Source organism: Lucilia cuprina, chromosome 4 (assembly GCF_022045245.1).
Source record: "Lucilia cuprina isolate Lc7/37 chromosome 4, ASM2204524v1, whole genome shotgun sequence".
NCBI lineage: Eukaryota > Metazoa > Arthropoda > Insecta > Diptera > Calliphoridae > Lucilia > Lucilia cuprina.
In genome coordinates this window covers 8,429,424-8,488,380 of record NC_060952.1, presented here as the reverse complement: position 1 = coordinate 8,488,380, position 58,957 = coordinate 8,429,424, and the positions used below count along the sequence as shown (strand labels likewise).

At 29.2% G+C, this 58,957-nt stretch overlaps 5 protein-coding genes across 20 annotated transcripts; 2 read left to right on the top strand and 3 right to left on the bottom strand.

The window, feature by feature from the left end:
- Nucleotides 1-821: 821 nt before the first annotated feature.
- LOC111676436 (aminopeptidase N) lies at nt 822-30,505 on the bottom strand. 5 transcript variants are annotated; one of them, XM_023437345.2, is made up of 10 exons: nt 30,225-30,505; nt 29,636-29,760; nt 5,613-6,512; nt 3,531-3,686; nt 3,163-3,456; nt 2,679-3,101; nt 1,938-2,616; nt 1,678-1,880; nt 1,312-1,623; nt 822-1,249 (listed from the first exon to the last, which is right to left on the bottom strand). In XM_023437345.2, the coding sequence occupies exons 3-10, from the start codon at nt 6,368-6,370 to the stop codon at nt 1,018-1,020; spliced, it is 3,057 nt and encodes a 1,018-aa protein (XP_023293113.2). In that variant the 5' UTR covers nt 6,371-6,512; nt 29,636-29,760; nt 30,225-30,505; the 3' UTR covers nt 822-1,017. The 5 variants fall into 5 exon arrangements, with proteins under 5 accessions (XP_023293113.2, XP_046805240.1, XP_046805243.1 ...); XM_046949284.1 differs by having other exon boundaries at nt 30,245-30,505; XM_046949287.1 differs by having other exon boundaries at nt 30,452-30,486.
- Nucleotides 30,506-32,081: 1,576 nt separating this feature from the next.
- LOC111676462 (UDP-N-acetylglucosamine transferase subunit ALG13 homolog) lies at nt 32,082-32,723 on the top strand. Its single transcript, XM_023437389.2, has one exon. The coding sequence runs from the start codon at nt 32,186-32,188 to the stop codon at nt 32,696-32,698; it is 513 nt and encodes a 170-aa protein (XP_023293157.2). The 5' UTR covers nt 32,082-32,185; the 3' UTR covers nt 32,699-32,723.
- Nucleotides 32,724-34,107: 1,384 nt separating this feature from the next.
- LOC111676466 (V-type proton ATPase 116 kDa subunit a1) lies at nt 34,108-48,884 on the bottom strand. Of its 11 annotated transcripts, XM_023437397.2 has the most exons (13): nt 48,764-48,884; nt 46,901-47,105; nt 46,665-46,841; nt 46,471-46,599; nt 40,485-40,582; nt 40,257-40,298; nt 37,835-37,961; nt 36,608-37,766; nt 36,325-36,542; nt 36,104-36,109; nt 35,796-36,003; nt 35,052-35,223; nt 34,108-34,980 (listed from the first exon to the last, which is right to left on the bottom strand). In XM_023437397.2, exons 2-13 carry the CDS (start codon nt 47,015-47,017, stop codon nt 34,869-34,871), a joined length of 2,565 nt encoding a protein of 854 aa, XP_023293165.2. In that variant the 5' UTR covers nt 47,018-47,105; nt 48,764-48,884; the 3' UTR covers nt 34,108-34,868. The 11 variants fall into 11 exon arrangements, with proteins under 11 accessions (XP_023293165.2, XP_023293161.2, XP_023293170.2 ...); XM_023437393.2 differs by lacking the exons at nt 40,257-40,298; nt 40,485-40,582 and adding an exon at nt 43,086-43,234 and having other exon boundaries at nt 48,764-48,883; XM_023437402.2 differs by lacking the exons at nt 40,257-40,298; nt 40,485-40,582 and adding an exon at nt 43,086-43,177 and having other exon boundaries at nt 48,764-48,883.
- A 1,353-nt stretch (nt 48,885-50,237) lies between these two features.
- Nucleotides 50,238-51,279, top strand: LOC111676452. Its single transcript, XM_023437365.2, has one exon. It carries the CDS (start codon nt 50,329-50,331, stop codon nt 51,223-51,225), a length of 897 nt encoding a protein of 298 aa, XP_023293133.2. The 5' UTR covers nt 50,238-50,328; the 3' UTR covers nt 51,226-51,279.
- LOC111676451 (augmin complex subunit dgt6) lies at nt 51,223-55,464 on the bottom strand. Of its 2 annotated transcripts, XM_046949670.1 has the most exons (5): nt 55,259-55,464; nt 53,208-54,194; nt 52,630-53,064; nt 51,771-52,576; nt 51,223-51,476 (listed from the first exon to the last, which is right to left on the bottom strand). In XM_046949670.1, exons 2-5 carry the CDS (start codon nt 54,079-54,081, stop codon nt 51,285-51,287), a joined length of 2,307 nt encoding a protein of 768 aa, XP_046805626.1. In that variant the 5' UTR covers nt 54,082-54,194; nt 55,259-55,464; the 3' UTR covers nt 51,223-51,284. The 2 variants fall into 2 exon arrangements, with proteins under 2 accessions (XP_046805626.1, XP_023293132.2); XM_023437364.2 differs by lacking the exon at nt 55,259-55,464 and having other exon boundaries at nt 53,208-54,275.
- Between the last annotated feature and the right edge of the window lie 3,493 nt (nt 55,465-58,957).

Here is a 58,957-nt window from a genome sequence, read left to right as displayed (position 1 = left end):
ACTCGACAACACCTCCTCTTTGTGCATACCAAATTTCATTAAAATCGGATTAACCGTTTAGAAGTTACCGAATTATTTCCCTCTATTTTTTTTCCTATACCACTGTGCGACCGTATAATACCCTATGATTTTTAAATTTTATTTTCTATGTATTTAGGGATTGTGAAATTTTATCAAAATTTGATAAAGCTTGAATAAAATTTACTTTATTAAGAAGTAGGTTCTACATAATTATGATCTCAAAAACTTTTTTCGGAAGGGACTAGGTGAAATAATGAAACAACTTTAACTATTTTCGACTTGGAATATTGTACACTTGCATTGCATTTTCAGCTCTCACTCTCCAGGACACTGGTAAGTTTTGTTTTTGATTTCTTTACAATGTAAATAAAACAAATTATATTAAATTTTTTCAAGTTTCAAATTTTAAGTACTTTACTAACAAAATACATGGTACATACATACACATATTTAAATAATTCTTTGGATAAAAGCTTAAAACATAAAATTTTATATTATACAAATTATTTATGTATAGAAAAGTATTATTATTTTGAATTTATAATTAACATTTTACACAAAACTAATACACAAAACAAATACATAAATGAAGAAAATGAAATGCAATAATGTTATTGAGATTCTATTTCATATCAAAATAATATAGAGTTCAGAATAAATTCAAACATTTTTGAAGTAATCTGGTTTTGTATGGATTTCTATTTTCAATCTTTAAGGCAAACATTAGGCGATCTATAAAGGATTGGACGTTTGAATTACTTGTTAATACTAACAAATTCTAAACAACGTCGTAGTATCTATAAAATTCCTTTGGACTGTATTTTTTTTTTTTTTTTTTTTTGATACAAGGCTTAATCATCTTGGGTCACATAATGAAGCCTTAATAAAAATTTTCTTAAAATATTAAAATTACGAAAATTAAATATTAATACTTAAAATTATTTGTATTATAAAAGAAAATAAAAACTTTGGACTGTTGAGCTAATATAAATTAACTTATAAATAACGTTTTGATTCCTTTCGCAACCACTCTAATATTGTTTGATAATTTTTGTTCATCCAATTGACATTAACTTGGACGTGTTCGACAATTTGTTGAGATAAACGGCTGTTATCCTTTAACTCTTTCGTAACAAATGCTTCCAGTTCATTTAAATGATATTTCGAATTAATACGTTTTGTGGCGAATTTCAAAATTGTATTAAAATTAGACATAGAGGAACCCAAACTGTAAGAAAGTACAAAACATTATTTATATCATTTATTTGTATAGGAATAACTTATACTTACTAAGTTTTTATGTCCTCCCAATTGTTGCGTATAAAATCGAAAGCCATTTTCTGTCCTACAACATTTGATGATACGGCTGCAAACACCCGATAAACATCTTGTTTTCTTATGCCCATATCACCACTTATCGAATAACGTAGATATCTGGATAATATCCAGGGTTCTTTAGAACAGCCCAGGGCGGTTAATATAATTTCCTTTTCAGTCGAAACACTTGTTTTCAAATATCTTTCAAATGCAAACTCCCATTCAGCTTCAGTGCCATACTGAACAGCTGCACAGTAAACAATACCGCGTAGATTTGGGGAAATGCTAAAAAAATAGACAAATAAATATAAAACCATTTGTCTACAGCAATTTACTTACGGATTATTGGCATCTGGATTAGGAACTTGTACCCAATTCTGAAAATGTCTCACACTATCCGATATGCAACCCTGATGTCCCAAATGACAGGCCATATTTAAAATTTCCACACGTTTAAAATGCTCCAACATATTATTTTCATCTTTTGAATCTCGGAAACCCAATTCGTTATAAACTCTGTCTACCAGTTTTAATAAATAGTTCTAAATTTGTAAAAAAATGTCTTTAAAATGTTTAGAAACGAAATTATTTAGTATTACCTTAAACAAATCATAGTCACCCTGACTAACAAACATGGAATCAATAAATTGAAAAGCATTTACGGCTGCCTTCCAAGGCGCATGATCATCTTCGTTTATTAAGTAACGTGTAAGATTTAAAGCTATTTCATAGCTTAAGTAACCACCTCGGGCCAAATTCATGGCATCATCTATCAATTGAGCCCTATTAGAGGGAGCAATTTGTTTAAATGTTTGCGAATTCATCAAATGACTTGTAATCGTTTGCCAATTGGATAATTCATAATTAATACGATAATAACCACTCTGCTGTATATTGAAAATAAACCAATCAGCTGTTGTCAAGTTGCGACTTTCAATTTCATAAATTTTCGATCTGGGTATCCAGGTTAAGGGTCTAGTGTTTTCAAAATCTAATTCTTCTGAGGTGGTATAAGTGATTGGTATCCACCACAAAGGATCCTCTTCTTCTGTTTCATTATTGAGATTTTTAGAACTTTCATAAACAAAACGTTGTTGCTCCAAACGTATAACATTCGTATTGGGATGTTTAGAAATGTGTACTACAGGAAAACCAACCTGCAAAGTCCAGGTGTCCATAATATCCTTGACGGTTGTATCACGATCTAAAAGACCCTCAAGTTTAGCTTCTAAAGTTAAAGAATGCCATAAATCATCTTGTTCCGCAGAACTATAGGCCCTGTAATTATTTATTACATCAAATCATCTTAAAATGTTTTTCAAAATGTTTATACTACTTACATATCCTTTAAATAACGATTTAAACCTCTTCTAAATACGTTGGAGGTTAAAAAGTGACTCATCATTCTTATAATAGTAGATCCTTTGCCATAGGATATACGATCAAATATTTCTGTTATCTCCTCTGGATTACCAACCTCTACAGATATTTTGTGTGAAGTTGATAAGGCATCTAGTTGGAAAACATTTTGCAATTCATTAACTACAAATTGATCCATAGTTCTCCATTCAGGTTCTATAGCATCAACAGTTAAATATTCCATATAACTGGCAAAACCCTCATTCAACCATATATCAGACCACCAACTAGGTGTTACCAAATTACCAAACCATTGATGAGCCAATTCATGACCCACCACCGAAGCTACACGCTGTTTATAAGTTGAAGCCGAAACGCCTTCTTCAAACAGCATGGTAGTTTCTCTAGATGTTGTTAATAAATTTGCTTACAAAAATTATAGTTTTTATTTAAAGATTTAAATACCTGTAAGTTATTAAACCCCAATTTTCCATGGCTCCTGCTTGAAAATCTGGCAATGCAATCATATCCATTTTTGGCAAAGGAAATTTCAAATCAAAAAATTCCTCTAAGAATTTCAATATTTTTGGACCAACACTTAAGGCATAAGAGGCAGATTGTATGGCATCATGTCTAGCCCATACTGAGAAATTACCATTCGATAATTTACTAAAATCTGATATACTATAGGCAACCAAATAGGTTGACATGGGCAGAGATTCATCAAAATAATCCCACTCATAATCTGGTAATGTTTCACTGTTGAATGAAATTTTAAATTAAAAGTAATTTTTGCAAAATTTCCAATTATAAAAGATCTTTATAGTACTTACTGTTTTCTAGTTCTAAGTATGGGCATATTTGAAACAGTTGACATATTCTTTGGTCTTGCTATATTCAAGGTGAAATTTGCCTTTAAAGCTGGCTCATCAAAACAGGGAAATGCTCGACGTGCATCTGTAGCTTGAAATTGTGTAGATGCCAACCATCTTTTCGGTTATGTGTCCACATTTTTTAAGAAAAATAAAAGATACAAATAAATTAATATTTGTAAATTATAGAATTTATGCATAAAGAAACATAAAATATGTTTAATTACACAGGTCAACAAAATTTGAAATAATGTTGAAACCAACATAGCAAAGGATAAAAGATTTAGCACAGGGTTGGCAAAATTTGTACAATTGTACTTTTTTGGTACAACTCGATCTTCAAAAGTACAATTTTGTACAATTTTAAAGTATGAAATTGCTATTAAAATATAGTATTATTAACACAATGTTTAAAGAACTATCAATTTCGATCAAATCTATAATACTCTTCGGAAGAGGATATTGTAAAGAATCCTGGAATAGATTATAACCAGACTACAGAGAGTACTTTTTAGTTTCACTTTTTTTCGATCGCTTTTCTATTCTTTGGTGTAGTATATGGACTATTATATAGACTAGACATTCATCTACATATATAGGGTAGAAGGGGGACCATACGCCACTTTTTTTTGAGGCGGCCTCAAATGAAAACCACAATACATATTCTTAATTTTTTTTCTTGGTTTGGATACTTAGATATGTTGACTTTAGTTTTATTCCTTTCAATATTTCCAAAGTCATCCTCATGTACATATTTTTTAATCTTTCCGCACTGACCAAAAACGGCGATACCGCCCCATCCATGGGGTAAATCCGCTAAGGGGTTGGGGCAGATTTGTCATTAGTAAAATAAAATAAAAAATTACAAAAACAAAAACTTATTTTGCTGTTTTATACTTTAATTCATTAAACAAAGTATAATAAATATTTTTTGTTTATTTCACAAAACTTAACAAAAAAAATTAAAACCAATTATTACTGATTTTTTCTATATTTTAACCAAATTTTGTTCTACATCACAAGCATTACATATATTTGGCGCATGTGCCCCACGGGCAGTTCTGGGGTTTTGTTTCAATCTTTTTCGGGCTTCAAATTATATTATCGAAAATATTATAATATTATAATATTATAATATTAAATTATATTATCGAAAATATTATATTATGACTTATTGTTCACTATTATTGACGTTCTAATACTGAACGATATATTTTTTCGATCACAAAAACTAACAAAGTTAGCGCAAAAAGTTCACACAGTTAAATATTTTCACAGCCCTTTGAAAAACAATTAATCAAGTCTGCCTCCCATCATATGTAATGTTAATGTTTCAAATTTTCAGGGATGATAGATAATTGATAAACGAAAACAAAATTTGATAATGCGATAAAATCGATTACTCGGTTTTCAAGTTATTCACATTGACAGATGTGCCCCTATGGCGAATGATCCCCCTTCTACCCTACTAGTCTTTTGTCTAGTTTATAGACTACTTTATCCTCAAGTCCATAGAGAGACAATAGGCTGTCTTTTGACCAGTCTAAGAACCAGCCTTTTGGCTAAATGGTTTTAAATATTGACTTGTCTAATGGTTAATCTATAGTTTTTAAGTACTGGACGTTTAAAGTATTTCTGAATTAGTCTATGGACTAGTATAAAAACTCTAAATACTAGTTTATTGTCTTGTTATAGACTAGTCCCTCGTCTATTCTATTAGTTTACTGAGAGAAAAAGTCGACTTGAAATGCTCTTTTGTTCTACATTGATATAAATTTTGCTAAAATATAGATTTGATGCAATCTCACCCAAAAAAGTACGCTTTGAGGTTTTGTACAATTTGAAAATTCCATTTGCCATCCCTGATCCGAATATTGTCAATATATGAGACGGTATAACAGCCCGCAGACATTTTTTATTTATAAAACAACAATTATTAAACTAAGAGTTGAAGTAAACTTTCTGTTGGCCTGTGTTACTAAAAAAATATAATATATTCCTCCCAATTAAAAACCAACCATTCAACCACTTGCTGCTGCTTACCTTGTTTCATTTTGCACCTTGTACGAACTACGATAGAATCCTTGTAAATAGTCTTGTATTAAGCCACTAAATTTGATTTTAATCACGTATTCGGTATTTTTTAAAAGTTTGTCATACAATTCAATAATAAAAAATTGTTTAGCCTCTAGTAGATATTGTTTGCGTATACGTAATTCTGCAACTCCCTCATTAGCAACAGCAGCAGCAGCTCCACTGCTGGCCACTTTAGTATTATTAGAATGTTTCTTATCGGATTTTCTTACAAGAGGCACTATGGCGACATCATTCTTTGAAATATCCAAATCAATGGCATGCATTGTTACATTGTAACAATCCTCCAGGACTAGAATGTTAATGTGAATTTCACCATTAAAGGTGAAATTACCCTCGTACAAATAGGGCTCTAATGAAATGTTATACTTAAGGGGTTTAATTGACGTTGGCAAACGTACATCCTGTTCGTATGTACGTAACGTTGCATCGGTGGCATTTTGCTCGTTGACTTTGTGTCTCGTGGGTACAGCAGTACATACGATATCTTCATCTTCGTTGGGTAGCAAATCATCACATGTTGCAAAATTATAGACCACAAAGGAAACCGTAAGTAAAGTACAGATAAAGAAGGCTCCCAATAGCAGTAAAGTACTGCAAGACAATGTATATCCCCTTCTATGGGTGATGAATTGCGTGGTAGCGGTGTTATTGCCACCCGATCTTTGAGTTTCCATATTTAAATTTTCATGCGGATGGGTAACCATACCAATTAGCGTTATGGCCTGTCCCACTTGGCAAGTGTGCGTTTATATTGAATTTGGTGTTGAAAACCACTTGTTGTGTGAATTTTATTACTTTTTCTGTGTTGAATTGTTTCCAGGTGATTCACATTAAAGTTAATAAATTCTAAAAAAAAAAAATAAAACAAATAAATACATTTTAAATTTATATACATACTTAGCCAATAAACAGTTTTATTAATTTATTATTTGCAAAAGGTTATCTTTTATTATTTTAGTAAACAATTAAAATAATTAATTTTCCTTAAACCGGAAAAAACAATAAAATCTAGTTGTTGTGTTTACTAAGATTTATGGTATTTATTTTAGATCAGATTAGACACGTGCTTAATCGCATCCCCTAAACGATGTGATCAAAGAAAATTTTCTCTATTATAATTATAACTACAAGGTGTTCCAAAAAAACCGATTTATACTGCTATTTTATTATAACTTTAAAAATACATTCAGAGGTTACTTGGTCTATAGAGTCAAAAACTTTAAAGTCTCAAATCTGAACTCAAAAAAGTCTTTTAACAACCTCAATTACTTAGATCCTTATGTCAGACAGTTCCATTAGTAAATGGGCTCTTCAATTTTTGTCCATTTTTTGATCTTCTAGACTATATATTTCAAAATTTGTGACGTAATATAGGTATATCACAGTGGAACTTTAAATGCCACATGGTGAGCTTATGTACGAGCTTCTGTCGGTCCATCCATCTGTATACGTAGGTTAAGTGTTTTGGATGAATGAGAAGTGTGTTCTCTGTAAGCTTATGTACAAGCTTCTGCCGGTCCATGTACAAGCATCCATCCGTATAAGTTGGGTAAATGTGTCAGATGTTTTTCTCAATGAGTGTGTCGTTTAAATTAGATGTGTGTTCTCTCTGAATAAGAGCAACATCTTGGCTTACGTCTCTAGGTGTATTGCCACAGGCCATCCAATCTGTGTAAACAGAAGTGATGCTTTTGAATCGCGATAGTTCAGCAACTGAACAATAATGGATTAAATATCATGAGTACTCCCCTATGTACGTATACCCTTATATCCATTCGGAATTATATACACTTGACACCAACTTATCCCTAATATTAGACCTTACTTTGTATCAGTTTGGGTTGAAACCACACGCACCACATGCATCTTGAACGGACTTCTCCAATAACCAAGACAAAACAAAATCTGGAACTCCCTAAGACTCTCGGGTTCGACCACATCAATATATTCCAAATAAAGGTCTAGCATACATTTGATACCACCAGTCAAGATGACATATCCGGGTTGGGATCATCATCCCCAGTATATGAAACCTTTCGCACGCAACATTAAACTGCTGGACTTTTAATGGATATGACTTCACCACACACTTTATTTTGACGTATAACGATCATTTTTGATGAAAAAAGGAAAAAGTGTTACTAAGAACATCGCAGGATGTTATTCCTTTTAGCATGAAATAACGTCAAATTCTAAAAAAATAACTTATTTTTTTTTTGGAAATGACCATTTATTAAAGCTGTGAACTCCAAAAAACGCTCTAAATTGTGAAAATGTAAAAGATCTCGCGAATTAGCGAGTTGGCAACTTATAGTTAATACATATTTTGAAATTCCTCTCTACGGATTCCTTAAGAACTTTTGCTATGTTCAATATAGAGGACTAGAATGATGTTCTAATTGGTATTTCAGAACGAATTTTGTTGTGCGTTAAATAAACATTATCAGCTATAGTCTTGAGATCCCTAATATAACAAATTTGAATTTCTTGTGTTATCGATTAGCATGACAATAAAATGCTAGAGTATCAGTGTAGAAAGTAAGAATGTTGCTACAGAAGTTACTGGTTGCTTGCTCAGCAATGCGTTCTAATGACCCAGAAAAAAGTTCTGTGTTTCCTAATTTTTTCGTGAGAGAGATAATTGTCCTGCCAAATGCTTCCTAATAAGGAATCCCCAGCCTTAAACCTCCCTTTTCGGAAGTTGTAAAATTTTGACACTAATTAATGATATTTTTTTCAATACATTTTTGATCACCTTTTGTAAAGCTCTCTAATAAATTTTTCCATGTGCAATTATTTGCAATAAATAAAAAAATGTATCTTTTGTAAATATGTTTATAAATGTTGACTATACAAAAATCACCCAATATTATCAATTTGTATATATAAAAGATTAGCGTTACTGACTGACTGATTTATCATCGCACAACCTAAACTGCTAATCCTAGAATCATAACATTTTGTCAGTAGATCCACTAAGGAGAGATTTTTGGATATTTGTATATTTGGTGGTAAAATAAGGGGGAAACGGGTAAAACATTATCGGAAAGCCGTGATACACAGTTGTCAGATCTTACAACGTTGTCAGTAAAATGTTCAGAAAATATCTAACAATCGTCTCAACTTACATTTTTTCTTTTGCAACGTTTTTAAGAAAAATATTGACAATATTGCAAAACAAAATATGTAAGTTGGCAGTGTTATTAGATATTTTCTGCACATTATACTGCCAACGTTGTAAGATCTAACAACCGTGTATACATAGCATTACACAATATTAGTGATACAAGAAACATTTAAATTGCATTTTGTTCTGCTCTTAAGAAGAGCAGATAAGTGTTTGGTACTTTTTCGAAATTCGTACTTCAAAGGGTTGAAAATGTGTACCAAATCACGGCTTTAACTGTTTAACTAATAAACATATTAACATTTTTATAAAAATTTTTGACACATCTTTCAAAATTATGAGACACCTGTTTCGTACTTTTTTCAATTTAGTCCTTTTTGAGTATAAACGAGAGAAAATTGTATTTTTGGTACTTTTTTAGCACATTAAGAAAACTTTTTCTACTAATTGACGCATTTTTATTAGGTGTACCTATTATAAGGACTAACTCTGTAATATTTTATTAAACAAAATATTTGTTATGTCTTTGGAAAAAAAGTACTAAAAGGGGAAAAACGGGAAATTTTTTTACTCATACAAAATAAATTATTGGTATATTATTTTGGAATTCGGGTACTAAGGGTAATCAAATTCGGGTAAATTGTTTGAAATAAATGCAGATTTGAATTATTTAAGTTATATCTGTGATCGATAGATTTAAACGGGATTTGTGCGCTCCTTAACCAGAGCCACAGGTGGGAATCGAACCCACCACCTCCGGTCTACCAGACTAGAACACAAACCACTAACCTACCGGAGGACACTTTTATGAATTTAGCTTTTGGAAAAGTATTTTCCTAGGCGAAATGGGGGAAAATGGTACCCTTTTTTAAAACTTTGTGGAAAGGTAGAATTTTGTTCACTATTTCATCATTCCAATTGTATTTTTCAAATGAACTGTTTGAATATAGAAACTTTAAACTAAACATAAAATATAAAAATTTGTTACATTTTTATATTTGTATTTTAATTGGGTAGCGAAGCACTCAGGGTACTCTAGTTATTGATATTTTGATGCCCAAAATATGTATGTCACATTATTTATTCTTGGCAATAAATTATGGTTCCCTGACTTGTGAGGTTATCATTTTAATAATAACAATCAGCATATTTTGCATACAATATAATGTTTACTTTAGAAAAATTTTAATTGAAAAAAAAAACATTTGCAAATATTTAGAATATTTTATTTATTTATTTTTTCCAATTTGATATATATCTTTTGATTATACGTTTTTGGTAATTAATAGTAAATTAAATATTAATTTAAAAAAATTTAATTATACAAAAACAAAATTAATAAATAAATATTAATTAATTTGTTTATACTCATCAGCTTCGTTTGTCATTCGGTTTGTAATTTCCATTCTGAGTCCAAATAAATGGCGTAGTCGAATTAACTATTTTCATTTGTCTGTATGTATGTTTAAATTTTAGGAGATACCAGATGTCTGCGAGAGCCGCATCTTTAATAAGTCTATAACATATGCTTTTGATAAGTTGCATATTTTATAAATAATGGAGATATTGAAAAAAATGTTACTCCCTCAAAATTGCGTTATTTATACCCAGTAAAACCTGGGGGTTAATCCGTATTTCGATTCAAATGATAAAACTTTCGATATATAACTTACAAATTCGAAATTTTTTATTTCGAATCGAGACGCGCAGTAACCATACTGCAACGGGTTATAATTGAATACACATAGCTCTTATATGAACTCCGCATTCGAAAATCAATTAAACTCATTAACACATAACCATATCGAGAACTGTTTTAACACGATTTAGCAAATATTTTCCACAACGATCCATATTTGATCATAGCATCTAAAAATTATTTAATCGTAAATACAACTTTTAATTTAATAATGATTCAACGTGATCCAAGTTATGCTCGTTTATATTTTCTATATATTCACAAATTATTCAGCAAAATTGTTTTCAGATCGGTTCATAATTAACCATTGGTCCAATTATAGTCAGCTACCGACTACCCAGCTCGACTCGAATAGGTTTTCAATTACAAGCAAATCATTCTGTGAAATGTTTCTCCGATCAGTCCATAATTGTTCATAACTCCCATATAAAGTAATCATCAGAATATGTTCTATTTTGATCTAGGTGAAGAGTATTTAATATTCGTTATATCCGAATATAGGAATCTGACTTGGTAATTGTAAACAATAGGGTTCTATAGTTGAATTTAAAAGTCGACTTTTTCGACTTTTTGCATTTAGTTAAAAGTTGACTTTTTGACTTTTCTACTTTTTGCATTTTATGCAAAGTCGATTTTTCGACTTTTTTCATTTATTTACATAAAAGTCGATTTTTAGACTTTTTGCGATTTTTCGAGTTTTTGACTATTTCTTTTTACCTTTTTCGAGTTTTTCCGACTATTTTAGAGTTTTTGACTTTTTTCCAATTTTTTAAAATTTTGGATTTTTTCTACTAGTTTTGAGTTTCCGACTTTTTTCGACTTATCGACTTTTATTTACAAAGTTGACTTTTCAACGAATTTCATAGACGATAGTCGAGTTATCGACTTTTTTGGAACAAAATAGTCGACTTCGACTTTTCGACTTTTTTCGACAAAAAGTCGATTATTCAAAAGTCGATTAATATCACTCTAGTAAACAATCAAAAAACATTTTTAATTCTGGTTTAAGTCTATAATATGGTCTAAGTTTTATATTAAAATACTTTGTGACAAGTTTATGTTATCAAATCTAAAGGAATGACGCGGTAAAAACTATTTTGCAGCAAAACTGTGGTCATGTTTAGGCTACTTATCAGTTTTAAAGAGATTGAAAATTTTGATTGTTTTTAAAAATTGAAAAAGTTTAAAAAACCATTTAACAAAGTCTTGAGTTAATTTTTCTTTAATTGTTTTTTGTTTTTTTTCAAATGTTAGAAGTTTGTAATCTTTACCAGTCGATCAATATAAAATAAACATTTGTACGGGTATTTGAATTATCTTAATGTTGACAGCTTTATTTTTAAGTTATTTTTTCATTAAACATTCGTAAAAATAAAATAATTTGCTAAAAAAAATGTTCTATTAGCGCATGTGTTTAAAAGCACAAAAAAAAGAAAATAATTAATACCCCTTTAATTGCAAAATAAAATTTTCAATTTAAATAAAATAAATACAAGCTGGTATTTAAATACAGATATTAAACAAATAAATGGGGCAGCATGTCGTGTCCGTATTGTATGACTAATAAAGTTCTTTACAAACTTTAGACATATTGTATTCTTACGATTCCCAACCCTTTACTTTCCACTACAATGAATGAGAATTTTTTAAAACTTTAAAAATTAATTGTTTCAAATATATCTTGTCATGCTGTAAATATTCACGAAATTAAAAAAAGAAAAACAATTAGTTTATATGAGTATTATTTAGATGTACAATTTAAATGCGAGTGTTAAATAATAAACAATAATGAAATTTGTTTACAAATAATTTGCATATGTTTTATAAACTTTTCTAACAAATTTATTTGTTTGTTTAATTTTCTATTCTTTTTTTTTTGTTTTGTTTTGTTTTTACAAACAAAAATAAATTATATTGAATATTTTTTGTTATTACCAGTAGTTGTATTTATGATTTAACAGATTAGAGGAAAAAAAGTAATACAATTTTTTAGTGAAAAATTTAAAAGTTAAAGTCGGCTTGTATAGTACTCTCTATGGAAAGGTTTGATAATTATATGAAATTGTGGGTGTTGCCGAAGGGTTTCTCCAAATCGCTAAACTTAATTAGTTAATAATTGGAAAATAATTTAGAAAATCAACAAGTATATTCGTTGTTACCCAACAAAAATACAACGAAGTACTTCCGAAAGAATAACATTTATCACCACTTCAAAAGTATCACTAAGTGAGTTTTTTTAACCTTCTTGAATGTAATGTTTAATGACTTCCGAATAAGCGAAAAATTACTATTTTTTGCAATCATTTATTCATAAATTTTTGTGAGCTATATTTTTGGACGTTTGTATTAATAGGGCTTTAATGATTTCTTAAGTCTATATCAATTTTGACCAATTTTTAAAACCTTAAACTGTTTTTTTGTAAAAGGGGTGGAGACAATTATTTAGCTATTCATATCGGTTTTTAGCGGTTGTGGGGTTAATTATGGACTGATCCTCATAAAATTTGGTAGGTTGTTTATGTTAAATATTATCATTTTAATGCTTGTGGTGAGCGCTAAAGACATTTTCAAATTAAGACTATATGCAAAAGTTGGAAAAGAGATTTTGGTTCTACAACACTTGTTGTGTTGTTGTAACAGATTGGCTGTAACTGAATGTTCTTCCCTGAAGAAAAAACTTCCGATTGATACAGCTATTGCTGAGTTGACAATCTTTGGCAAATTGAGAATCGGATCGTTTCGGAGCGGAGATCCAATTGTCGTGGGAAGGACTACACTTGTTGTGTAGTAATGTACGGTAAAGTAATTTTTCTGAAGGAGACTTTAGAAAGGGGCGATCCACACAAGAGATTTTGGGTTATACAAAACTTATTTATATTGAATTTCATTACTGTACTCGTATTTTGAAGAGTCAGATCATTTTCTGAAGAACTTTATAGGGGGGATAGGGTCAAATATAGAACGATCGATGTACTCGCTTATCTCAGCCGGTAATAAGCATTAAAGTTATATTTTGAAAAGGGATCTATTATGAGAGATAGGGTCAACCGATCCTTATAAAAAATTATGTAAGATATTTAAGTTTACATACGACTTGTTTATGTGAAATTTCAGCCTGTTATGAATGTTAAAAAGTTTTTTTCCGAGGGCATTTATATAGAGTCTATGAGAAAGCGGAGACCGATATAGCTAATGTTTGTGTAAAATTTCACCTCTATCTCTTTTCGTTCATGCTTTCAAGAGATATGCGAATATCGTTTTAGAATTGAATAAGGACCCAGGACATATATACTATTGTGCATCTATGATCATCGGAATCATCATTTCAATGTGTTACAAACGGAATTACAAAATCAATATATACTAGGGTATTCAATTATTCGGGTTTTTGTCTTATTCGGTTTATTCGACAAATAATTATTTGAGGTTTTACGTTAGCCGGTTAATAATCGAATAATTAAAAATTATTCGGTTATTCGAATAAAAGGAAACTAGATTTTATTATTGCTTTTAACAATAATTTTCTTCATATACACCCTGTAACAACTTTGAAAAAAGCATTCACACATGGAAAAGTTGATAAGCATGTGAAAATAAATTCCACTTATAGAATTGCGTACTCCGATTTGTATGTCCTTTTAAAAGGATTTCAAAGTTTAAAGGACTACAAACGAATATTTAAAATATTTATATGTATTTTATAATGCTAATATAAAAGCGGGGAATCTGTACATTCTATCTATATTATTTACCTGTCTCACTTAGAAAAAAAAAACGAAAAAGAAATTAAATATAAATAGGTTTCATTTTCGACTCAAAAACTTTTAACTACTTTTTTGTGACAAATTTTATTTAAGATTTCCAATTCTTTCTTGATGATCTTGATGATTTGAAATAAATTATATTATTTCGAAGCAGAGGAACTCAGCTTCATTTAAAATTAATATTAATACCAACTTTTTAATATAAATTTGGATTTCCATCTTTTGAAATTGGATGTCTTTTAAACTTTAAAGTCCTTTTACAGGAGCATAAAAGCTGATTATGAAAAACTGAGTACACAGAGCTAATACTAATGGTCCACAGTTTCCTGTACGCATAGATTTTTTCATGTTTGAAAATAAGTTTTTCACGGTTTATAAACAAAAATATTATTTTCACTTCTTTCACTTCAATTCTTTGTTTAGTTTTTTATCAATACTAGAAATTATTCCTGTTTATGTCAAATGATTTTCTATATAAAGACATTACTGTTTTTAAGATTTTCAACGAGTTCTAGAATTCATAAGTTTTCAGCAACTATAACTGTTGCTGAAAACTTATTAGAAATACTTAAAACACAACAATGTTCCCAAAAATATTGGTTGTAAAAATAAAAGCGATATAATTATTTCCATGATTTCTTTTTAAAAATCATCAAATAAATTTTCTTTATTATAGAAAATTGATTAAGAAATTAAGAAAAGAAGAAAATTTATTATAAAAATATTAAATTTGTAGAAAATACATAGTAATTTTACTGATAAATAGTGAGTTTTTCTTAATCGGTTAATTGATAGAAATTATTCGGATTATTCGTTATTTGAAATTTTAAAATTTTCATTTATTCGAACGATTAATCGTCAAAAATTAATCGATTAACCGAACTACGATTAATCGTTTGAATACTCTAATATATACCCATTTTTTTTTTTTTTTTTTTTTTTGATGGCGGTTATGAAAGTTGAAATCGAATAGAAAATTGTATATTCGAAAGGTATTTTTATATAGAATTTTTAACAAATCAATTCTATTAAGAAGTATAATCTGGAGCTTCCCAGGAAAAATTTTACTTACCCGGTAAGCAGGCAGGTAATATTGAAGCAATGTGGAACTACTTTCTTTTGGGGTGAATAATTAATTATTTTTTGTTCGACGAAGTTCAAAAAATAACTGGTTACAAATGTGCTTGCCCGACCTTTCCAGGCTTAAACATAACTCTACAGTTATTTTTGGTATTTATTAGTCTTTTCGCTTTATATAATTAGACTGATTCTCTAGATAGCTGCCTACAAATCCAACCTTGTATTAAATAACTACATTATCTAGATTACTCGTTACCAAAATTTGAAGATTTTTTTGCCATGTTCTTTTAAAATCTACTCGAACAAATTAGTAAGTCTCTAGCAGGCTGCGAGAAGTGAGTCCCTCAATCTCTCTCATACATTCTAACTTTGATGAATTAAACATGTGATATTTTGTGATCAGTTTTTTATTCTCTCAGTTGAAACCAAATAATTTGTTAAAATGTTATTTGAATAAAGAATAATCGATTAATCGAATCGCGGTTAATCGATTGAATAAACTCCTACGTATATTTTTATTACTTCAGAACAAGTGTTATTTTAAAAATTAAGTTATAATGAGATCTAATGAACGATAATTTGAAGTAAATATATTTTTTACAAATAATTGACTTATTAAATAATTATAAAAAATCTATGAGTAATGCAAAGTAACTGTATTGCATATTTTATCGCAGCAGACAAAATAGCATTTATTTAATTAAATAGAAACTACATCCATTTTAGTAGCAATTAAAACGATTTTAAACTTAATTAAAATTGCATCTAAGGGTTAAATGTTACTAAATGACATTGCCATCCATTTATCTAATAGCTCATTCATTTATGTACTTTTGGATTTTCGTTTATTTTTAGATTTGAAAGCCAATTTAGTTAGTTATTCAGTTAGTTCTTTTTTAGAGGATGACCCCTACTAATGCAGTGCATTGTGCTGGAACTAAAAAAATAAGTTGTGGGAGGGAGCATAAATAGAGTAGTGTTTGTGGACATTTGATTTAAACACATTGCATTATATTATCCCAGAAAAAAAGAACTTCCAAGAAGCCAAAAAGAAGTAGAATTTACTCCATGGCATTACTGAAAAAGACATAATGAAGTTATGATTTTAACACAGGCTTGTCTTAGGAGGGATGTCATTTTTATTAGATTCCTAATTCACTACATCTGAAGTCATTCTCAGAAAGTAATAAAGAAAGAAAGTAAAAAGAAGTAGAATTTACTCCATAGCAGTACTGGAAAAGACATAATGAAGTTATAATTTTAACACAGGCTTGTCATAGGAGGGAAGTCATTTTTATTAGATTCCAAATTCACTACATCTGAAGTCATTCTCAGAAAGTAATTTTTATGTTATTTTTTTGGATGTTATTAAGAAGTGAAGTTGTAGTATTATAGAATACTACTAATTTGACTTAAATAATATTAACATAAATAACTAAATTTCACGCATTTATCAAATGACTCCAAAATAAAATTGGGTTAATTCAGAAGATTTCGGTAAAAACAAATATACCCTAAATTAAAAAAATGGATTCTTTTTGCTTCTTTGGACGTTAATAAACATCACTTCCATAGATGTTAAAAAATTCACTTAGTGCTACATTTGAATAACAATACAATAGAGTTGGATGCCCTACTGTCACTGATAAGTACCTTCGGTGGAGTGGAATGCTTCTTTTGACACTGGAAAAATGTGCTTAGTCCGTCAGACTTAATAATAATAAATACCAATAATATAAATACCAATATTATTAACAACAAGTCTGGCAAACGTTAAAATCGATTCTATTAACACGACCCCATCATTCATAATGTGCCACATTGCCCCAATCTCTATAGGTCTTAGCCTATAATTGTCATTGGCAAGTGTAGATAGAGTTGGAAGTTTGACATATATGGTCATTTGTGAAGATAAGAAATATGGTAAGTTAAAGAACGTAGCCTTGCGTTAACCTTAAATTAATCTTGAACTCGTTCGATGAGATCCCATCTATAATAACTCGTATAGTGCGAGATAAATCGAGTACATTGTTGGTCTCTAGATATTTGACAAGACAAAAAATAAACCATATATTCCATAACTTTGGAATGTGCAGAACGACTAACAATTGGGCGATCTTTTACAGGAGTATTAGCCTCTCCCTTTTTAGAAATTGGCGTGACATTAGCAATCTAGAAATTTTATCGGCATAGTATAGGAAGCTGAAAAGATAAGCTAATAAACGAGGTAGCGTCGACGAGAACTGCTTTAAGACCAGTGCCGGTATGTTATTAACTGCCTTAACCATAACAATTTATCAAAGGTTTATAGAACAAATTTTGTATAAAATTTGTCTAATAAATCTTTTATAAATTGTTATGAATAAGGCCCTTAGTCTATATGTACAATGTACATATTTTACATTACTCATATGTTAATACTCTGTTACACAAACATACAACAACAAGTACAATATTTAATTAACATATTACTTTGTTAATTTAATATTTAAATTATTGTTTAGCGAAAAATGTTCTTTTTAATTGTACGTCAATAATCATCGTCATTATTATCATCATCATCAGCATCATTGGGGCGTTCTCTTGAGTTAATCAATTAAATTCATACAAAACACGACGTTTGATGACTAAATTTAAAGAATAAAGAATGAATTTTTTCAATATTTTCGATATTTTAATTTAAATATGGAATATAAAAGTATTTTAAAGGCGTAGATGCAAAAACAGTTAACTGCAATATTGTTTTTTTTTTTTAATTTTAATAAGAAAATCTAAATTTCTAATGATTTATGTTTGTTGTGAGTTTTCCGTTTAGGAATAATTATTTAGGACTTACAGCTCGTTCTAGAAATTCATGTGGAGTTTGACAGGCTAATTATTTTGGAAAATATGAAATCGATATGACATTTAAATTAAAATTTTTTAAAATAAAAGTATTAATCTACTAAATATAAGTTAATTTATAAAAAATGGCTTTTACTGACTTTGCTTCTATATAACACTTATATTTACTAAGTTAAACTGACATGAATAAGTAGAATCGTATAAATATTTGTTTATTTCTCTTTTTTTTGGGTGGAGAATTTGACTTGTCTCCAGTTACATTTCGTTTTTAAATTTTTGTTAATACGTACTCTGCCTTAAACTTGATTTTAAATTTTATACGTTTTTTTTTTTTTTTTTTTTTTTTAACAGTTTCTTATTTATTTTGCCTAAAGAAGACTCACATATTGCTTTGCTGTTTTATTTTTAGGGAAATGTTTAACACTTGTATACTAATTGAATATTGGTATGGAAAGTTAAACATGATTTTGACTGAAATTTTCGACTGAATGAATGTATATTTTAAAAATATTCAATGTACTGTTGTTTAACAAAATGTCATGCAGAATGTTATTCAAGTCCCAAAGAAAAGTATATTACTATGTTCTTAATTAACAACTGTTGACAAATAAGTTATTTTTGTTATTATAAGTATTTTAACAATATATATAGTTGGTGCAAAAGTTAAATAGTTCTTTTGTACCAAACAAAAAACATAATTTTTATAATAAATTTTGAGAAATACACACTACATTTAGGGACAAGTAAGTGTTTAATATATCCGAGTTTATAGTCAAATCTATAGTGTGTTCTTGATGAGAATCATGTGCTGCTTAAAAATATACGGTTATCGGGAACGAGCTCCCTAAGGAACTTATTGTATCGATAGAACAGTGAACTCCAGTGAAGCAATATAGTTACATACCCTACTGTAACGGATAAGTACTTTCGCCATCTCTTGTAGCTCTAATATTCCATTTAGCCGAGTTTATAGTCAAATGTATAGTTCAGAATATAGTCGAATCAATTCTTCAGACTATACTTGAGCCTATAGTCGAGTTTATAGTTCAGACTGTAAATAAACCTATGTCCCATAGTCTACAGTTAAGACTAGTCTAGACTATAGTCGAGTCTATAGTCAAATTTATAGTCCAGTTTATAGTCAGGTTTACAGTCTAAACTATCCATAGTGCCTACCACAGTCAAGTCTACATATATTTCAGACTATAGCCTAACTATAGTCTGCAGTCCAGATATAGTCCATTTCATGTTAAATACATACTATGATCATCTGTATAATCTAGTCTAGACTATAGTCGAGTCTATAGTCAAATTTATAGTCAAGTTTACAGTCTAAACTATAGTCAAGTTTACAATCTAAACTATCCATAGTCAAGTCTACATATATTCCAGACTAAAGCCTAACTATAGTCTGCAGTCCAGAATATAGTCAATGCTGTAGCCAAGACAATTGTCCTGTCTATTGTCCAGACTATAATCATGTCTTAAGTCATATCTATAGTTCAGACCGTAGTCAATATCTGCAGTCCACGCTACAGTCATAACTGTAGTCCAGACTATAGTCAAGGTTATATCCAAGCTATAGTCAAGGCTGCTGTCCAAACTATAATCATTTCTACAGTTCAGACTATAATCATGTCTATAGTTCAGACTATAATCATTTCTAAAGTCAAATCTACAGTCCACACTACAGTTATTTCTATAGTCCAGATTATAGTCATGTCTATATTCCAGGCTATAGTCAAGTCAAATATTTAGAATATAGTCAAATTTATAGTCCAGACTATAGTCTATTCTATAGTTCAGACCATAGTCAAATCTATAGTCCAGTCCATGTCAAATACTATAGTTAAGCCCAGACAATAGTCTTGTAAGAAATGTCAATAATTTTTTCCAAACGCATACACTATAATGACAACAAATTAAAAAAATATGTAACAACCAACTCCTTAGAAACTCTGTTATCCTGAAATTATATTCACATCCTGTTAGAGATTTGCAAAAATTAATTCCCACATTTTTTTATTGATTTAGTTTCCTTTTTATTTGCGTTTTATATAATTTTCTATACTTAAATAAATGTCATAAATGTGCACTTAAATTTAAAAATAGTTTACCCTAAAAATAGCAAAAAAATCAAAATTAATCAAAACAGGAAATTACACTATAATGTTACATTTCATTATCCTTGACAAATAATACTTAGGTAATATTTTTGTATTGTTGTTATTTTTATTTTGTTTATATTATTTTTTTCTGTTTCGGAAGGAGTATAAATGAACTACAAGTGTAGAATTTTTATGCGGTTGTTGTGGGTTATTTGTAATTTAGTATGAAATTTCCCTAAGGTAATTGAAACTTTATTAACCCCCACTAACTAATTAAGAAACATAAAGTACCCGTAACTTAAGAAATAGTAAAGAACATATTTGCAAACATATAATTATGATACTAGCATACAAAATACATATATACATACATATAAAGCTGAATATTTAACATAATTTTGTGGTAGAATTTCTTACCCGCAGCTTGCAAAAAGGTATAAGATTTCAAATTTTCAAACAGAAATAGTTACAGTAACAGCAGCAGTTGAACGGTAAAAGGAAACCAGAAATGGTTGTTGGATGAAATATCTGCTTACTTTGTTCATACATACTACTTTGTATTTCCCTAGTTAAGATGTAATTAAGTTTGGTTTTGCATAATCATAATAATGGCAACGTGATTAATATTAATTGTCAAACAAAAATTATGCGAATATAATAAACAAGCATACCGAAAAAGAAGATATTTCATATGACAAATATGTTTAGGTGGATACTTAAAGTTTTTTGACAATTATATAAATTCTTAACTTAAAGCAACTAAAAACAAGTAGTAAAGTATAGTCGGGCATGGCCGAATATATAATACCCTACACCATGAGTATATTTTTAAAATTTTTACTTTTTATGAAGAAACTTTTATGTTGAATATTATTCCAAAATATTTAAGCAATTTATTGATAAAGAAAACTAAAATTTCTAAATGAGGCTTTATATAGATCAAATATGGGTCGATCCTCGGGAAATTTGGGAAAAGGATATATTTTTAAATAACAGTTTTGTTGAGTTTCATTGCGATACAAATGGTTACAAGTCAATTTTAGACGTTTAAGACATTTTTTGAAGGGGGGTTTGTATGGGGGCTAGAGTCAAATAAGGGACGATCCTTCCGAAAACCTGCAGTGTCATTTATACTTATGTAAAACTTATTTGTGCCAATTTTTAAAGAGATAATAGAATATTTGACGTAATTATGGCATAAAAAGTTCAAATCGGGAGGTACGGTTGTATGGGGGCTAGGTGAAATAATGGACCGATTTCAACCATTTTCAACAGGCTTCGTCCCTGTGCCAAAAAACATGCTTGGTCCAAATTTCATCAAATTATCTGGAAAATTTCGGCCTGTACCTTGCGCAAAAGGTTTATATGGACAGCCAGCCGGACAGACGGACGGACGGACATGTCTTAATCGACTCAAAAAATGATTCTGAATCGATCGGTATACTTTAAGGTGGGACTAATATTTTTGTATGTTACAAACATCAGCACAAACGTATAATACCCTCCCCACTATAGTGGTGTAGGGTATAAATACAGTTTGTACCATAATGTAATAAGTGCATCCTGTTTTGTACTATAAACTCTAATATATTTTGTTCAATACATAGATCGATTATAGTTTGGAATAAAGACTCGACTATTGTCTGGACTGTAGACTCGACTAGGATCTGAACTGCAGATTCGACTGAATTGACTAAACTATGTTCTAGACTATATATTGGACTTTAGTATGCACTATATTCTGGCATATATACTCGACTATAGAACGGACTATAGTCTAAACAATAGAACACACAGTTTGGACCATACCTTTGGCTATTGTCTTTTAGTGTTGGCAAATACCAGTGGGATGGCTTTAACATGGGGGATAAAGTGGGTCTGGGGTTCTATAATTAAGACCGGAAACAGAAATATACCACCGTTTACCTAATCATAAGACATGCTTACAGGCAGAAGTCCGAGCAATAACAGAATGTGTAAAGTCAATTTATTATAATCCAATTTAGTAAATTTACGAAATTCACTAAGTTTACTAAATTGAATTAGAATAAATATGGCGCACACAGCCCTTAATATATTTACCGACAGCCAAAAGGCAATAAAGACTATATCAGGTGATAGAATTAAATCTAAGACCGTCTTTGGATTCCAGGCCACTCGGGTGTAATCGGCAACGAAAAAGCGAATGTAATAGTATTAATATATGGATGAGAAATTCCCAAAAGGCCTCTTGGAATAATTTAACGGTGGGTTGAACCACCAAGATCCTATGGTGTGACTCAGTTGAGAACAAGACGAAAAAACTCCTCAAAATGAACATTTCTGAGGTTAGTATAATAGTACTCTGAGTGAACACACCGGATTAGGGGCACATCTATACATAATTGGCCGTGAGGATTCAAACGAAGGATAGTGCAACTCTGGCACACTTTTTTGTCACTGTCAGTCTTGAAAGTGATATTATTCCGGAAATAACTTTCTTGACTAACACTGATTGCAAAATTTTTAGGAATTACGTCCAGGAAACAATTTTTTTCGTGAAAAGGATTGGAACAGGCCCTGATTTGATATACTATACATCCTCCTATCAGCCTATCTACCTACCATACTTCAATCATAGTCAGAAGTTTAGGCTTGACTTTAGCCGGAGGACCATATAGACTTGACATTACCCTAAAATTTAGAGTCGACTATGGTCTGCAGTATAGGCACTTCTATAGTCTGAACTACATTGTGGTCCGTAGGCTCGACTATAGACTGAATTATAGTCTGTATTTTTAGACATGTTTTAGCTTAACTGCTTAACTTTAGCTTTAACTCACTATATTCTAGATAATATACTCTATTACTATTGTAGTCAGAAATGTCCACTATACTTTAGTCTGGACTTTATTCAATAAAAGAGTCAAAATCCAAATTTATTTAATTACAATGAAATGCATTCTGAAATTCAAAACGTGTTAAAAAAAAACAAACATTCTTATGAATAATATCCAAAATACTCAGCTGTTGTTTAGAACAGTCTTTGTATTTTATTAGTTTAGTTTTATTTAGCATTTTAATGACTTTTTCAACTTAAGATATTTTAAATATTCAAAAACCACATGCTCATTAACTAATTTGCAAATGAACATATTTTCTTTAAAAAGTAATACGCAAAAAATACTATCTAGTAAATATTATATACTATGTATATAGTTTTAGGCCACCACTTTCTTCTGATAAGATATAAGCAAGTCAATCTCAAAGGACCAAAAATCTGAGTTGCAACACTCATATGTTTATAACTAAACTCCTTGAATGTAAACATTTTGATTGTGTTATCAACAAATACATGGCCTACTAACAAGTTTTTTTTTATAAAGTTTTTTTCCAAAAAGACAATAATTCAATTTTAGAGGTTAAAAAACTGTTGTGACAGCTGTGGTCAATTAATATACAATTCATACAAACTCATATACAGATGCAATGAATAACATGTTATGAATGAATGACTGCGGGATCTTTACAGAAGCAAACAAATTTATATACTGTGAAGAGCAAAAGTTAAAATGTTAAAGACCTTAAGCATTTATTTAAATTAAAACTTAAAAATACTAATGAACCTATGTAGATATTTCTAGAAAAGACTTTTGTTTAAGGATTCATATAAAAAAAATCAGTGTAAATACACTAAAAAAAATCCATGCCTAATATATACGAAAAATGTCGTACATTGTACGAATCGTTCGTTGTTTCGCACCACGAAATTCTTTCGTAATATATACGAAATTGTACGAAATATTTTAGTATAATGCAAAATATTCTTGAAAAATTTAATTTACATAAATTGAAAAAAGTGAATTTTGAATAAATATGGTAAAATTTACGAAATATTAATATATTCAAACATTTTTGTTCATTTTAAAATAAATTTTCTAATTTTAGTTTAAAATTATTCTCCATACGAATTTTCAATTTTTTTATGAAAATATTTCAAGAATAATATTATACTTTTTCTTAAATTTTATAAAAATGTTGTAGTTTTATTTAATCATAATATAATTAACATCATTATGTTTAATTTCGCTAAAATTTAAGAAAAAAATAATACGAAAGGTTTTCGTACTTTCGTAAAAATAGAAAAGGGTTTTATTAAATAATATTTCGTATTATACACGAAATTTTTGTAAATATTACGAAAATAGAAGTTACGAAATTTTTTTCGTAAAGTTGAGCATGGATTATTTTCAGTGTAGTAAATAATTTAAATAGATTACAAAAAGTTGTAAAGGCATCAAAAAATTTGCTAAGAAATGACTCACATTTTGTGTTACTCGTCACTTATAGTTGTTCACACGTAAAAAGCGTAAATTTCTTTATGAAAAGCCTTATTTTTTTATTGATCCCACCGAATAAGTTAAATTTGTTATGCCAAATTGTTTAACACTTATAAATAAAGAAAATACACATTAATAAAACATTTATTTAAGTGTAATGTTGTTTAAACATTTTCACTTCTCACAGTATCATAAATTAGAATAATGAACTAATAAAAAGATAATAATATTTTAGTCGTATAATTAAATAATACAAAACGTTTACAATGTTTGTTCGCCATTATTTACACATCCATACATACGTGCATATGTATGTGTTTATGCATATATATTCAAATTTGAATACTACATATAAATTGCACGTAAAGTTTTTGGAGGCAGCTACTAAACATATTCCCGTCAATGGCTGATGAATAATAAAAAGTAATATTTCTATATTCCGCTGTGCCGAATCTTATATACCTTTCACCAAGTATGTTTTAAAAAACAGTTTTTTTTATTTTGTATCTCTGCACATATGCCACACATAACATACACACAAACAAATATAAACTGTAGCAAAAAGAAATATTAACCGTTGTACTGTAATACCACCGTCAAACTGTATTACCACCCTCAAACAAATATGAGCTGTATTACCAACATATTAGTGCTTTATCTCCTTGTTCTTGTTATACCCACTTACCTTCGTGAGAACAGAACAGCATCCAAACATACAAAAAATACACAGCTGCATAAAACCAAATACATCTCCACACGCACATGTACATCTTTATCCAATTAACAGTGTTGTTGTTGCTTTTTTAACAAAGCATGAAAAAAATGTGGCTTTTTAAATGAAATTATCAGAGGTTGTCTCGGATTTTTGCTCATATCTCCGTTATTTATAGACCGATTTTGCTGATTTTAAATAGCGATCTTCTCGAAAGAATGTCTAACTGAATTATTGAAGATTCGGATCTCGCCGATATTTGGGGACCTCTAAAAACTGATTTCAACAGACAGACAGACGGACATGGTTTAATCGACTCCACTATCTATAAGGATCCTGAATATATATACTTTATAGGGTCGGAAAATTATATTATAGAAATTACAAACGGAATGACAAATTTATATATACCCTTCTCACGAATGTGAAGGGTATAAAAAGAAGATTGTTTTTTAGAATATTTATTCAGTAATAGTAAAATTAAACTGTTGTCTATACTGTATTAGATAATTAATTAGAACAAAAAAAAATCGAATAAATATGTATAAAAAATACACTTGTGGCCTTCGGTTAGTTAGTGGTTAGAGTTCTAGTTTGGTAGACCGGAGGTGTTGGGTTCGATTCCCACCTGAGGCACATGTTAAGAAGCGCACAACAGGCCCGATAGAGGCCTAGGTGTATTTCTACGGATTTGATGTTTATATGTATATATATGTATATAAGGAGGATGTACTCCTTTCAAACTAACTAACTAAAAAATACACTTCCGACCCAGTTCAGGCATTATTATAAATCCTTATTTTATCATATTTATAATTTTTTATTAAAAATATTTAGATAAAATTATTATTTAATTTGTATACAAACGGAATATATTTTATCTTTTTTAACTAACATACATAAATATTTGAAATTTATTGAAATAAGTTTTAGTTGGCTATAAACCGGCACACACATGTGTGTAATAATTTTAAATATTTAATTGGTTTAATATTTCTTTCATTTTTATTGTAATCCTCAATTATTTAAGTATTTTTTTTTATACAAAATAAAAAAAAAATTCCAACAACATGATGTTAAACAAAATATTCCATACGGAATAGGAATATATAAATTTTGCAAAAACCAAACATATTGAATAAAGTCATGTTTTTCTCACCCAACAAAATTTATATTATTCGAGAAGCAGTGGGAGATACATATAAAGGAATTAGATAGACATTTAATAGTTCACATGTTGGTATTATGGTTGAATGTTTTTTTTTTTTTTTGCACGGATCTTAAAGAAATATAATTTTTTTTAAACTTGAAATATGAAAAGTTGTAAGTAGAAGCGGAATCTTGTTTAACCTTCGGGATGGACTTTCAATACAGTCATAAAAACACTTTGGATGTCAAGTCATTTGTATTAGAGATTAATTTAAATAAAAAAAGCTTCCCATATATGTAGTCAAATTCTATCTATCTATCTATCTATCTATCTATCTATCTATCTATCTATCTATCTATCTATCTATCTATCTATCTATCTATCTATCTATCTATCTATCTATCTATCTATCTATCTATCTATTTATCTATCTATCTATCTATCTATCTATCTATCTATCTACCAACCAACCTATCTATCCATTGATCTAACTATCTATCTATAACTTCTTCACATTAAAAAAAAGAACATTAAAAAATGTTCCCACAGTTCCTTAAATGTACAAATTTTGAATAGCTAAGACTAACATATTGACAACATAAATCTTAAAACTGACGTAAAAACTCATAAATTTTTTTTAGAAAATTTTAAAGACGGACCTTGACGGTTTCCAAAACACCAAAAAAACAACACATGTACATAATTTGACTACCGAACGGCAATAGATCATAAAAGCTTTTTTTAATTGTGGGGTTTTGTATTTTCAAACATGATTGTAAAACAATACAAGCAATTTGGAAGAAAAAAACTCATATAGTCATACAAAGCTGTATCCGGTTATTTTTACAAAAAAGCGAAAATATGTATAAAAAGAAAACTAAAAATTACATATTTACTCCATAAAGAGTTGTATGTTGTGTTTGAAAGAAGGTTGAATAAACGTTCAAACGTTCGTTGAATCGATGTTTTCAAAATGAAAACAAACACAAAATAAGAATTGTATTACAAATTTACATTGAATTAAATATTATTTTAATAGATTTTTCATTGAAAAGGGAGCTATTAAAATGAAATATAATTAATAGAAATTTACTTACTTTAATTACCAAATGACTTTGCTGGTAAATCTTACATTTCTAAAGGTCAATCACTTTTATTTATAAATTTCTCAAGTCCAATACCAGATATTTTTATATAAATCAGTTTTCAAACAAGTTTATTTGCCTAAAATCATGAAAAATGTAATTTGATTTAATTATTATCGGATGTAGTTTAAAATGAATTACGACGGCTTAGCTAATGACTTGTTGAATAAAGATTAGATTAATCAAAACAAAAAAATGCTTAATAAGCACCATTCTATTTTAATGAAATTTTGTTTAAAACTAAGTGGTAATTTTTATACATATAAATATTTTTTTACATACTTAAATAATTTGCTGTCCAAATGTTTTGAATATAAAACTACGCATATTATAATGCTTGTGAACTGGGTCAATGTCATGGAAATAAACAAAATATTAATTAAACACAAGTCTGAATTTTGAACAATTTGTTATTATTAAATACAATATCGTTCATTCATTTATGACAAGATAGTAATAACTCAAGTTGTAAATTTAAAGAGATTATAAATAGACTTTAATAACTTATAAATAAAATTTATAACTTTATTTTAACACCCATTACTATAACAATTGGTAGAAATTTTACGCCTTTTGATTTATATGAAATTTGAAATTTATAGTTTATTGTAGTAGATGATTATTCACAATAAAATTGGAATTAGAGGAAATTTATTTGAATAATAAATTTGCTATATAGCTGATCTTAACAAAGCTTGAAGGGACCTTTTAATCTCAATAATGCAAAGAACTCGCATATTAAAATATACTTCCGATCAAACAGTTTTCGAAGAATCTACAATTGGTTCAGAAATATAAACTTAACTTTTAGAATCAATTGAAGTTATACAAATAATAGTATTTGTCATTGAAGTTAAACATTTAGGGAAAAATTTATCGCCGAATGGGAATTTATAATATTTTGGTCTCGTTTATTTCAAGTTCACATTTTAAACGGTCCCATTGTTTAAAATCAATTATTAAAAAGAATAAGTAATTGTCATTGGATGTTAGACCTTTAGGGAAAATTTAATTAAATATTAATATTTAATAATTATTATATATGCACAACACACAAATTTAATAAACGTTTTTGTTTTTTTCTCTATTTTTAGTTACCTCCGCGAATATTTAAATTCGTGTTCCTGATATGTTTAATAATTGTTTTGATATCACAGACGACAGACAGTGCTCAAAGTAAGTATTTTAGTTATTCATTATAAAAATATTAGATTTAAATATTGGAATTAACCCACACCCATTCAAACCTAAAGTTTTGACGCGTGTCTATCTATCTATCTATCTATCTATCTATCTATCTATCTATCTATCTATCTATCTATCTATCTATCTATCTATCTATCTATCTATCTATCTATCTATCTATCTATCTATCTATCTATCAATCTAACTATCTATCTATCTACCTATCTATCTATCTATCTATCTATCTATCTATCTATCTATCTATCTATCTATCTATCTATCTATCTATCTATCTATCTATCTATCTATCTATCTATCTATCTATCTATCTATCTATCTATCTATCTATCTATCTATCTATCTATCTATCTATCTATCTATCTATCTATCTATCTATCTATCTATCTATCTATCTATCTATCTATCTATCTATCTATCTATCTATCTATCTATCTATCTATCTATCTATCTACCTATCTATTTACCTATCTATCTATCTATCTATCTATCTATCTATCTATCTATCTATCTATCTATTTACCTACTTTCAATTATCTTGTGAATATTAGGCAAGATCCAGCTGAAAAATTAAAAAAACTGTCAAAATTCACAAATTTCCATAAAATTTACAATAAATATTTATATGATACGTATACATACAGATGTATGTATATAACACAAACAATTTTAAATGATTTCACTTTAAGTGATATATAGTTCAGGTGATCTATTAATTTGTTTCACAAAACATTTTTATTTTTGGTAATAATTCAAAACAGATGTGTATTGAAAATATTTTTAAGAAAAAATGTTTGAAAAATGAAATATTAACATACCTAATTTAGGCGCCGTTAGAATCGTTACGTATTTCTTTGCACTTCCTCTTCAGTTGCTTCTTACTTCACGTTTATTTTTTTTTTAATTTTTTTTTCTTATTTGTATGTCGTTAAAGAATATGATGCTAAAACATAAATACCATAAATATTGTCGTTTAAATCAAAAAGTCATCAACACTTCGTAAATCTTATTACTTTTATGATATGATTACCGCTACTGGGCTGCCTGACCGACGAGCGCGCAACCGGCAAAACTAACGCTAACTATAAACGTACATACATACATGCATGTAGATTTACTACTACGCGAATCCAAAAGATCAAAATAACCAACCGTTGCGTTTACACAGCAAGTAGTAGGAGGTAATTGAATCAAAACAACAACAACAAAAAATGTAAACAAATAATTAACAGCAGCAGCCGCAGTAGTAGCACACATCAAAATCAAATCTATACATTCATTCGATGGAATCCATCTATCTATTTATCTACATACGTATGTATGTAGCCAAAGGAGAAGATAAATTCTCGCGAAATTCACATAAATATTTGATTTTTGTTTTTCGTTTTTTTTTTTGCTCGCACTCACGATAGATGAGATAGATTTACTTGGTTGGACTCGCGTGCGAAAACGTTTTATCACTTTATTCTATTCGTACTCTGTTACACACAGATTTAAAATACACACACACACTGCCACCACCGTCAGAGTATGCAAAATCTAAATTAAATCAAAAAAAGCGCCAGTAAAATGTAATTTTGTTTTGATGATGGTGACGACTACGATGCTTTTCGTATTTAAGAGCATCCACTAACCAAAAGAACGAACTGTTTAACTCAAAGGCCGGCAAGCAACTAAAAGTTTTGTGTTGTGAAAAATTTTTTATAGAATAATTTGAGGTTCGTCGTTGTTGCTGTTCAAGCTCCAGACGTTCTTTCTGTCTATGTGTCTGATTGGACAGGCCACACACATAGTAAGACACAAAATTAATGTAGCCAGATAAATTGTGCGAAATGTGGACATTTGAAATATTTAAATGATTTACTTAAATATTTCAATATAAACTTAAAATATTTTGAGGCTGTAGAAAGAATCAAGGGGTTTAAACTTATTTTATCTACAACGTTATCTAAATAAACATCAATACTAAGCAATTACCCCCAACTTTCTAAACCGTAAAGTCCCACCAATACCGATTTTCATATATTCGCTATAGTCCAAAACAATCTTCTGTTATAGTTTTTTTGTCCTTAATCTGAAATTAGAGATTTTCGGAGTATGTAATAAACCTTTCAACAACTAGGTGTTTAATCTGAACACGCCGCTGCTAGAGACATCAGGGCTATCTCAACATCAATGGAAAATGGTCAAAATTTAGATTCTGTTTACATAACATAAGGACAAGTCTGATTTCTTTATATTAAAGGAACCAAAAAAAGAACGAAGACAAAACTGTCATCGTGTAGATAACTCATAGAACTGGGAGCAAATTAAATTCGAATCGTAGTTACTAGGAGGTGTAATTGTTCTTAGAGGCTTGGGTGTTGATACGCAAGAAAATCGATTACAAAATAAAATGTATTTGTTGTGACGTTGGAGAAAGTAGACAACAAATTAATTATTTTGTAAAAAAAATGTATCCTACATTTTGGTGACAAATTCCATCATGTGGCAACACAAGATAAATCCACAATTTGAAGTAATCTGCTTCATACAATTTTAAAAATTGTAACGAACATAACACAACATATCTGTAGCTTGCACCCCTGTATGAGTATGTGCCTGTATGCTAATATGTAACGCAATTTTTTTTCTAATCTTTACGATAGTAATAAACATTGAACATTTCAAATATTCAAACCATAATATTCTCTAAAAATAGTATAACAGAAAATTTTTTGATTATTAATACATTTATTTAGTAAATGAATCAAATATCTATTATATTCTAAGTAAAAACTTAATTCCTAAAGGATCAAAGATTTATACAGTAATGTATTTAAATTGACCCTACTATAGGCAAATTTCTACAAGAACTTCGTTATTTACAACATCGTCTAGCTAACAGTCTTAACAACTTCGCTCTACAAGCCTTTTTATCTGCCTTTATTACTTTAAGCTGGTATTCTCAATAGGCTGCCTCGGAGTTACTGTTTAGGCTCTTTAGGCTTTTCTTGTAGTGTTTCGTAAAACAGCGAAGACTGAAACAAATCCTCTACATGTAAAATGTTATCCTGATAAAGGACATAAAAGCTTAAATAAATGGTTTTAAGCGAACGTAAAGAAAAGGAAAGAAAATTTGCTGTTGCAGTACAGCTTGAGACTTGTTAAACATAACGGTTTTCTGTCAATTCAACAAAAATGTGGCTATTTTATTTATAGCGTTACCATATTAACTAATTCCAAACAGCTGTTTAAAATAACAGACTGACACAAGTAAATAATTTTCCTTATCACTAAATAACATCAAAAAAAATTTTAATTTTCTCAGTCGTAATATAAACAATTTGTATTTTAATAAAGGAATACTTTCCTAAATCATTCCCAATATGGTAGAAATACGAACCGTATATGTTACCGTTGGTAGCACAAAATTTGATGCACTTATACAAACTATTATCACAGACAAAGTCCTTAAAATACTTCAATCGCATGGATGTAAAAATCTTATATTACAAATTGGAAAAGGCCAAAAAGTCAACGAACAGGATATAGCCATCAAATATGGAATGCGAGTGGAACAGTATGATTTTAAAATAGAACCCAAACGTATGGATATTATAAATGCTGATCTTGTGATTGGTCATGCTGGAGCTGGTACTTGTTTAGATATATTGACTAATCGCAAAGCGGGAATATTAGTAATAAACGATCAATTGATGAATAATCATCAGCAAGAATTAGCTTTACATATGAAAAAGGAAGGCTACTTGGAGTGTTGTACTGTAGAAGAGTTGGAGAAATGTTTGGAGAATTTAAATTTAAACGATCGAAAATTGTATGAACCCGGTAAAAACATGAGTAGTTTTGTGGATTTTATGGATGAATTAATGGTTAATTAAATAAATGAATTCATTTGGATATAAATGATTTTTTTTTAATTTTAAGTAGGGAAGAGTTTTGATAATAGAAATTTTGAAAGTGTTGGGGATTAAAGTTGCTAATCTTTATGATGATGAAATTTGGGTCTTTACAGATACTTCAACATTTTACTTCTTGAACCCGAACCAACAAATCTGTAGTTTGTTGGCTGTGTAGGTTAGATGATTCAGGCTGCAAAGACGCACACTTGGATCCTATTGGTCCCTTTGTGATACCTGTAAAGATAATAGAAGATAAATGAAAAAGAGTAGGAGTTTTAGGACCGAGAAGAGGTAGGAGTAGGTATAAGATAAAAATGCTGAGAACAGTGAAGAGTTGATATATAGATGGAAGAGAAAATAGAAGGGTATGTCCTTGTGGACAGATAAGTGCCTTGATTGAGTATGGCTCAGTGGTCCTAAAACCAGTTACTGTGACGAAGGCATTAATATTATCCAGTCTTAACATGAATAATTCAGACAAATCATCGAATACCCGCTCCCTAAATATTCGAATCGTGTGTTTGCTATCGCAGGGCATTGACAGAGAAGGTGTTCAATAGATTCCTCCTCTTCATCTTGACAACTTCTAGAGAAGTCGTTATGGGGAATACCAAGTCTTCTTGCATGGTTTCCATTTTTGTTGGTTTTGTTGGCTGTGTATTAAACACTCAAAATGCCAGGTTATCCCAGGTTGGTTCGGAGAGAGCCCTCCAATTGACCTATACTGGGAAGTTGGAGCCCCAAACAATCAATCAAAAGTATTATTTGGTCTCCACCAATATAATCAAACATAACCTCAATCGAGGTAAGTTCAACGAAAGCACACAATTAATGCAAACAACGCATAACTTGGAAACAGTTACTCAATTGGTGCGAGTGAGACGCAATTCTGTCGAAAGCTTGGCAACAAACACAAGCCTGATCGTCCCTAAGAAATAATGGCGATGACGTAAAAGTTGTTGCCCGTTGGGGAACCTTCGACCTTAATTACGACTGTTGGGGAGGTCTTTAAGATATTCACCCCTATAGCCAATCGTCATTTCACGTGAAATATGTTCCTTTTTCACTTTTTTCGTTTAGTAACTTTTTGTCGTGAAATTGTTGATGAAATTTTGTAAATATTGAACAGCTGTTCCATACAAAATCAACTATTGTGAATGAATTGTTTACAATAAGATCACGTTAGCAATTTTTCCTTCGAGGGAAATGAAAATTTCCCTTGGGGAACAAACTTTTCACTTCGAATGGTATTAAACTTTTTTCACAGTATTCGTTGTAAAAGTTTAAATTAATTTGCTTAAAATAATCTTGTATATAGGAGAGGGTCATTAAAAATTGCATTTTTTATGTCGTCCCCACTGATATTTAAAAATTAAGAAAAACAAATATTTCGCCTGTTTCGGAATAGCGCCTATTTCAAGCTTTTTTTTATTAGATATTAATATGCCAAGCAAATAACATTTACTAAAAATTATATATGAATGTCATGTAATAAATACATACAATTAGTTGAATAGTAAAAGTTATTAATATAAATATTGTATATAAATTCATGTGATTACTGATTAAAACATGCTAATATATATTTAAGTTTAATTTTAATTGGAAATTTTTGTATTAAACACTCAACATCAATCAATCAAACGATTTTATTTAACTGCATTAAACTTTACATAAAATCTGTTGAAATAATTCTATATATGTAGTAGTGATTTAGTCACCGGCTAAAATATATATTTATATTTAAATTATATTTATATGTGTAGACTAACAAATGTTTTGTTTTTGGTTTACTAATGCTAATCTTTTATATTTATTTTAAAAACATTTGCTAAACAATTAAGATAAGTTTATTTTAGATAATTTTAATCTCTTTATGTGTATTTTATAAATATTTTCTCAACTTTGGTTGCACAATTAACTTTTCTTTGCTAAATAAATACAATATTGAATGAATTATGTTTGAATAATAAATGTATAAATATTAAATACATATTATGTAAATAAGTTTTAAAAGTAATTTATCGCTGCTCTATTATGACTAATAACCATTAACTTTTGTTTTAAATAAATTCATTACGTTTTAAATATATATGTGTATGAGATTTTCTTTAAATTTATGAATTAAGGAAATTTTAAGTCCTTTAATTTATTCATTTTCATTGGGTCCAGCAGAAGCACCATTTTCAATAATGGCATCAAATGAAAATGGTTGGAATGCATATCCTTGACCCTGATAGAATTTACTTTGGAATTCAACCCTGTGTATAGAAAATTTTAAATTTTTTTAATTGTTCTTTGTAAATTTTTATAATTTTTGAAGTTAACTTACCAATGCAAACGTAATGTATGTAAAAACGCTGAAAGACCCTCCATTAGTACTAGAATACCAACAGTTAAAATGGACCAGAAAGCAAAGACAATGGTTAACATAATGCCACCTAACCAGCCTTGTTGTTTCAAACCAATTGACAATACCATATTCCATAAGACTTCAGCAAGTTCTAAAGGAAAAGGAAAAAAATATTTTAAACATTTTTTGGGGCGGGGTTTTTACTACTTAGTTAAACTAAGCTTAAAGTGCTGTTAGATAAAACTCGATGATTATGTTTTTTCAGTTTTGGATTTAAGTTCAGATAACATTGTTAGTATTGCCAACTTATCAGTGAAAAACATAAACAATGAACAGCTGTTTTATGCAAATAATACTTTTGTTAAATGAAAAAAATTGAAAAAATGTTAAATAAACATTTAAAACAACAATAAATAAAACAAAACAAATTAAAAAATTTAAATCTTTGTTTTATTGTTTTTGTTAATTGTGTTTTCTCATTTATAACTTTAGTTTAATCTAACAGCAAGTTAAGCCTAGTTTAACTGAGGAGTAAGAAACCCGCCCTATGTTAACTTGATCGTTATCAAAAAAATCAAATTTTTATTAAAAAATTGAAATTTGTACAAAATTCAGATTTCACAATAAAACTTAAATTTTAATAAAAAAAAATTAGCTTTTACCAAAAATTTTAAGTTTTATCGAAAAATTAATCCAGAACTATAATATTAAATTTATACTTACGTGCATGAGCCAGTGACAAAGCCCAGAGACGTAAATAGGAAGCAGTATGAGAGACAGAACCCAAAACGTATTCAATTGTATGAATGCCTTGATGAATAAATATTTCGGACATTTCCTCTTCATCGTGATGAGAAGCACCGCCATGACCAGCAGCTTGACCATTTGACATACCAACTTCAGCATCACTAGAGCCAGTTATAGGTTGTACCTTTAATGTGAACAATTACAACAGAAAGTAAATTAAATAACTGTTCAGAATAAGCAGATATTAATTTAAAAGAAGAAAAAATCTTCTTTGGCTAACTAACCTCCTCCTGTTGTGTGTGTTTTTTTTTTATTATAAAATTTTAAAGAAAACAAATTTTTAAAAAAGGAAGGAGAATATTGTATAATTTGTATTAGTTAGTAAATAAAATTTATGAAAGTGCTTAGTATAATGATGAAGACGACAGTGAGGAAATGAGTTGAATAATGATTAAAAATAATGCATATGACTGGCGAATTGTATAAAAAATTCTTCAAAACTTACATTAGCTTGTCTACGTTGTTTCATGATTTGTAGGGGTTTACCCAACAACATAACAGGAATACAGGCCAAAGCTATTAAAACAAATACGTTTTGGAAAAAGTGTTGTCCAGCAAACATGTACACTTCGCAGCCATCTGGAGCCTTTTTTGGTGTATTAAACAAAACCATATCAATAAATGTTATCAAAATGGAAGGAGCACAGGATGCAGAATAGGGTTCTAATTTAGGAAAAACAAAATCATTGTAATATTATGTCTTTTATTAAAAATGTATGTTAACTCACGTGGATTTGTAGCAGCATAACGATTCCATTTAATAAACATCAACAAAACCATGTAGAAGAACAAAAATATCAAGAAAATCATTTGTGGAATAAACTCATAGATCAGCGATAAACGATTCTTGAAATAGGTGTGATTTTGATAAGACATCAATACACCAAAAATCATGTGTATAACACCGAATATAATGGAAATTTTCATTTTGTAAGCATTTTGGAAAATGATTTTATTGGCACCAGCCACTTGCCATATTGGATCCATGCCAAACGGATATGGAGTACCCATGTAGTCACTTACTTCCGGATTCAATTGCAAATATTTATTATGCAATACCGTGGAAGCATTGTAATTCACCTGCCAATGTGAACCGAAAATATTTAAGGATTTCGAAAAGATGTCATTGTAGATTAAACCGGTATACATGGAAAATACGCCCATCAAGAAGATAATGTAACGACCACCAAAGAAAATATTCCATATTTCATTGTCTGTCTTTTGAGCAGCCAAACCCTTTTCCTTGCGTATCATCCAAAGACCAAACAAAGCCATAATGGCACCATGACCCAAATCACCAAACATTACAGCAAACAAAAAGGGAAAAGTAATAATGGTATAAGGAGCCGGATTCATTTCCCTATACGTAGCCACACCATAGGCATCAATTAATGCTTGAAAAGCTTTAGTAAATTTATTCGTACGATTATACGTAGGAGGATTTTCAAAGGTTTGCATACGATTTAAAATAGGTGGCACCGACGAACCCGAACGTTCAGTACCACGACGCAAAGCCAATTGTATGGTTTCAATGTCCAACACCGGCACCCAACATTCAGCAATTAAACACTTTTGTGTTACATCCAAATTGAATAGATTCAATGTATGATAGATGGCTTTTATTTTACGAACTTTAACAAACCAATTCTTTAGGTTCTTAGCGGCAGCTACCAATACACGATGACGATGATCTTGTGTTTGACCCAAAACCGTATTTAAATCTTCAATGCGTGTCATAACACCCATGGCCATTTCACGACGATCAGCTGGTGCCTCGGGGCAAGGATATAAAGTGGCTCTAAAACCTTCACAGATTTTCTTAACACGAGTTTTAAGCTGATCACCTTGGAAGAAAATAATGAAAACTGATTTGTAAACTTGATCGCCCTGCAAAATAATTAAAGAAATTTATTAAAAATTTGAATTTTTTATTTAAAGAAATCGCGACAACTTACATTTGAGGGATCTTCTAATGGTGATTCAATCATGGCTTGACGCAAAAACACATTACCACGACAGGCACGCCACAACATACGCTCAAATGCTGGCAATTTTTCACGCAATATAACACCAGCCACAAAGCTAAAGTTTTATTTGAAATATAAATAAAATATATTATTAATGATCATTAATTTTTAACAAATAGAACAAAAATTCATTCATTGTTTAGTAGAGTAGTAGTAGTATGAAAACATCACTTGGGTGGTTTGCTTAGAATGTCCAATGAAATAAGATGTAAATAAACGAAATATTGAAAATGTTACACAAACAGATTATTTTATTTTTTCTTCTTAACAAACCATAGCAGAACAAATGCAACGCTTTATGCTATTTATGAAAATGTATGTGGAAACAAAAAAAAAACATCGAAGAACTATGATCCATTTACTGAAATTGTAATTACAAATTGTATGTAGTGTTTGCAGCGTGATTTATTAAGTATTTATTTTGTTAGTTTATTTATTTTATTTTTCTATTGATCAGTAAATAAAATATTCTATAGACTACTTCATATCGAGCGACTTATCAATAAACTAGATGGTAAATTAGTCTATATACTAGTTCATATAATATTTATGTTTATTAACATTCGGTTTCGAAAATTTTTCATTTTACAAAAGTATTACTTTTTTTTGAATTATTTGAATTGTTGGCCGAGCTCATAAGCAAAATACCAGGGTGTCCCACGTTGGTTTAAAGGAAATCCTCCAAGTCGATTTATATCTTCATATAGGAAGCTGGAAACCATTAAACACTTAAGTTAAATTTGAGTTTTGAATGGTACTCCACCAGTAATTTTTAAGAGTTTCAATGGTCTCTATTAGGGTATAAACAGTTGAGGTTTAATGGTCTCCACCAGGGTATACACGTTTGAGTATTCTTTGGTCTCCACCAATAAAACATAACCTCACTTGAGGTGATACGAAAGCACGAGGTTAATGTAGACAACATATAACTTTGAACAGTTATATGAAGTAATACACTACACCAGTGCGAGCGAGACGCAAAACTGTCGAAAGCCAGGCAACAAACACAAGCCTGAATGCGTTTAAGAAATAATCGCGAAGACGCGAGAGTTGTTCCCCAACTCAGACCTGAATTACGACTGACAAAAGTATTATTTGCAAAAGACAGCTGTTCAAAGTTAACCGATCCTTAATCCATAACTGAAAAACACAATCATCGGTTAAAGTCCGCATAAATTTGTTCCGAGTTTAATTTAACAGCAAGTTAAGCATAGTTTAAATGAGTAGTAAGAAACCCGCCCTTAGTCATTATTGACCAGTATATGCACTAGTTTAATGCCTAGTCCATAGATAAGTAAATCAGTATATACACTAGGACTAATCGATAAACTACTCCATAGACGAGTTCACTTACTGATCAATGGTGAAAGATATACTAATGAATGTCTAGTCTTTGAACTAGTCACTATGCTGAACATTAAAATAGTCTTTAATATAGACTAGGCCAATTCAATAAACTACTCCATAGGCTAGTTCACATACTGATCAATAGTGAAAGGTAACTAATGACTGTCTAGTCTTTGAACTAGTCCATATGCTAGTCATTAAAATAGTCTTTAATATAGTATATTAAATTACTTGTTATAGAATCGCTCATTGACAACGCAATAAAAGAGTTCGTATAATATTTAATAGACTAGTTTGTAGGTTACTTCATAGACTAATCAATATACTAGTTCATCATCTAATTCATTAACTTGTCAATAGAGTAATAAATAAACTAATCCATACACTCGTTCTTGCACAAGTCACTATGGACCAGTATATGAACTAGTCTATGGACTAGTTTATGGATATGTCTACTGATTAGTGTACGAACTACTCTATAGACTAGTCTGTAAATTAATCTATAAACTTTTTCAGTCAAAGACGAGTTCATATTCTAGTTCATAGATTAAACTACAAGCAAGTTCATATACAAGTCAATAAATGAGACCATTGATTAGTCAATATACTTAATCTTAAACTATATTAAACAATAGACTTTCTGTACTGTAGTATTCAGAATTCTAGATTTGATTTCAAAAAGATAAGAAACGCTTTTGTAATTACTTAGCTTTATAATATAAAGCAAATAAATTTAAAAAAAAATATGTCAAAATTTGTTCTTAAATTGAAAAAAATCAATTATTTTGAATAAAAAATTAATCACAAATACAATCCAAACCGTTTTGCAAACATTTACATACATACAATGAAAATAATTAAAAAAAAAAATCATAACAAAACGAAACACATGAGTATGCGAAATTCAATGTAAATGGTTAAAGAAATTCATATGATTGCATTACATAGTATTTGAAATGTTGTGTAACAAAAGAAATTTAAAAAAAATGTATGGGGTACCAACCACGGATAATATTCTTCACGCTCGTTTGATTTTTCCATAAATCTAATGAATGCAGTTTAAAAAAATACATAATTAATAAACAAATTTATATACATATAAAAAATTTAAAAGCCCTTTTTCTTTTTTTTCTTACTAGAAACCTAAAACAATATTACTTTTTCTTGGTTAGTTTGTACAATTTGTTGTTTTTTTTTAAGTTTCTTAACTAAGACATTACAGAATACATACCCTAATTGTACAGGACCCATTGAATGGCCTGTACGTACTTCATCGGTAATTAAGGCACGTGTCATCGATTCAGTAGTATTATTAAGACCACCGTCTTGCTATAAAGTTTTAGTTTTTTTTTTTTAATTAAGAAAAAAAATGTCTTAGTTTTAAAATGTTTTTAACAAACTATTTAATATAGTTTTTTTTCAACATATAGATTTCATTTTGGGTTTTCTGGTTAATAACAAATTAGTAAAACTAATGGTGTTTTTCAGATTTTTTTTTTAAGAAACACAAACATTTAAAGGCAAGGCTTATATATATATGTATACCATAACCAAAATATTTAAAAAAGGACATAACAAATTTAATACCAAAATACAAGTAGCTTATTAAAAAAAAGGAAAAGCAACCCACCACCAGTTTAGTTGTTTTCTTATTAAAATTTTTTTATAGAAAATAAAGTTTATAAAATAATATATATTTTTTATATAAATTACAATTTATTACTAAATAAATTCTGTTTAAGATCAATTGTTATAAACACACAATTAATTTTAGAAAAGTTAATATAAATTTGCATAAAAAAACAGCAGTCCCAGTTAAGATTTAAAAAAATAGAATACAATTATTTGAATGTAATAATTTAGTGTTTGCACTTCAATTTTTTGATAAAGATCATTTTCATTCTTTGGCTAAACCTGGTTTAATATATGTTTTGTGTTCTCAGTAATCAGTAGAGTTACTTAGGGCGGGTTTATTACTCCTCAGTTAAACTAGGCTTAACTTGCTGTTAGATTAAACTCGGAACAAATTTAGGCGGACTTTAACCGATGATTGTGTTTTTCAGTTTTAGATTTAATCTCAGTTAATTTTGTTAGAATTGCCAACTTTTCAATCAAAAACATAAACAATGAACAGCTGTTTTTTGCAAACAATACTTTTGTAAAATGGAAAATTTTGGAAAAATGTTAAATAAACATTTAAAAAAATAATAAATAAAACAAAAACAAATCAAAAAACTGCAATTTACTTAAAATATTAAGTTTTTCTTCTTCCGAAATCATTGTTTTATTATTTTTGTTAATTGTGTGTTCTCACTTATAACTGAAGTTTAATTTGCCAATAGCACTCAGTTAAACTAAGATAATACGTAACGTTACAATACTAACAAAGTTAACTAAACTTAAATCCAAAACTGAAAAACACAATCATCAATCTTTAAAGTCCGTCTAAATTTGTTCCGAGTTTAATCTAACAGCAAGTTAAGCCTAGTTTAACACCCGCCCTAACTAAGTTAAGTAATTCTTGGCAATATTAACAATGTTAACTAAACTTAAATCTAGAACTGAACAAGTAGGAAAGTATAGTCGGGCATGGCCGAACATAGGCTTTATATAGGTCAAAAATGGGCCGATTCTCGGTAAATTTGGGAAAAGGGTATAATTTTAAATAACAGTTAGTTTTGTTGAGTTTCATTGCGATACAAATGGTTACAAGTCAATTTTAGACGTTTAAGACATTTTTTGATGGGGGGTTTGTATGGGGGCTAGTTCAAATAAGGGCCGATCCTTACGAAAATCTGCAGTGTCTTTTATACTTATACAAAACTTATGTGTGCCAATTTTTAGAGAGATAGTAGAATATTTGACGTAATTATGGCATAAAAAGTTCAAATCGGGAGGTACGGTTGTATGGGTGCTAGGTGAAATAATGGACCGATTTCAACCATTTTCAATAGGCTTCGTCACTGTGCCAAAAAACATGCTTGGTCCAAATTTCATCAAATTATCTTGAAAATTGCGGCCTGTACCTTGCGCACAAGATTTACATGGACAGCCAGCCGGACAGACGGACGGACGGACATGTCTTAATCGACTCAAAAAATGATTCTGAATCGATCGGTATACTTTAAGGTGGGTATTGGAACAATATTTTTGTATGTTACAAACATCAGCACAAACGTATAATACCCTCCCCACTATAGTGGTGTAGGGTATAAAAACACAATCATCGGTTAAAGCCCGCTTAAATTTATTCCGAGTCTAATCGCACAGAAAGTTGAGCCTAGTTTAACACCCGCCCTAACTAATTCTACATCCATAACTGAAAAACACAATCATCGGTTAAAGTCCACCTAAATTTGTTCTGAGTTTAGTCTAATAGCAAGTTAAACCTAGTTTAACTGAATAGTAAGAAACCCGCTTAAAATTGTACAATAAATAATATTTTAATTTCTATACATTTACAATTCTTTATGTAGTTTATATGTTATTTTTGATCTTAAACAGAATAGTTTTTAAAATTCTTTGATAGATTTTGTAAAATTTTGTTTTTTTTTAATAAAGATATATTGGTCCTTTCCTTATATAGTTTATATGAGTTAAAACATACAAATTCTTTTAAAATATGTGCATTTTTTTGGTTTGTTTTCAAGGACAATCAAACTGAGCGTTTAGAATAAATTCATGATAGTTTTTTAATGACAATGATTAAAAAAATGAATGATGATAATTTCCGTTTTTTGTTTGCGTTTCACTTTTTCTTTTTTTGGTTTATATGAGTCATGTTTTCCTAGCGACGTTTTCTTTTATTGATAGGTTTTTTTTGCATATTTACCCCAATTTTAAATTTTGTCCTGGTTGACTAGCGCGTACAGCTTCTTCGCCCAACAGTTGGGCTTGTTCATCTTCATTTTGATTATCGGCCATCTGTCGATAACGTCGGGATTTATAGGATGTTGTATTATATGTTATCGATGGTACCGCCTGGCAACACAACCGTTTTTTTGGTTTGGTTGGATTAGGATAGGGTGGGTGGAAGGTGGGATAGCAAAACAATATATATAGTTTTGCCATTAGGAGTTAGGATAGGTCGTGCAGGATTTTGGTTTTATAGGAATTTTGCAACGTTTTGGCAACGTGTGTTTTTTTGTATGTATTTTTTTTTTCAAACGTAAACAATTAACGAAAATTTTTTTGTTTTGTTAAAAAAAACCGAAAATGATAAAAAGAAAATAATAATATAACCAAAGGGAAATAAAAAAATAAGATAATTGAAATAATGAGAAAAATAAAGAAAATTTTGTATTAAATTAAAGTAATATAATTGTGATAAATTATAGCATGATTATACAGCTGTATATTGAATATTTGTTATGAGATTTTTGAAGTTATTTATTAAAAAAGAAATTATTTTGAAAAGTTAAAGAAATCATAAGAAAACATCTAATACTAAAGTATACACTTTTCAGAAGTGTAAATAATTAATAGTTTTATATCTGTTATCATATTCTTAGCGAACTTATACAAATTGGCAAAAACTGAAATGGGTTACAATTGGTCTATTAAAACTTTTGAAATTGCTAAAAATCTGTTGTTCCTTTTTAAGATTTAGTCCGTTAAACGTATAGTTGTTTTCATTTTAAATTTTAGATTTAAATATCTTAAAGGAGAGAAAAATTTATAAGAGGTTTAAGCTTTTTTTAAAAAAGTCCACAACTCACAATTGGGACGAACGCGAATTTTTAATTGCGTATGACGAAATTCGCCCCACGTAACGAACTATGCGATAGTTATATTTTTATTTCTAACGTAGACGAACAACGAATTATTTGGAGAAAATTGTTTTAATGAGTGCAGCTAATGCAAATACAATATTATGTTCGAATTTTCGAAATTATATTAAAAATTCTAAGTTATGTTCGAAAAATTTTTGTATGCTCTTAAAACAATCTTTGGGTCATAAAAACTAAAAACAAAATTTTCGAAAATTCGAACTTAAGTTCGAAAAACTTTTAAAGCCATTAACACCAGTTCTGGTGGCCCAAATTATCTGAAATTTGGCAGGCTGGAGTTAGGGTTCTATAGTTGAAACGAAAAGTCGACTTTTGCATTTAGGTAAAAGTCGACTTTTCGACTTTTTGCATTTTATGCAAAGTAGATTTTTCGACATTTTTCAGTTAGTTAAAAGTCGACTTTTCGACTTTTTGCATTTTATGCAAAGTAGATTTTTCGACATTTTTCAGTTAGTTAAAAGTCGACTTTAAGACCTTTTCGACTTTTAGTATTTTGTAAATAGTCGACTTTTTGACTTTTTTCGACTATTTTCGACTTTCCGCATTTTCCGACTTTTTTCGACAATAACAGATTTTTTGACTATTTTTGACTTTTTTCCGTCTTTTTCCGATTTTTCGACCATTTCAGACTTGTCGACAATTTTCGACTTTTTCCGACTTTTTGTCGATTTTCAATAATTTTCAACTGTTCGACTATTTTTGACTTTTTTTACCTTTTCCGACTATTTTTGACTTTTTCCGACTTTATTGACTTTTTCCGACTTTTTTGACTTTTTTCGACTTTTTTTGACTTTTCGACTTTTTTTAACTGTTCGATTTTTTGACTTTTTTCGAATTTTATTTCCAAAGTCGACTTTTTTCACAGACGATAGTCGAGTGTTCGACTTTTTTGGAACAAAATAGTCGACTTCGACAAAATGTCGATTGTTCAATTATTCGAAAGTCGTTTTATAGAACCCTAGCTGGAGTACACTTGATGACACACAATGCTATGTTGGAATTTTTAAAATTAAGTTCGAAAATTCGAAGTAATATTCGAAAAAATTGTGAAGCTTTTAAAATAATCTCAAAATTGGGGATATTCACAAAAATATAATTTTAGTTCTTTTCGGGGCCATTTTCTTAAATTTTCTAATTTCGAAATTATGTTCGAATAAATTTTAAAGCTGTTAAAATTATCTCAAAATCGTGGAGATTCACAAAAATATAATTTTTGCTCCTTTTTCTTAGTTTTTCAAATTTCGAACAAACAAATTTTGAAACGAATTCGCAGTACGTAAAATTTGATTGTGTTCCATTCGACAAACTAACGCAACGAATTGTTGTCGTGCTATACGAAATTCGTCGTTCGTCAGTGGACCCAATAAGACTAATGACTACTGACATATCGATAATTTTGTGAAATTATTATTGTTAATTAAAACAAAACAAAAGTAACTAAGTTTAATTAGCCAAATAGTTAAGAGAAAATTAGCCATACCTTCTAAAATAACACTATTTCTGTAATCAATTGATAACTAATTATTTGTTTACCTATTTTTATACAAAACAGTACAAATAAAGAAGACAGAAACCTATATATACAAAACTATTCAAGAGGATAGTAAAGTATAAAAAAAGTAATAAGGAATAGAAGAAGAAAATAAATATGTATATAAAGAGAAATAGTAGCCATTATTAGCTTATTTACAGTGAAAGTGATTATGTGATGATAAAGGAGTTGTTTTAAAATTTGAATTAATTTTTTTCGTCTTATAGATAGAAGAAAAAATGCACATATTAATTTTAGGTGGTAAAAATGTTATTGTTTTAAAATGTTGTTTTTTTTTAAATTCACATTTTTTGTTGGTTGTAATTTCTGTGGTAGGTGGGTAATAAACAGAATAATTGTATAATTGAAAATAATAAAATTAAAAAAATATATATAGTAAAAGTAGTAAAAGCAACTATTCCAGAACTTGTTTGTGTTTTAAAAGCAAAATAATTAAAACTAATGGAAATTTTCTTTTTTGTTTTTATATCATTTAAATCTCATTACATGCTGTACTTTAAAGAAAAAAAAGTAAATGAAATTCCGCAACCCTTGTTCATTAATATCAAAATAAATATGTAAAACTTCAAATTCAAACTAAAAAAAAAATTAACAATAATAAAAATGAACTAAAACTAAAAGAAATAATTTATATTATCAAACTAATAAAAGTAATTAATTAAATACATAAAAAATTACAAAGTGCACCTCTCAGTTGTGTTGTCAAAAGGTTAATTACATTTTTAAAAAGATACAGAATTTAAATATTTTCTTTTTTTTCGATTTTTGTTTATATACAAAAGCATTTTAAAGAAATTATTAGTCTTTCATTAAACATTTAAATAAGATTTTAGTTTGTATATTATTTACACGAATAATCATAAAACAACACTTACCTCATCGAAAAACACTTGAGTTTTACGCAAAATATGTTTCAATTCGGTCAACTCCAAAAAGTTACGCTTTAAAGCTTCGGCATTTTGATTAACTTCACGTAATTCATTTTCAAGTTTTTCAAAAGTAGCCTAAACATTAGTAGATCATTAAAATTAAAAAGATAAATAAATAAATATTTTTTTTATTGTCTTACCTCCAAATCAATCATTTCTCTTGGTTGAGGAGCTTCAGGACTTTCACCAGTATCTAACATGGGTATGCCATCCTTTTTAATCTCCTTTTCCAAATAACGCAATTTACGCTCCATTTCATCGCAACGTCTAACTTCATTGACGAATTTTCGTTGAAATGCATTAACATCAGGATTTAGCTAAAGTAAATTATATTGAAATTAATATTTTAACAATTGATCGTTTAATTATTACTTACATCTCTGAATTGTACTAATCCCAATTCTCCTAATTCCGATACACAGGCATAGGCTGCCTCACTTTGAAGAAATAACTGACATAATGTCATTTCCTCACTACGAAATAGTGAACCCATTTTGAATGGCTTTTAAAGTTTCGGTAGCTCTGTATTGAAATTTATGTTTAACTGACACTCTGCTATGTAGATTTCAGTTAATTTGGATCTGAAAAATAATAATAAAGAGAGAAATGTTATGATTTCTATAAGTGTTTAAGATCTATCAAAAGCCATGAATGCTTAATTCCAAAAAGGAAGTCGTATTACAAATATAATACAATAAATAATAAATCCGTTTTTGTTAACTAATGTTTGATTCAAGTTTTAGATTAATTGGATATATTGAGGAAGAAATAATGTCGGGAGATTATACTTTCAGATGACACAAAAGAATTTATAAATAAATGTAACTTCGCGCTATTGTAACGTCGTAAATGTTATGAAGAACATTCTTATCTTTCACGCCTATGTTTTTGCCAATAGCATTGTCCGCACGGAAGCCCAGTTACCCGCCTACGTTTAAATTTAAGTTCAAGCCAATAAATTTGGCAGGATTCATTCATAAATCCATTGGGTTAAGTAAAGTAGGGTGGGTGAATATGTGGTAGGTATCATGGGGACCCTGTCCACATTCTTGGCATTTATTGGCGATGGCGTTGAGCCTATTGTTCCATCCTAATCTCAGTTGTGTCTTTTGCTTACGATTGTAAGATGATGACGATACAAAACTCGCAAGCAGAATAAAACTTGCCGTCGGGTTATAAGGTTATTTAGGCCCTGCACCGTAACTATTATATTAGTATTTTTATTTACATATTTGTCTTTTTCCAGTATTTTTGTCCAAGGAGAATACAGAACTCCCAGGTAATGCACAGTCTGTCCTCACTTAGCCTAAGCCATGAGAAGACACTTGTTTCTATTTAGTAAAAATATCGATTATTTCCGGCAACCATGCTTTTTCCGTTTAAAATTTAACTATCATAAAATGTCATTAGGGTGTTAAATTTATATTTATAGCAGACAATTAGATGATAAAGTGCAGCATAGAATCTGACAATGACAATTTAAATGTTTCCATTTATAAAGATAATACGCATTTCTTTCATATCAGCAGCAGCCAACTAACAATACAATAAATTAGTCTAAAGATAACAAACAAAAACTATTCTTAAATTAACAGCACCAACAACAAATATAATTTATTATTATTCATCATTTGTTTGGAAAAACAAAAACAAAGTGTCATAACAAAGGGAGTTTTTTTTCAACTCTTATCAGTCAACATGATACTCGACCCTGATTCCTAGTGTGCACTACTAAATGATGTGGTACATTTTAAGTTTCAACTTGCACATTAAATTCTACATATTTATCTCGTTAGGCATTATAAAATTTAAAAAAATTAATGTTCCATATTATATTCTTTATTACTTTTTCATAAATTTTTTATTTCACTTATTTCTTTTATACATTTGCAATTTTTTTCATGATTCATTCTAGAGTCCATAATCTATTGCAAATTTTATTTGTTTGTATCTTGTGTGTACGGTGGTATACACAAACAAACGACAGCTACAAAAACTTACAACGTATACAAGAAAAATCAATAGTTTTTTTCCTGAAAATGCAATATTGGTGTCTATCAATGGCATCACTTTTAGATTAATTGAATGTTTGCAATTTTTTTTGTCGTTTTTAAGCACTTTTGATAAATTTCTTTTGTTTTATTTTTAAATTTATAGTAGTTTTTCATCCACTTTTTTGTTTAATAAATTCAATTTAATTTTAATTAATCATTTTAAATAAGGAAAAAATCAGACTCACCTCTTTTGCAAATGAAAAAAATCTACCGAATGAAAAATTTTATCGACGTTTATTGACAGTATATTTTTGCTGCTACTATTTTAATACAACCAAGGCGAATGTTTTAGAATGGCAACAATGGTTAGTTAATTCATTAGTGTTTTTATATGAAATTTAAAATGTCAGCGCTTGTGGGAATATTTTTTTATGCATTAGTTTTGACATTTTACTGTTCGAATTAAATAGACAACTGTGCTGCGAATGACATCTTATATGTTTTTGTTCTTACAGCAACCCTGTTAACAGCTGCTAAAATGATTGCATCGTATTTACAATTAGAGCGGCAAGATACTGGCGTCAAAAAATGTTTGTTTAATTTCAGTTTTTTTTTACAAATTTTAAAATTTTGAATTAAATACTTAATTGGAGGTGCAATTAATGACGAAGTGGTTCTATTTAGGTGAAACATGAATGATTTTAAGTACATATGTACATAAATATATCCATTGTTATTATTTTCTGTTAAAGGAACATAAACTCTCCAAAGGAATTTCTTCAGGTTTTAAATCGTTCAATATACCGAAATCCGAGTTCATTTTAAGAGAAATTTGTAAAACAGGCGGGTGAAATCTTTGTAGATTAGAAAAAACTAGTAATATTTCTATATTCGGCTGTGCCGAATCTTATATACCCTTCACCAAGTATGTTTTTATTTATTTTGTATACCTGCACACATGTCACACATAACATACACACAAACAAATATAAACTGTAGCAGAAAGAAATATTAACTGTTGTACTGTAATACCAACGTCAAACTGCATTACCACCCTCAAACAAATATCAGCTATATTACAAACATGCTTTATCTCCTTGTTCTTGTTATACCCACTTACTTACCTTCGTGAGAACAGAACAGCATGCAAACACACAAAAAATACACAGCTGAATAAAACTAAATCTCCACACATGTACATCTTTATCCAATTCACACTGTTGTTGTTGCTTTTTTAACAAAGCATGAAAAAAATGTGGCTTTTTTGATGAAATTTTCAGAGGTTGTTTCGGATTTTTGCTTATATCTCCCTTATTTACCGACCGATTTTGCTAATTTTAAATAGCGATCTTCTCGAAAGCATGTCTAATAGAATTATTGAAGATTCGGATCTCGCTGATATCTGGGGTCCTCTAAAAACTGATTTCAACAGACAGACGGACATGGCTTAATCGACTCCGCTATCTATAAGGATCCAGAATATATATACTTTATAGGGTCGGAAAATTATATTATAGAAATTACAAACGGAATGGCAAACTTATATATACCCTTCTCACGAAGGTGAAGGGTATAATAATAGTTTTTGCATATGGCCCTTAAAACCTAATTGAAAATGTTATTAAATGCTTTAATTACTTTATAAAGGGGTTAATTGCTCTTTTACAAAAAATAAGAAATGTATGATTTACTAATCATACATAAAAAATAAACTATTTCAATACGAAACTAATAAAAATTTTAAGTGAATATTAAAAAAACGAGATATAAAAATAAAGAAAACAAAAAAACTATCTTAAATTCTCAGTTTATGGAAAGGTCATCTTATTTAAATATACATTTGCAACGTTTAAAATATTACGACAGTTTCTGTAATAAGTGTAAAAGATTTATTCCTAAAAATCTCAAAAATAAGCAACGTTTAATACCCTTAACAAGAGAAATCGAAAAAGCAATGATGGATTTTAATGGCTCACAATCGAACACTAGCATTTCTGAAAAGCCTATCTGCAATACACTTTCTATAACGGGCCTAGTTAGGGATGAAGTTCAGAATATTCTTCAAGAATTGTCCATATCTGATCAGTTTATACGTAAAGAAGAAATTGATGATTTAATAGAGAAACGTTTAAAGGAAAAGGTCACAATTATACAAGACTCTGATGCTAAAACAAACCATTTGATTCTCAGAGATTTCGATATAAATCAAGAATTCGAAATGACAGTAGAGGAAATGTCTGAGGATAAGGATAAAAGTATGTTGATTGTAGAGAACATACAAATCTTGGAACAACGCATAACAACATTAGAAGAAAGATTAAGTTCTATGCTGCAAAATATTCCAAAATTAAGACATATACAGGCTAGACGTTTTAAAATCAATACAAGTGCCATTAAAGAAGAACTACGTAATATGATACAAAAAATGGAAAAACTGCAAGAGGAACAGATTGTTGCTAGTGCATCGTTGCAAGATGTAAACGATAAGGAGAAATCTTCTACATTATACGATGATATTTATTATGCCAATCGTGAATATACTATTAATTTATTGAATTATAAGAAATCTTTAGAAACCATGGAATTAAACCGAAAGCCCAAATTCAATCCGTATGTAAAACCTGTTAATATTGTTTTGCCAGCAGCGCGTGGAAAAATCAAGCAACGTCCCGTATTCTTAACATCAAGTGATATCTGTTTAGGATAAATATTGAAAAATTAAACTTTATTAATCCATAGCAAAGTGTTGATATAAATAAAACGAAATTATAATGTAACATCTTTTAAAATGCTATCGCTTATATTAAAAAGAGCTTCTTCGTCTGGCTCAGGCTTTTTATTTTCCGATTCATTGAAATTTTGTATGTTGTTTGTGTTCGGATTGTTTTCATCATTAATTGTTGTATTGGCGATTGGAGAGTTTACCAAGACTTTTGGTTTCTCGAAAAACATTGAATTCTGTAAATAGACAATTGTATTTTAAATTATAAGCTTGTTTAAACATTTTCTTAAGAAAACTACTTTGACAAGCTACTTTTGCCTTCTAAAGAAAATTATCTAAACAAGATAATCATCTAAAGAAAACTACATACATATATGGGAACAACACTTTGTATATAAGATTGGAAAACCTGCATTTCTAAAGAAATAATTCTTTTGGGCAGCTATTTTGTTTTCACGCAGACATTTCAAATACGGAAATAAATAATTGAATCTCTGGAAAACCGTTAATACTTCATTTATAATACTTACATTCAAACTCAAATTGTGTTCAATTAATGATATATCATTTAGTTTCAGCTTGGGTATATTCATATCTTCAGCTGTGACTAACGGTTCTAAACGGCCAGAAGGACTAGTGCTTAAATTGGCAAAATTCAATGAGGCGTCCTGCACCTTTTTAACAGCTGCCAATTTCTTAACATAAGTAGAGCCAGTGCTATTTCCACTAGTACCAAAACCACTAGTATCTAACTGATATTGAGATCGAGCAATGCGTGTACGATCATTTGAATTGAATGGAGTGAATGGTGATTGGTGTAAGATTGTAGGTGAACCTGTTTTAGTCAACGATAACGGGGAGGTTTTACTTATATTCATGGGTTTAAAATGTGTTTTAGGTGTGTTGGCCACATTTGCCATATGGGCTGACTCAGAAGGTGCCTCCACGTCATTGAAAAGCGATTGTCGCTGCGTAGTGGTTTCTTGTTTAGGAGAATCATTCATACTTGCTAAACGTAACAATTCCATGGGATCAATAATTTTCGATCGATTGACGGTTGTATTCAAATTGGATTGATCTTCCAAACTACGATGGTCTGACACAGAGGGTGTCTCTTCATCATTGAAAAGACACTGTCGCTGCTTCCACTTTGTGCCCAAGTTTGAAAGGTTTAGTTGTGGTGTTGTTGTTTTATATTTGGATGGATCCTTCTTACTTGTCAAACGTAACAATTCCATGGGATCAATAATTTTCGATCGATTTACGGTGGTATTCAAATTTGATTGATTAACCAAACTATGATGACGATTTGTTCGACTTGTGGAGCATGATGGAGCTAAAATAATTGTTATGTTTAAGAAATTGATAATTTTCATTATTCCTACTTACCCAAGAAGTTATTAGATGTAGTATCATTTGTGTTTCCTGTTTTAGAATCCACCAGGGCCAATCTTGGTATTCCCCCACCCTCAGGTGCTACAAGTTTAATGGATGGCGTAGAAACCAATTTCATTAGCAAATTACTTTCCAAAGTTCGTTTGATGGTATCATGTATATTATTGGGATGCTCAGGTGTGTGAGGACGTTTGGATTTATATTTTTTTATAGAAGTAGTTAGCATTTTTTGAAAATCATCCAATCGTGCTTCCTTAGCTTGAAGATCTTTTTTCAAGTTTAATAGACCCGAATAAACAACTTCACCAACACTGGGCCTTTGATCATCAATTTTTAAAGCATTTTTCATTGTTGCATTAATAGCATTGAATGTACAAATAAGTGTATTAATATTAACACCCTCATCCGTAATTTTAGTGCCAAACGATTCTGTAAATTTAATTAAAATAATGTTTGTATTAAAAATACAAATTTCCACCTGTCCCTACTAATATTATAGGAAACGATTTTAACAATCTTTACTATCCATTACGTGGAAAACTTTAAGAAATGTTAATATATCAAAAAATTACCTTCTTCTAACTGTTCAATTGGAAAATGATCACGTATGCGTCTCAATTGCTCACAGATTCGTTGTTTGTCATATTTATAGCCAGTTTCTTTGCTATAAAATTTATCCATTGCCTCCTTCAGATCGGCAATCAAGCCATCCATCTCTATTACCTTTTTTGTCCTCTCAATGTAGTGTTGTTCGAATAACTGATGATTGCTATTATCAAAATCTTCGAGGAATTTGTCATCGGTTAACATTTCCACACTCAAACCTGTTTCTTGCGAAAGTACTTCTAATTGTTTCATTAGTTTATGACTATTGTCATCGAATTTTTTATTAATATTCTCAACAGTGTCTACAAATTCGGATGCCATGTCTTTAAAAACCTCATTTTTGGCACACATTTTCCATAAATTTGCTTCTGAAACTTGAGGGCGGTAACTATTTGCATCCAAATTTAATTGTTTCTCCTTTTGTTTTATCAACTCTTGTACAATAAAATTTATAAAATCTAAGAGAAAGCTAATAAACTTCATACCTCCTGGCATGACCACCAAATATGATTTTATGTTGGTCCAGTTTAGTTGATATTTTTCATTTATATACTTGAGGTATTCCACGGTGCTAGTACGAAAATTTGATTCCGAGCGTTTGTCCGTAATGGGCCAGAAAAAACGTTTCTTAAATTCCTGCGCATCAAGAATACGAAATAAATAGTGCATAATATGAAAGAAAGCCTGTTGGTTTGGTTTTATGAACATTTCCTCGGACACACATTTTCGCAAATCCTCCGTGGGTGGATGCAAGAGAAATAAACCTTGAATAGCGTTGTATAAAGTGTGGGATAATTCCTTTTCTTCGGCACGATACGGTACTATAATTGTACGATCCATATTGATATTATTGCAAATAGTAGATACTAATATTATTTGCAATATACAAAGCGGATAATTTGAAAAGATTTTGCTGCTTTCTTGCTTTGAATTCTCTTTAGATTGGTGCAACTCTAACCAGTGTTGTCAAATTTTCAAAAAAAAAAACATTAAAAAAAATTTAAATGGAGACTTTTAAGATCAAAGTAATTTACTTTGCTTAAGATCCCTACAAGAAATGTATGACCGAAACTAACACATACAAAATGATTTTACTAACACACTTGCAACATTTTTCTTTAAAAATTGCAAAAAAAAATAGTTAATGGATAATGACGGTCAAATGACCGGTAAAATGACTGTTGATGTACTCAATGTGTGATAAAGGGTTTCATTTGCATATGAAAGAGTGAAACAACTACATTTGATTGTTACTGTGTTTTCCGTCGCATAAATTAATTATTTCAGTGAAAGCCAAAGATCAAGGAGCAAAAAATTAAAAAAATTGAGACTAACATTATTAAAAATAAAGAGATTTATTATAATTTAAAAACGGTGCAGGAAGTGGAGCTGAGAATATACACTTCGGAGTTTAATCTATTTGTGGTAATATGAATACATATTTACTTTTAATTTTTATATTTCAATATTCATATGCATTTCTTTACAGACAATTTATTCCCACAAATTAAAAGGAGCATAGGAGGATTTTACATTCTGTGAGGTATGTAAAATGGTGAAATGATAGTTAATTTATGTATATTAATAAAATTAAAAATATATGTCTTAAAATGTTAATAAATTGTGTTTTATTATAAATTGGCATAGCCGTCAGATTTGACGGATAAATTCATCAAGTGTGATCGGTCAACTGTGATGGATATATCCATAAAGAATGATTAGTCAATCGTGACTAACATTTCCATCATCCTTGATTGGTAAAAAGCAAAAGAGTGAGCAGCTCAAATATATGTTTTAAAGTCGATAGAATTCATAAGTGCGAGGGTGATGCAAAATCACATGTACACAAAAGTTTCCATCACTTTTTACATATTGCCCTTAAGAAACAGATAGAAACTTTTGATGGAAACTTTGATCGATTTGCCAGTCAAATGACCGGTTAAATGACTGTCACTGTTCTTGTAGGGATGTTATATCTTATATTTATAATTATTATACTCAGGATCTTTATATTTACCATGCTCAGGATTGTATTGCAATTTTTTTGTCCTGGATGGCTTTGTATTACAATATGGATTAATAAATAAAGAAATTCCCTTTGTGAATATTCTAAAACTGTATTATCACACTCAAACAAATATAAGCCGTTTTACCCAAATATAACTGTTTTATCTCCTTGTTAATTATGTTTTTATTTTTTATATGTAGTCTCAAATTTTTGTTCTTATCTCAGTTATTTATTAACATACATATCTATAATATATATACAGTGAATCAATTAAGTAATTTGACTTTGTAAAATTTTATAAATTTTAAGAAAAAACTTTATCTGAACAATTATTTTTAGCAAAATAAAGCAATTTGTTTGTTATATTTTTTAAAGAATATCTTATATTTTAATTTTACCATAAAATAAAATAAATCTACCATAAAAAGTAAAATCCTTATATTAATTAACGAGATTTTTGATAAAATGTGAACGTATTGTTAATTTTTTTGGGTCAATAAAGTATTTTGCTTTTTTGTGTTTTTTGTTCATTTTTTTAATATTGCTGCATTATTTTATAAAATTTAATATTTTTATTACTTCTATATATTAGAATAACATTTTGTAGATATTTTAGTAGTGGAACGACTAAATTTGGACATTTCTTAACCGATTTATTATCCTATATACCTATCAGAATTTATCAATATTTGACTTAACATGAAATCTATCGCTTCTTTCATAAAATTTCGAAAATAATAAGTAATTTTGAATTAGATACATGATATATTAGATAATCAATGGATTTAGACCTAGAAAAAATGTTTTGTGAGGTATAAATCTATATATTATAACAAAAATAATCCGAGTTTTTGGTCATTTTGTATTGATAAACAAAAACTACATTACGGAAACTCCATCTATTTGGGGAGTACTATTGTGTAAATTTTATTTAGAATTGAATAATATTGATTCTTATTCAATAAATCTAACACTAAGTACCATCCTAGCCACTCTAAGTATGGGGACATCACCATATACCACTATAGAACTAATAAATGCTAAAATCTTGATTTTCAACCTCATATTTTAAATTCTTTATTTTATGAATAAGATACAGTAGGCGTATTTGGATCTGGATAGGTATTTTTGATTTGGGTTCTAAATATATATAAGTGTATGTATTAGGTGAAAAATATTGCTTTTGTTGACGTTACGGTATGATAACCACCTCTATTTTAAAATATCTAAATTAGGTATTTTTCCTGTACTACACGACAGTTCACTTTACATTGGTTCCAAGCAACCTAAGGTCTGTTTAGAGGTCTAAACTTAAACATAGTGTTCCTCGTAGTTTGTATATAATAATTCTTTGGATCATTTCATCTATTACTCTATTTTATATTTTTTTAATGTTGTTGATTAAACATTTCATAATTATATTTTATTGATTTTTTATATCGAAACTGCCTCGTTATTATCCTTTAAACATTTTAAGGCAAATAACATTACGTTTTCACCCAATGAGGATATGATATTTATTTTATTTTATTTAACAATATTCAATAACCTAGCCTATAGGCCATAAGCGGTTACAAATTTCTACTTCACAATAATTTCTCCAATACAAAATACAAATCGCAATTGAAAAATACTTAACACTCTTCCTTTTAACAATAAATTCCAAAAATAATTTGAAAAGCCCAATGAAATTAACCGAAAATTTCAATATGCAAAATACTTTATTGACATGCAAATTCTGATGAAAAATAATAAAATGCAACAACAAATGCACCAAAATTTGTATTTTAATATTTTTTGTAATTTTTCCCATTTTACACAATCTCTATTTTTAATTGGAAAACATATATTTACTTTTTACCTGTTTTTTCGAAATTTATTTATGAACAAAAGACAAAATTCTCTTAAAAAAGGTATGCAAAAAACTTAGTTGATTCACTGTAGCTATACTTTTTGGAGTCGGAAATTTAAATTTTGGAATTACACGAAGGTTAAGGGTATAAAAATACCATGAAACTAGTTCAGAGATCTGGGCTTTTTCCATTGAAGTATGTTCAAAATTTTGACTCATCTTTTAAGGGATGAACAAAAAAGAAATAAGTTACTAGGTAATGTTGACTACATCAAATTCGAAGAAATACACCTAGGCCTCTATCGCATTGTTGTGCGCTCCTTTTTATGATAAAAATGTGTTTACTTAACGAATTATTTTTTAGTGTTCAAAAACTCAGTTTCCTGGACTTAATTTCTAAGAATATATTCCAATCAGTGTTAGTCAGGGATGTTATTTCCGAAATAACATCACTTCCAAAATACATCTAAGATAATAAGTTACTAACATTGTAGGGTAAATGCTCCTAATGTCGGCATCACCCAGTAGTCGGCATCTTTTACATAAAAATGTAAATAAATAAGAAAAGCTGTACAAATTTATTAAGGTTTGATCTATATTTCATAGAAAATATGGTCTTTTTGCTTTATGAAATGAGTAAATTTAAGTAGGATTACTAATTTCCTCTATATTTGACGTTTTTTAGTGACAGCTTTGCAGCATTTGTAGTACTGTCAGTTTTCTTAAAAAAAATTTAGTTTTAGTGCCACCTTAAACAAGTGAATATTTGTATGAAATTAAATGATTTATTTGACAAAAATTGATTTAAATGAAAGAAAACAGTTGAAATATTCAATTTAAAGTGAAAAAGTTAGTTAAAAATATATTTTTTGTAATTTTAATCGCTGCCGCCATTAGGAACACAATTTTTTATGAATTCTTATTGTCGGCATAGGGGTGCCGACTACTGGGTATTAAGTTCGATCATACGTATTCTATAGTCGGCACTCTAAAATTTATTATTTCTCTATAGAAAATTGGGTATATTACTATGAAAAATTTCTATATAACAATTTTCTCTTCAAAAATTATATGTATAACAGTTATTTTTGTAAAAAATTTATGTATATTACAATTTCCTCTATAGAAAATTGATTGTACAACATTTGTTTCTATAGAGAATTATGTGTATACAATTTTTTTCTATAGAAAATTTTATGTATAACAATTTTTGATACAAAAAATTATGTGTATATCAGTTTTCTCTATGAAAAATTGTGTGTATACCCTTTTTTCTATAGAAAATTACTTCTATAATAGCTTTTTCTACAGAAGATTACAATTTTTTACTACAGAATATAATTTTCTATACAAAAAATATATGTATAACAGTTTTTTCTATTAAAAATTTTGCATATTGAAATTTTTTCTAACAAAATTGCTTCTTACTAAATTGCTTTTTACAAAAAAATTATGAGTATAACATTTTTTTCTATAGAAAGTTCCTAGTATGACATTTTTTCTATAGAAAAGTGTTCTTATTATAATATCCTCTATGAAACTTATGTTAAATTTTTTCCTATAGGAAATTGCATATTTTTATAAAAGATTTTCTTTAAAAAACAGTACATATAACACTTTTCCCTATAAAAAATTACTTTTTTCTCTAACAAAAAATATAATATTGTACAGAAAATTGCATGTATAACTCTTTTTCTATAGAAAAAAATGTTATTATGTACACTTATTACAATTATAATTATGTTCATAACATATTTTTCTACAGAAAAAAACGATATTATTACAGTTATTTCTATAGAAAAAATTTAATTAAATATTTTCTTTGGAAAATTGTGTATATATCACTTTTTTCTATA

Coding starts and splice junctions, on each gene's coding strand:
- LOC111676462 (XM_023437389.2), top strand. CDS start 32,186: ATGGTAGAAATACGAACCGTATATGTTACCGTTGGTAGCACAAAATTT.
- LOC111676451 (XM_046949670.1), bottom strand. CDS start 54,081: ATGGATCGTACAATTATAGTACCGTATCGTGCCGAAGAAAAGGAATTA. Junction 53,065..53,207: donor AATTGAACAGTTAGAAGAAG/GTAATTTTTTGA, acceptor TTAAATTTACAG/AATCGTTTGGCACTAAAATT. Junction 52,577..52,629: donor TACATCTAATAACTTCTTGG/GTAAGTAGGAAT, acceptor CAATTATTTTAG/CTCCATCATGCTCCACAAGT.
- LOC111676436 (XM_023437345.2), bottom strand. CDS start 6,370: ATGGTTACCCATCCGCATGAAAATTTAAATATGGAAACTCAAAGATCG. Junction 3,457..3,530: donor ATACTTAGAACTAGAAAACA/GTAAGTACTATA, acceptor TTCATTCAACAG/TGAAACATTACCAGATTATG. Junction 1,624..1,677: donor AATCCAGATGCCAATAATCC/GTAAGTAAATTG, acceptor CTATTTTTTTAG/CATTTCCCCAAATCTACGCG.
- LOC111676466 (XM_023437393.2), bottom strand. CDS start 47,017: ATGGGTTCACTATTTCGTAGTGAGGAAATGACATTATGTCAGTTATTT. Junction 37,962..43,085: donor GGACAAAATTTAAAATTGGG/GTAAATATGCAA, acceptor ATAAAACTTTAG/CTTTGTGGCTGGTGTTATAT. Junction 35,224..35,795: donor TTTGTCACTGGCTCATGCAC/GTAAGTATAAAT, acceptor CTTTTCCTTTAG/AACTTGCTGAAGTCTTATGG.
- LOC111676452 (XM_023437365.2), top strand. CDS start 50,329: ATGGAAAGGTCATCTTATTTAAATATACATTTGCAACGTTTAAAATAT.